The sequence below is a fragment of the Schistocerca americana genome, chromosome 7 (genome assembly GCF_021461395.2).
Source record: "Schistocerca americana isolate TAMUIC-IGC-003095 chromosome 7, iqSchAmer2.1, whole genome shotgun sequence".
NCBI classification, from domain to species: Eukaryota; Metazoa; Arthropoda; class Insecta; order Orthoptera; family Acrididae; genus Schistocerca; species Schistocerca americana.
In genome coordinates, this window is record NC_060125.1 from 163,275,168 (window position 1) to 163,347,256 (window position 72,089).

At 43.7% G+C, this 72,089-nt stretch overlaps 1 protein-coding gene across 1 annotated transcript; it reads left to right on the top strand.

Moving 5' to 3' along the window:
• Window positions 1-18,622: 18,622 nt before the first annotated feature.
• LOC124622818 (gastrula zinc finger protein XlCGF49.1-like) lies at window positions 18,623-32,320 on the top strand. The gene is made up of 2 exons (XM_047148610.1): window positions 18,623-18,973; window positions 31,913-32,320. The coding sequence occupies exons 1-2, from the start codon at window positions 18,623-18,625 to the stop codon at window positions 32,318-32,320; spliced, it is 759 nt and encodes a 252-aa protein (XP_047004566.1).
• Window positions 32,321-72,089: the final 39,769 nt, after the last annotated feature.

The following is a 72,089-nucleotide window of genomic DNA, read 5'->3' on the forward strand; positions in this document are numbered from 1 at the left end:
TTTTCTGATTACCGTTAAAATATAATGACGATAAATGTTTGAGGTTATCTGGATTAATATTTTAAAACTATGTAAATGACGTGACATCATTCGTTTACTCTTAGAAAAAAAAGACTGTTAATTGTGCTTTTATGGACGGTCAGTGTCGGGATCAGTGATCACGATTCCAGAAATAATTGACTGGACGAAGTTGAAATGCACACTATCGTTTACGGCGAATTATGACCTTGAAATTGGTTGTAGATGTATGCAGGTCAATTTCGTGACAGGCTAGTAAGTATCGCTAGTATGTCGCGCTATCAAGACTGCTTTCACGCCGACGATGGCTTGCTTTAAACTCGCGAGAATACAGTTTACGCGAATTCTTAATTATCGCAAAAGGGTAGAATATCTGATGAGCCATTGTGGAGGACGTAAGTTTGGATAGAAAGATCATTTTCAAAATCGAATTTAAATTCTGTTGATCGAAGTAGCCAAGCAATCCAAATGCTCAAACGTGGTTATCATCAGAAACACTGTGCTATTTTTCATGCACACGTTTACACTCCACATCGAGGTGTGGATGATTTCTGCACGTGAAATAAACATTTGAAAGCATTTGATTAAATAAAAAGGAAGAATATACGAAGTTTATTCATATGTTTTGTTATATCATGAACAGTGATATTTTCCTATAGTGGTGTAAAGCCTTATGTATTATTAATGTTGTGACAGACTGATCGCAAGTGCTCTCGTTACAAGTCGAGTTTTGGGCCTGATTAAGAGTAGCTGGTTCCTAAAGTTTCTGAGGTTAAGTGAAGAATAATATCACACTTAAATAACGCAGCATCGAACCCACTATCTTTGTACTATATCATGCTAGCTATTCCAGAATCAGGTGATACCGCAGCTGTGCAGTTGTGTGTAGTCGACAACAAATAGGTAAACACTAACATAAACATTTCTCATGCTCTGATATCGATGAGCGAAAGAAGAGACGACAACGACGACATAGACGTATACATATGCAAATGGTATACGTGGCGCCTTACTATACAACAAAACAACGGAAATCACAGTATATGTGGCGCCTCAACGACTGGCTCGATCACAGAGGATTTGCTGCATTGAGTCGAGTGCCATCCAGATTAACGAACCGTGGAATAGAAGAGCACTATAGCAGCCAGAGAATCAGTTCAGTGAAGGAGGTATACGTCAATAATCAGTTAAAGTAAGCGATACCACCAGGTATGAGTAAAATAACATTTTAATTAAAACAGGAATTTTGATACCAGTGATTTTGATATATATTGAAAAGTGTATAATTTAGTGGTGAATCATCATGTCGAAACGAACCAAAAGTGTACGTGATAGTGTGCAGTCGAGTATGGAAACGATTTGAGAGTGGGAGGAAAGTGATGATGATACCGTTAAAGTCTCCAATGAGCCTAGTATGGAACAGGAGACATGTACAGATGATCACACTGTTATTGATTTAGAGCTATCAGTAGAAACAGATACAATGGCAAGTAGGATAAGCAATGTGGAGAAACATAAAGATATCGAGGTTTCGGAAATATGTTAATTACAAAATCTTCGATACGTTAGTATCAGTAAATACTCAAATGGGTTTGATGAATGGAAGACTCAGTTCGCTAGAGGAGGACAGTAAAAAGTTAAACGATAAATGTGAGGCCAAATTATGTTCGATGGAAGGTAAAATGGAGTCGTTGGAAAGTAAACTTAGTACCTTTGATCATAAATTGGAAAATACTAAGAAAGAATTAAAGGCCGACTGGGAGACCCAGTTAAATGCGAAATTTAGAGAACTAGACTTAAAGTTTTCTGACACCTTAGAAAATCAACAAAATATATTAATGAAAAAAATCATTGATGTAGAAAACAAATATGGAACAGCTTCGAAGAGTTGTGGTAATCTGTCCAATAAGATGGTAAACTGTGAAAGTGAAAGTAGTTGTTTCAATGCTAACACACAGATAGAAGACCTTTCGAAACAAATAGCAGAGTTTGAGTAGGATGCTCGTAAAGGGATCGACAAATATGTAGTAGATCAAACAAAAAGGCTTGACGAAGATCTTTCTGAATGGATAAAAGTAAAGAAAAACGAAATAGCACATAAAGTCAAGACTGCTATCGAATCTCATCAAAATGAAGCTACAAATGAACACCAAAGTAGTAATGATGAATTAGTTAAGGTATTCACTAGCGAATTTCAGCTAATTAAACACAAAATAGTTGATGATTTCCTTTAATGGCAAGAGGAAACCAATCATAAACTATCAGAGAAGAACGAAAATCATTACAGAATTTGCTAACTGAGGACGAAAGTTCAGAGAGTAGGTCGAGAAACAAACGAGTTTGTGGTGATCCGAAATGCAACTGTTATGAATATCTACAGTGGGATGTTGATGATTTTTGGGAAAGAATATGATTCTTTTAGTCAGCGAGGATATTTGTCTTCCTTAAAGATGGAGAACAGTATTTTCAAAAGTAGGCAATTTCCAACATTCTACACTGAAAAGAACAATCTCCATCCGAAAATTTTTATCAATAATTTCAAAAGAATATTTTCGCGCAGCTGGTCGGAACACGACAGACTTCAATTTATAGTATCCAAAATTACAGGAGAAACAGCATTGTGGTCTGCAGAAGCAAGCGAAAGTGGCAACACTTGCGCTGAGTTTGAACGACTTTTCTTAGCTAAGTACTGGTCACCGAGTAAACAGAAGAAATTACGAAAAGAGGTTTATGAACTCAACCATTTTAATAGCAAAAGAAGTACTTTAGGCAATACTTTGAAAAGCACATAAATAATACATGGTATTGGAGTGATCCGATATCTCATAAAGAAGTGATCAAAATTTTAAAGCGAAGGTTGCCCATCAATAAACGCAAAAAATTAATAAATGTTCCTGAATATGACGTGGAGGAATTCTAATCAGTTGTTGACTCTATAGATATGATTATAGAAGATGCGAGACCTATGAGTAGCAGTCAAATGTCTACTCACCGTCGTAGCAACTCGCTTAACAATCTCGTGTTGGTCGAGATCCAATGACTGTTAGCAGAATATGGAATCGGTGGGTTCAGGAGGGTAATACGGAACGCCATACTGGATCCCAAAGGCCTCGTATCACTAGCAGTCGAGATGACAGGCATCTTATCTGCATGGCTGTAATGCATCGTGCAGCCACGTCACGATCCCTAGGTCTAGAGATAGGGACGTTTGCCAGACAACAACCATCTGCACGAACAGTTCGACGACGTTTGCAGCAGCATGGACTATCAGCTCGGAGACCATGGCTGCGGTTACCCTTGACGCTGCATTACAGACAGAAGCGCCTGCGATGGTGTACTCAACGACGAACTTGGGTGCACGAATGGCAAAACGTCATTTTTTCGGATGAATCCAGGTTCTGTTTACAGCATCATGATGGTCGCATCCGTGTTTGGCGACATCGCCGTGAACGCACATTGGAAGCGTATTTTCGTCATCGCCATACTGGCGTATCACCCGGTGGTATGGGGTGCCATTGATTACACATCTCGGTCACCTCTTGTTCGCATTGACAGCACTTTGAATAGTGGACGTTACATTTCAGATGTGTTACGACCCGTGGCTCTACCCTTCATTCGATCCCTGCGAAACCCTACATTTTAGCAGGATAATGCACGACCGCATGTTGCAGATCCTGTACGTGCCTTTCTGGATACAGAAAATGTTCGACTACTGCCCTGGCCAGCACATTCTCCACATCTCTCACCAATAGAAAACGTCTGGTCAATGGTGGCCGAGCAACTGGCTCGTCACTATATGGCAGTCACTACTCTTGATGAACTGTGGTATCACGTTGAAGCTGCATGGGCAGCTGTACCTGTACACGCCATCCAAATTCTGATTGACTCAATGCCCAGGCGTATCAAGGCCGTTATTACGGCCAGAGGTGGTTGTTCTGGATACTGATTTCTCAAATTGCGTGAAAATGTAATCACATGTCAGTTCTAGTATAATATATTTTTCCAATGAATATCCGTTTATCATCTGCATTTCTGGTGTAACAATTTTAATGGCCAGTAGTGTAGCTATGGATATAATTCTAATCAAGTAAATCAGATTAGTGCAATAAAGCCGAATCTCGTCGACATGGAGACGTGAACGTGCATAGTGGTAATACCAATTAGCGTAACATGTATCTGGAGGATGATCCTAATTGTATTCGACGATGGGAAGCTAATCTGAAGCATAATGTTCTTTGGGATGATGGAAAAAATACATCGAGTCATCATCAAACACATGTAGTCTTACCAATGGGCGATGGAGCATCAAATATGCGGTATGATAGGCATCACAACTCGGATCTTACTGTACGGTTTCTGGAAGTACGTGAACCACCACCAATGGCACAGCAGGAGGGATTAAACTAGAATCAGTCACCGAACGCCTTTTTAGGATGACTGGAAAGGAAGAGGAAGACATGCATCATTTTGAATTAAATGTACTAAGGTATAATAATGATATGGATGTAAGGGATAATTAATTGGAGAAAAACCTAATGCTACTAACAAGCTTTCACAAATTCTACAGGCAATAATTCCAGCAAGCATAAAAAAATGTTAATGTTGAAGTACTGGTTGATATTAGAGCGACTATTGCTGTCGTGACTTGGGACTGTTTGAAACAGGGAAGCCAAGGAGTAAAAGTGCTCACATTTCCTGTCACAGGATGTACCGTGTCTGACGCATTCAACGCAAAACGTCTTAAAACAGGTACATGTCGACGTTACAATACGGGGGGCTCAAATAGCAAGCGCATTCCTGGTTGTGCCTAAAATGACAGTACCATGTATTTGGGGTTTGGACTTTTTGTGTGAGAGTGGTGCAATCATTAACCTGAAGGAAGGTGAACGTGTATTTAATTCTAATGGTAATGTACAGCCAAAATGATAAACGGTGGAGTATTTCCCAGTCAATTGTGTCTGAACTTAATGGTGAATTATGTCAGCATCAATAATGAAACAGTAGATAACGCTTACCTTATAGAAAGTTCTGAAGAGACGATAAGTGTCACTTCCAGAAAAGATTTTGGAACCCAAATGCTTATCTGCGATCCAAAGAAAGAGGTAGTAAGAAAATAAATCATATTCCAAATTTAGTAATCGCTTCTTGGCTGTAATTAAACCCAACGGTGACATCAGATTGGTGTTAGACGCAAGAGAGATAAAGAAGATCATTATACCTGTACAAACCAGCCCCGAAACCTTAGAGGGATTGATACAGAAATTTTATGGTGCCTGCTTCGTAACTTCCTTGGACATGTGTAACTCGTATTGGCAAAAACGAGAATATCGAAAGAATCTAGGAAATATACTGCGTTCGTTTTTCTAGGCCGGAGTTACCAGTTCACAGTCATGCCGTTTGGATTGAACATAAGCGGTGGTGTTTTTATATCTGCATTGGACACTGTACTTGGCAGAGACCTCTTGGATAAAGTTACTTTCTATGTGGATGATTTATTAATTGCTTCTGAAACCTGGGAGTAACACCTGGATTTATTAAGAAGAGTTTTAGAGTACAGAGTTACTGTAAATTTGAGCAAATCCAAGTTTGCTCATAACCAACTGAAATTCCTTGGACATACATTTCTCCTAAAGGGATGAAACCGAACCCTAAAAAGATGGATGCGATATCCGAAGAATAGAAAAGAATTAAAGTCTTTCATCGGCCTGGTTTCTTTTTTTTCGACGTTTTTTACCCAATCAGCTAGTCAGCCAAGACTGTTTGTTACAGCTGTTAAGGAAAAATGTCATGTGGAAGTGAACGACCGAATGCACGCAAGGTTTTGATAACATTTGCCATGCATTGCTCAATGCTCCACTGTTGCATCATCCAAGACTTGATTAAAATTTTTATATTGCTGCAGACGCCTCGGATACGGGATTAGGTGCCACTCTTTTCCAGATGGACGATCCGAAAGACATCAATACAATCAAAATAATTGGATTTGTTAGCAGAACACTTTCTAGCTGTGAACGTGTATATTGTACTAACGAACTGGAAGTACTGGCTGGTGCCTCGTCCCTTAGAAAGTGTCGCTATTTTCAGTAATTAAAAGTTCCGGGCTAAGAGACCGTGGTCCAATAGTCGAAATACTTCTCCCTGACGATTCGTTGCCAGCTGCGGGCAACATCATCTGAGGTGAGTCTACGACTTGCTGCTAGGCCGTGGAGGTCCTGTTTATATAGAGCGCGTAGAGGGCGCCACCACTCGTCACGGGTTGTCAACAGTAAAACTATCTCTGGCTGGCGTCATTACTCTCGATCGAAGGTAATGGATTGTCACGTCTTTGGTACAAAGTCGATCGCCATATCTTATCTAACTTCAAGCCTTCTTCTTTCCTGTTAAAATTATTGTGGTATTTAAAAATCTCTACAGCCTCTCTATACATACGTGCATAATAATGCGATGTCTTAGCTAGCACGCTCGTCTCACTAAATTTTATTTCATGGTCACCCGTTTAAAAAACATGTTCGGCTACAGCCGATTTGTACGTGTGTCCCAGTCGACAGTTCCTTTTGTGTTCAGTTAGGCGAGTATTGATACTTCTTTTTGTGGTTCCAATGTAAACTTTCCCACAACTACACGGAATTTTACACACACCAGGAGTAGCTAAAGGGTGTCGTGCATCTTTCGCCGATCTTAAGCATTCACTAATCTTCTTGGTGGGTCTGAAGATTGTTTCAACTCTGAACTTGACCAGCACTTTCCCGATACGGTCCGTATTATTGTGGATGAATGGAAGAAAAACTTTCCCCACCGATGGTTGTTGTTGTTGCACGTTTTCGGACATTTTTCTTCTGGGATGGAGTGCTCGATCTACCTCCTTGCCAGCGTACCCATTTTTCTGGAGAGTGGTTCGCAAGTGGTTTAGTTCCTCTTGCAAATAAGCTGGCTCACAGATTATATTAGCCCTGTCCACCAATGTCTTGATAATACCTCTCTTCTGCCTGGGACGATGGTTCGAATCCCTATGCCTCGGTATGCCTCTTAGCCCGGAAGTTTTAATTACTGAAGACGCCGGCCGTGAAAGCCTACACGCTATGATTTGTCGCTATTTTCTTTACGGAAAGAAGGTTATTATATACAGTGACCACAAAGCATTATCTTTTATTCTAATGGAAAGGGTGTTTCATACACGTTTGACCCAGTGGGCTTTGCTACTCCAAGACTACGATATTTCACTGCAGTACATCAGAGGAAAAGGCAGCATCACACCTGATGCTCTTTCAAGGCTACCGAAAGGATAGAATGACGACGAATGCGAAGAACGAACTATTGACTTTAATGTCATGAATTTATCAATGCAATATTGTGAGAAGCAGATTTCGCAGCAGTGTCGAAAGCTACAAGAGCTACAAGATGACGATATGTTGTGGAAGCCCATTAAGGATGCAGTTGAAAGCAAAAGGATAAGTCGCTTCAAAGATCAGTATCAGTTAAAATCCGGACTGTTATAGAGAAGAAAACATGCATATGACGTTTAGAAAGTTTGTATTCTGAGTGGATACTTGGAATCACTAATATGGTATACTCACTTAAAATGGGGTTATTGTGTTTCCGCAAAATGTGCAGCCAAATTAGCGCAATACCGTTGTAATCTAAATTTTGGACATTTAGCTACGGATATTCTGAAGAAGTGCAAGATATGTCAGAAGGCAAAACCCATAAATTATTATCGTAAGATGGAAGTACACCTGATAATTCCACAGTAGCCTTTGATGTTGGTGTCCTGTGACGTGTGTGGACCATGCCCTACGACACGTGGACGGCTCAAATATGTTTTGGCATTCTATGATCTTTTTTCAAAATATTAGAAATTATACCTTTTGAGAAATCTTTATGTGTGACCAATGTTACGCAACTTTATTAACAACTATGTAACTGAGCTTGGTAAACCTATGATGATTTTGACAGATAACGCTGCGTATTATGCAAGTATAGAGAGACGCTATGAAAGAACAAGGAATGAAACATATTTACATCTCACGATTTCACCCATGTGGCAATCCTGTTACAAGAATATTCCGACAGCTGAATCGATTCCTACATACATACATACCGAACCAATACTATAAATGGATCGACAGGATTTACGATTTTGAAAAAGTGTATAATGACTTACCTCACTTATCAACAGGCTATACACCCAACCAAATAGTATTTGGTGAAAGTAGCTGGCCAGAATGGTTGAAGGAATTATGTCGAGTGGAAGGAAAGAATATCAAGAGAGAAGGTATTTTGCAGAAGGTTTGCGAAAATCTGAAGCACCAAGCACGATTGAGAAAGGCTAGGTTTGATAAATCCGTGAGAAAGTAGTCACATAAGATGTAGGAGAAGAAGTTTTATTGCAAAATCACCTGAAAGCATCAACTAGAAATAGATTGAATAAAAAGTGGCAATATTTGTATAGAGGTCCCTATAGGATAATTAACATACCACATGAAGGGAGCTACATCCCAGCAGATTGCGACACTGACATGATTAGGGGCTTGTTCCCGTACACAGACATTAAGAAATATTATCAATGATGAAAGAGATATGGATTCGAGAAATACAGAATAAACCAATAGGACACTGTTAGTAGAATTCGACCACATGACAACTGTAACATGTGCAAGTACAATATCAGTGGATGAAGAAAAGAAGATGCTAAATATAAGATTATTATGATGTTATGAACTGTGAAATAAATGGATAGTGAAACAAAATGACTATTCAATCTTGTAAAAGAAGACATTATGAAGAAGTAATCTATTTTATGTATATGTGTAAATGAGAAGATTAGTGCATAGGATATATATATGGTTGAAAATATTACTGTGTCACAACCTAATAAAGGGCAAAAAGACAATACTGCATATCGTTACGTATATATGTAAATAGTCTTAGAGAAAATGATACAAAAGTAGTGTTAAGATGTAAGAAGAAGATGTATTGGACTTCAATGTATATATCTTATACCAAGAAAGCTTATGTTAGCCATAAGAAGAGTTTATTTAGTAATTGTTTGAATATTTATTAATTTTGTAGTGTTGTAGATAAGTATGTGAAGCAAAATCGAAAGTACACTGCAATCATGTGTGCTGAAAAGTAATGACATGAGGAAATTTAATGCAACCCCGTCAAATGAGGATATTTAATGCAACCCTATCAAATGATGTAGTAACATGAAATAGAGGAAGCGGAATAGCATGTATAGAGCACTGGAATAATAACAGGAAGCAAACCAAGACAACCGTCTAAAGACAACAACTACTCTATGTTTATGTGGGAAATGCAATTGATCACGACAACGAAAAAAAAAAAACTAATGAGAATAAATGAACCTTTTTCGTAACATTACTAGATGGAAAAATAAAAATACCTGTTAATAAATAACTATTTGTACTAATTTAAAAAGCAAGAAACAATGAACTATGTAACAATGTAAATACTGAAACTTGGCAAGAGAGCCTACAGTATGGTATTAAAAATTATTTTACTGTACGTTGATGTTGGTTAACGACCAGAAATAATTGAAGAATGATGTGAAATAAGGACGCAAATAAATATTGAAAGAAATTGCTATCTTCACATAAGAAATTACGGACCTGGCCGAATGAGATAATTTGAAGAGTGTTAAATGTTGGAAAAGGGATTTAATCGAAGTGTATTACGTACGCAATCTACCTGTCAACTGTTAGTGAACAGTTAATGCAATTAAACGATTGTAACAGAAAATGAATAACCTAACCGTATTGCAGAAGTCATAGAAGTTTTAGCAAACTACTAATTAACTAGAGTGCCTGAGCTAACTGAACGAAAACATTATGGAAGTCAGTGATAGTGCGAAAGGTACTCACATTAACGCCATGAGACGATTATTTCGTAAAGCACCAAAGATTTCCATCCCACAGCTTCGAGAGGAATACTCAGCTACGGTAAACAATCACGGTTGATCGGTCCTTCAAAGCGCGCTCGTCGCGCGACACAACAGATAAAGTTCATGTGTACTAACTTGTGACAAAGAATATATTGTCATAAGTCAACCATTACACTTCAAAATTTTAATGAAAGCATTGTTCTGACATAAACGTCATCGATTCTCACAATTAATACAACAAGGAAGTTTGTGGGCGACAGTGATTTAATGTACTTTAATGTTGCTAAGTCAGTCGCAGTGTGAGCAACATAACTACTTTCATCAGAGATGGATTTACAGTGGACTTCACAACGGCAAAGACAATATTGAGATCCGATTTGTCATCTAACCTGACGGCAAGAGCGGCTGATTTGAAATTGGGATTGGGAGAGGAAGACAAGAACCAGGTTGTATCCAGCCAAATATTCCATCTGATGCAGGTCGCAGCCTAGGGCATCAATCGTCATAACCGGCTGCGATCCCTGCTTTGCACAGCCGGCTGGAGAACTGTGGACTTCGTCCAAGAGAATGTGTTGTGTAATTATGTATTTTATTTCAAAATGTTTCTGATACAACCCAATAGACAGATTTGAAATTTATTTAAGGGCGTTTTGTCTAGGCCCACTCATTAATCATAAAATTGTTGTAACATATATGTACTTACTTACTGAGTGAATCAGAGTGTGAGTGAATTCACAAGGACAGGTACACCATCCTATCAAAATACACAACAGATAGGCCTGTTCTGTCTGGAACCCTCTTCAAGACTTTACAGTCCGGGTGGCCGTATAACATTACAGGACTGTATAACATTACAGGTTTTGAATATCTTATTAGTATCTGTCAGTTGGTATGTAGAAATTGAGATTTGGTTGATTTCTTTATATAGTTTTGCGTGATTAAGTCCCGACGCTATACAAAGCTGTCATTTACTTACGTGCGATTTGCGATCTGTTGTGTGTTACTTTCCGATAATAAATCAATTTTTTTCTGATTGCCGTTAAAATGTAATGACGATAAATGTTTGAGATCATTTGGAATAATATTTTAATAACTATGTAGATGACGTGACGTCATTCGTTTACTCTTAGAAAGAAAAAAAGAGTGTTAATTGTGCATTTATGGACGGTCAGTGTCGGGATCAGTGATTAATATTCCAAAAATAATTGATTGGACGAAGTTCAATTGCACACAGTCGTTTACGGCGAATTATGACCTTGATTTTTTGACATTCGACATTTCTGCTCAACACCATTGTTAACATAACTGGCCCATCATTCTGACCTCTTATGTGGTGTAGCTTTGTATCACTGCGATCGTTAATGTAAATGGCACGGTATTTCCTTCTTCTGTTTTCACGGTAAATGATAGCAGCCAAACAGTCGCAGGATAAAGATTTGTTGAAATCCTTGACCACGGTTTCGGTATATCTAAATACACCTGAACAGGAAGACACCTTCATTAGCAAAAAAATTAGCAACATAACTGAGATAACAGAAAACAACCACTTATATCTTTAAGTACCGTGAAAAATTTCCACAGTATTACAAGCACAAAAACTTTTAGTCACTTACAAATTCACATCTTGCAGTGGAGGTACATAGAACAAACGTGCCAATGGCGTCGTCAGTAGTTAAAGTTAAAATATCACCTCCATCTGTAGAGCATATTTATGAAGAGATGGTAGATGCGAACACGGCATGCTATCAGTACTTAGCCTGTGAACTAGCATGAAGAGGATGTGGAAGCACTACGGCAGACAGTTTCACCGAGAGAGACCACTTGTGGCACACGCATTAAAACCCGGCATACATACTCATACGCGTCAAAATTTTAAAGGTTGTGCTACGTCAAACCCTCTACCTTAATAAATAATACATATCAGAACCATTTAAAACACCTGTATACAAGAGAAAATATGGGCACCAATCTGCCTATGTCCTAGTGTCAAGCAGGAACTTATCCAGAGAGAGAGGGCACTTGTGTCATGAGCAAGAATCTTGCGCAAATTAAGGGCTAGGTTACATACTAGCGAAAACGAACAAAATGTTTTAGTAAATCGAAACCATCTGTCGTAATGAATAAAAATCATAACAGAGACATTTAAGCCACACATAGCCAAAAAAAGCTGCGAACAACGATAATCAAAAATACGTTTCTGTTTCTCTACCTCCATCCGCTGTTTGTGAAAGCCATTTCAGACTTTCAGCTATTGTTTTATATGTTTCTGAGATAGATTCTTCTCGATGCAATGACCTAGTTTTAGCAATCATTACTTTCATGAAAGAACCCTCTGCGTCTCAGAATCTTCGTACACTGTCATCGTTATGCTGCCGTCCACTAAACCGTTTTCGAAGTAGCATACAACATCTATATACTCTAAAAATACTTCTTGTCTATGGCCTTGAAGAAAATAAGTTCATCCATTGGTCTTTTTGGATTTCTTCAATTCTGTCATTTAACATCTCAATTTTCTAGATATTGCCTTGACAAGACTTACCAGTTCCGTTAATTTTGGGTTGACTGCCTCGGTTTTTCTGTCAATGTATAGACGAATGTGCTTCGCACATTACGAATGAGTGTGTGACACACGTGTAAATATGTGCTTAGCCTACAGAATAATGAGACAATTGGTCATGAACACAGCACCTTTTAACCCTTGAAATACCAAATGAGGGGGAGGCAACTTTGTCCCCACCTTTGAAAATATCGTAATCCAGTTTGGTACTTTATATTTTAAAATTTTGAAAGATATAATACTTATTGTTTTTAATTATCCGTTATATGCGATTTTGTAACTGTTTTAAATATTTTAGTAAAACTGTACCCAAAAATTTATCTCTTAATATTGAATGTGACCTTTTTAACGATTTTCATGTTCGTGTTTTCGTGTTCAGGACCCTTTTTGCACATCGATATAACTTTAAGAAGAATATTACGACTGAAGGATCAACGACAGTTGACGAAATTTGTATTTCTTTAAGATTTTTCTGGTGGTCATGAAGTAGTCCTCCACTCTGTGTTGCCGGCAGGAGTGGCCGAGCGGTTCTAGGTGCTGCGGTCGCAGGTTCGAATCCTGCCTCGGGCATAGGTGTGTGTGATGTCCTTAGGTTAGTTAGGTTTAAGTAGTTCTAAGTTCTAGGGGACTAATGACCACAGCAGTTGAGTCCGATAGTGCTCAGAGCCATTTTTTTGAGCCTGTTTGTTACTACAGCGTCATCAGATATGAACGAACTGCTTGACTTTACTTTCGCAGGTGATGGAATATCACTGCCTCACTGAATGTCGGGTAGGTTACTCCTTCAAAGTAGTCCAAAGTAAACTTGTAATATCTAATAATTGAGCTGAAACAGCGTTTTTGAAGTATGTATACGCATGTTAAAAGTGGGCCTCCTCAGGGTGCATTAACAATGACACAACAAAATTAGCCTTCCCACAATCAGTAGACCAATTATCAAAGCACTTACATTATCACAAAGTGACGAATCATTTTACCTCTTTCCTGGTTAGCAGAATCATTCATTACTACAAGGTTCTTGTGAGAGAGCTGCTTCATCTGCTGAGTGATGGTGACAACTATACAGTTACGTTACGACACAGGGGGCTTTTGTAGCTGCATTTCTTTGTATATGTACTCTTACATATAGCAGTGTATTTGAAGATACGTAAGTAAGATCGTAGTTCTATGTCCACATTTAGTTCAAACATCTGTTCCTCGGGTATTGATATCCAACATGAACAGTAGAGTTCAGTGAAGGCTTTCACTGATGGGTGGGGGGATTTGCACGCCATCTCCAAGGGTTTCCTCTACATTCTCTCGTAGAATCGATAGTCCTATGGTTCCCAGTTCTGTTGATAATCTAGATGGAGTTGAACTGCATGACTGGAATACATTAAATTCTTAAAAGCGCCTTCCTGTGAATCAGTGCACCGTCTCTCGCTAAATATTTTAACTGTACATTGGAATTTTCCTCCTGTGATAGTATGATCACTTAGTATACAGACAATTCCACCATCAGGGAGTAATATTACTTCAGCTTCGCTACATCATGGATCTTCGAATACCTCTCTGGATAAAACTCATTATCTGACTTCAATGCCTTGATGACTTGCTTAAGGGCACTCACCTGAACTTCAACAGCATTATTTCCACACCAGACAACTGCAATGAGCTACAATCGGACATTATTATGTTTCGAGTGATTTATCGCCAGTTGTTTGCAAACATAGCAGCTGTATAAACAAAGTTTAAAAAGAAAGAATGTTCTCTAAAATATATTTTCGATCACCTTTTTATTGTTAGTGTAGAAATGTAGAATAATTGTCTCTCCTTCTTTTCTGTGAAGTTCCTGATTACGCTCATTTGCATGCGTTAGATATATTAGGGTCACTGTAATACACTCCTGGAAATTGAAATAAGAACACCGTGAATTCATTGTCCCAGGAAGGGGAAACTTTATTGACACATTCCTGGGGTCAGATACATCACATGATCACACTGACAGAACCACAGGCACATAGACACAGGCAACAGAGCATGCACAATGTCGGCACTAGTACAGTGTATATCCACCTTTCGCAGCAATGCAGGCTGCTATTCTCCCATGGAGACCATCGTAGAGATGCTGGATGTAGTCCTGTGGAACGGCTTGCCATGCCATTTCCACCTGGCGCCTCAGTTGGACCAGCATTCGTGCTGGACGTGCAGACCGCGTGAGACGACACCTCATCCAGTCCCAAACATGCTCAATGGGGGACAGATCTGGAGATCTTGCTGGCCAGGGTAGTTGACTTACACCTTCTAGAGCACGTTGGGTGGCACGGGATACATGCGGACGTGCATTGTCCTGTTGGAACAGCAAGTTCCCTTGCCGGTCTAGGAATGGTAGAACGATGGGTTCGATGACGGTTTGGATGTACCGTGCACTATTCAGTGTCCCCTCGACGATCACCAGTGGTGTACGGCCAGTGTAGGAGATCGCTCCCCACACCATGATGCCGGGTGTTGGCCCTGTGTGCCTCGGTCGTATGCAGTCCTGATTTTGGCGCTTACCTGCACGGCGCCAAACACGCATACTACCATCATTGGCACCAAGGCAGAAGCGACTCTCATCGCTGAAGACGACACGTCTCCATTCGTCCCTCCATTCACGCCTGTCGCGACACCACTGGAGGCGGGCTGCACGATGTTGGGGCGTGAGCGGAAGACGGCCTAACGGTGTGCGGGACCGTAGCCCAGCTTCATGGAGACGGTTGCGAATGGTCCTCGCCGATACCCCAGGAGCAACAGTGTCCCTAATTTGCTGGGAAGTGGCGGTGCGGTCCCCTACGGCACTGCGTAGGATCCTACGGTCTTGGTGTGCATCCGTGCGTCGCTGCGGTCCGGTCCCAGGTCGACGGGCACGTGCACCTTCCGCCGACCACTGGCGACAACATCAATGTACTGTGGAGACCTCACGCCCCACGTGTTGAGCAATTCGGCGGTACGTCCACCCGGCCTCCCGCATGCCCACTATACGCCCTCGCTCAAAGTCCGTCAACTGCACATACGGTTCACGTCCACGTTGTCGCGGCATGCTACCAGTGTTAAAGACTGCGATGGAGCTCCGTATGCCACGGCAAACTGGCTGACACTGACGGCGGCGGTGCACAAATGCTGCGCAGCTAGCGCCATTCGACGGCCAACACCGCGGTTCCTGGTGTGTCCGCTGTGCCGTGCGTGTGATCATTGCTTGTACAGCCCTCTCGCAGTGTCTGGAGCAAGCATGGTGGGTCTGACACACCGGTGTCACTGTGTTCTTTTTTCCATTTCCAGGAGTGTACATGTGGTGTACGGTGACTGGGGAACGGGGGGGGGGGGGAGAGGGGGGGGGGTACGGGCATAGTATGTGTCACCACCGACTTTGAATGTGACATGCACAATTGCGTCTGCTGTGCTATAATGCTGGAAAGTGCTGACTTTACTGTTCCCATATTGACAGACACACCTTATTAACGTAGCCTGCCCCATCAAGCTCCCTCGGAATAACGTGTGGCTCAATGAGACGATTAGAAAGCACCCCTAACCACTCATTCAGTGAGAAACGTTATCGCTGAGGTGAGTCAAGAACAGAATGTGAGTGTACGTCGAATCTGAGCCAAATTAAACAGAAACTTAATCTAAACGCTAACACTTCAATTACTTTTAATTAACTATGATAATTTATGCTACTGAAGTCGGTGACAGCTTGTAGTCACAATTTCCTAATTATCTCGTAAGCGCCCGTTTGTGTACCAGTATTTGCAAGAATTTTAATGTTTCGATTACCGCATACTTTCAATTGCGTCAGTTCACGTCATTAAGTACGATACACGTTTCATAACAGATGTTTACGTGGATGTCTCCCACTTACTAATAAAGAAATTGTTAAGCGCGAAAGAAACTGAAATTTCTCTGTGTACAATACGATTTTCTTTTGCAGTATTTTTAATTTATAGCAATTTAGGGAATGGATGTCATTTTTAAGAAGCAAATTTTGCTCATAGAACTGAATAATTTTGGTAATCTGGCATTTAACTGGATCCGATTAAAATAAAAACGAAGCATTTGCGAGAGTTTGTCTGCTGAAAGTGCAGTGACGACGGTAAGGTCGTATTCTTGTAATTAATGAATTAATGTTATACTACTAGAGAACCAGGAAACTACATCTACGTAAAAACTCTGTAAGCCAATGTTCAATACGAGGCAGTGAGTTTTTCGTGCCAGTTGGTTGGGTGGTTGTTTCGGGGAAGGAGACCAGACAGCGAGGTCATCGGTCTCATCGGATTAGGGAAGGACGGGGAAGGAAGTCGGCCGTGCCCTTTCAAAGGAACCATCCCGGCATTTGCCTGGAGCGCTTTAGGGAAATCACGGAAAACCTAAATCAGGATGGCCGGACGCGGGATTGAACCGTCGCCCTCCCGAATGCGAGTCCAGTGTCTAACCACTGCGCCACCTCGCTCGGTTTCGTGCCAGTGCTAGTTTCTCCACGCAATACATAATTTTCGAATTGAGCGAATAGAGGGTGATTGTAAATGCCTCACTATTTGAAACCGTCTCTCTTATCTGCATGCAAGATATACGATGGAGACAGGTAAATTGTTCCACAACCGTAACACCAGTGCTTTACACCTAGTAATCACGTTACATATGAGCGACTTTGACTTTCCTTCAAAGATTAGCATTTAACTGAACGTCTTCGTTACACTTTCATGTGGCATGTACTGTCTTTAACTTTCCTGGATGTGATATCTAAATTCGCTTGATACGTATTCTTAAGTCTTCATATTGATTGCTCCTAATATTGAAGTAGGACTTCAGAATTTATTACTACAGTATCTTGAATACGATTTCCTTCACAGATTTAAAAGATTTTCCCAGACTCTTCCCATCAAATATGTCATCCTTTCCTCTTCCACCCTACTTATTTTACGTGTGCATACTATTTTACATTTCGACGTCGTATTACCTAAAAATATTTAAATTTGTTACAAACTCCAGAATTTCACCACTAATTTGGCAACCGTGCACTAGCCGAATCCTTATCTTTGCGATGCTATATGTGTTGCATCTGATCATATTAAAAGATGCATTTAAAGAGATCTGTGATTCTGTATAGAAAGTAGAAACAGCTACTGACCTTGTCGTTCATTTCCCTACATTTTTCTCGCGCAAATTCTTTGTTGTAAGAGACAGTTTAATTAGAGAATAATGTTACACGAAGGGAAACATAGCCCTTTCTCTACGCGTGCTAGGAATGGTTGTATTATAGTGCATAACTGGATTGTACTTCTGCTACACACGCACATGAAAGCGATGTGTGCCATCACGTATATACTGGCTATTTTTCCGGTCGGGGTGGCCGAGCGGTTCTAGGCGCTATAGTCTGGAACCGCGCGACCACAACGGTTGAAGGTTCGAATCCTGCCTCGGGCATGGATGTGTGTGATGACCTTAGGTTATTTAGGTTTAAGTAGTTCTAAGTTCTAGGGGACTGATGATCTCAGCAGTTAAGTCCCATAGTGCTCAGAGCCATTTGAACCAAGTACCTATTTTTTCAAATCTAATGTGATGGTACAGGCTTTCGATAAGTGCATGAAAATAGCAAATAGTTGAAATTAGCTTCCTTCAAGAAAAATAAATATGTTACAGTCTATGTGAACCAATTTTTCTTTTTTAAAAAATAATCAGTACCAGTATATTTTGAGGAGGTGGTTTCCTCGTGCCTTACAGCTTGTTAACGTCTGAAGACAGTTATTTAAGAAACATCAAGAGCTGCTGTTGAAATAATCCAACACATAGGAGGATGGAACCTGTATGTAGACTGTTTCTTAATATCATTTAACTGTATTAATGCATTTTTTGTTGATCTCAGTTTTAGTGACACAGGGTTTGGTGCTTACGCCACAGTATACGAACGATATCACACAGGCTGACAACAATAACTTTATGTTACCTGGTGATGATCGGTTAAAGAAAACTAGGGTAGGAAATTGTATTTCATCTGGAACTCTTGATGGCTCAAAAATGAGAAGACCCTTAACTAATAACCCTATTTTTACTGCTTTCGACCTGACGTTGTTTAAAATGAATCTTCTGCCTGCCAACAGCTTCACTCGCGTACGCATACAGGAGAAAAGCCACACATGTGCGCAGAGTGCGGGAAGCGGTTCAGCCAACGTCGGAACTACCGCTACCACCTGTCGCTACACTCCGGTTCGAGAGAGTTCGAGGCATCGTGTCCGGTGTGTGCCAAAGTGTTCAGCGACCGGGGCTACCTGAGCTCCCACATGAAGATCCACCGCGACCAGCGCGAGTACGCCTGTGCCGAGTGCGGGAGGCGGTTCAACCAGCGCGTCGCCTACAACACGCACGTGCGTACACACACCGGAGAGCGGCCGCACCGCTGCACCGTCTGCAGCGAGACCTTTTACCGCAAGGCGCTGCTCAGTCAGCATATGGAGAACCACACCAAAGAGAAGCCCCTAGCCTGTCTGGTACACAAATCACTTTCTTCTTTTATGCCTTAAGGTATACTTCGACTCTGTCTCTCTCTCTCTCTCTCTGTGTGTGTGTGTGTGTGTATGTGTGGTTACCACACTCTCTCACAGACACGTAAACACACACTACCTCTTCTGAAACCCAATAGTGGCAGTTTGCGTTAATTTTGACCAACGCGATCAAAAGATAAGGGAAGGGTTGAAACATAGTATTGAGTTGGTGCGTTGGTGTATTCAGGGAAGTGGAAACTCAGGTGGCGTGTACAAACAGTTCTGTGAGAGACAGATAGCACAAATTCATTATCAGTACCTGCTGTAGAACATAAACAGAGACATATGTTTCGGTAGCGCACAGAACGCTGAGAGACAGTATCAGAGTTTTGCTATTGGAGAACATGGAAACCGCTGTCTACGTCGAAGCTCATAAACAATGCCAATACCAAAATGGGAGGGGCGCATTTCTGCTGTACGAAGTTCTACCCGATTCAGTCCACTGATTGGCCAAGCGATACAAAAAGAACACCGGCTAAAATTAGATACAGAAAAAGCAGTGGGTAATGTTATTTGTCTTTTGCAGGATAGGTCATTTCTTTGGCGGCCCCATCAATAATTAAAAACGGTGCTCCAGCTGAAGACGGTATTTATTCAGCAAAATTATGTGACATTGTGCGATATAACAATACCTCCACTAACAGTTAATTAGTTCAAAAATTATCACGTCGCGCACTCAAAGTATGATCTTTCTATTGCTCAACTAAAAGGTCTTTAATGTAGGAGGTACTGCTGCATCAGTTGATTACAGTCGCTGAAGAAAATTAACAATAATATCACTTATCTTGTATTCGCAATCCAACGACGATCTTGCTCTAGCTTTGGCTCGTAATTAAAAATGTTGTCTAGGTAGCATGACTATCACTGTTGGTGCGAAAGGCATTCGGATATTAATTACGCCGACTTGAAGAACTTACGAAGACAATCTGTAAGGATTAATTTGATGATTTATGTTTTTCATTTAATGTACTTCATATTTTTTAAACAATTTTCACGTGAAAATAATTCTTGACACTCACTTTTCACAAAAATTCACATTTATTAAACTTTTTATACTTTCGTATGCTCAAAACTTTGCTTCATCATACAATTTCGCAGCCTTTACTGCTCTTAATAAAACTCACAACATTTTTCATTGTCCATAACTCAGACTTATCTTTTCATTTCTAACACAAAGTCAAGACTGTTCATGTTCAACCCAAAAACTGGACTACTCTGTACGCTTCCGAGCCAAAAGTCACAAGCCAGCATCAAAGATATTCACACTAGTTATTATGCCGATTTCAACGTCTCAAAATATCGAGGTACATACATATAAATATGAAACCAAATTTGAATAGAGTGAAAAATATGAGACATTACGCAGAAAAAATATTCATTAATCTACGGTATCGAAAAATAGGGTTGGTGGGTGGTAATGGTTTCTCAAATAAAGAACCACTACAGCCGGAAATAACCTTCATACCTGAAACAGGCATTGCATAAACTTTTGTGAGAGTGAAAAGTGCTAGCAGCCTGCAAAATGACAGATACATACTGAGAAATTGCATTTAACAATATTGACAAATGTTTGTGTAAGATTCGACAGGTCCTATTTTTTGCTAAGAACGTAAAAGACTCAGTTATACGTAACTCCGTAGACGTAACCCGCACCAGTTTGGGTTTAGAAAGACAAGGTGTATTAATGAAAAAAGCGATCAGAACAGTATATAGAAAATCTACTGTGAAGCGCACGAATACCACAAATTTATTGGGAAAAATCACCAAGGGATACAGTTCTCTCTGTGATACAGCTTTTGCGATCCACCAGGAGAATCAGTCTCACGATTGACGGTGTGCGAAGATCATACAGATTATATCGTAGCCTAGGAGGACTGGCTATTGGTGGCAGTCTCACGAGAAATGAGAGGGCAGTTAACGGAGACAGACACTGTACAATAAAGCCCATGAATCATGGCGTTAACGGAACGTTATGTATCAAGCTGGAAAGGAAACGTGTATATAAATCGACGAGGAAACAGGAACGAGAGTAGAAATTCTATTAGTGAATACTTATGAATACAAATAGACCAGTGACTGACTTTAAACGACCACATTCTAATTGTAATGAACACAATTACTCCGAAAATAAAGAACAACAGCAGCTGCAGATACATAAGGAGTCACGTAGTCGTTCCAACGTTCGTGTTGTGCTCAGTAAGTCCTGAATCTATATGTGACAAAAAAGCATTTTGCATGCGAGAAGCTTCAGTGTATTCAGAACGCAAACAAGAAGCTAAGATAAACATACTAGAAAACATAGTTAAACCTCCATCTGTTACAGAATCTGGCTACAGTAAACGATTCTGGGTACAAAACGCCTCCAGTCTCAAGGAATATGTAAACTATAGACTCTTTTAATCATAGTAAATATCACAGTCAGCACAGTGGCATCTACTAGATCACACAACTGACGTTAGACGTTGGTGGTGATTAGGAAGGGTCTTCGGAACCAGGTCACTGAAACCTGTGGAGTGAGGCAGCGACTGTAGCATTTCAGAGAGGAAGTTCAGATGTAACTAAATACTACATAACAACTAATCGAACTGAGCAGAAAAAGTGCAGGGATGGAAGGTTTGAGGTATCTTCTGAGGTTTGCATTCTTAGAAGGCAATGATGGTGGATTTATTATTCAATTCTATTTCGAGAGTTTCCTGTTTCCCATTCTTTTTTAATGGAATGTATCCCTTTTGCAATTAATGAAATATTCCCGGTTATTATGCTGTGATCGGATTGATTTCACATTAAAACCTACCTTTTCGTCCGCATCTGTGGAGGACATCGTCAAGTGGAATCGTAGCTTCTTTAAGTCTCCGACTCATTGCCTGGCTTACAACTCACTGCAGCAAAATTCCGTTTACGTGTTACCACGCGAAATGGCGTGACGTCACATGCTTTGAATACCCGAGCGCAATCGAGCTGTTGCTATCAGCCCATTGTGAAAGACAAGTGCACATCTTCTTCAGCACTGGGATCTAGAAGTCATTCACTTTCAAGTCCTCCTCCTTTTTATTCATATTGCAGAGGTGTAGCAATCTCCGTGATCTCTCTGTATAGCCTTTCATAGTATCTGCTTGTGGCTGCCAGTAATTGATTCTTGTTGTTGTTGTTGTGGTCTTCAGTCCAGAGAGTGGTTTGATGCAGATCTCCATGCTACTCTATCCTGTGCAAGCTGCTTCATCTCCCAGTACGTACAGCAGCCTACATCCTTCTGACTCTGCTTAGGGTATTCATCTCTTGGTCTCCCTCTACGATTTTTACCCTCCACGCTGCCCTCCAATACTAAATTGGTGATCCCTTGATGCCACAGAACATGTCCTACAACCGATCCGGTCTTCTAGTCAAGTTGTGCCACAAACTCCTCTTCTCCCCGATTCTATTCAATACCTCCTCATTAGTTATGTGATCTACCTATCTAATCTTCAGCATTCTTCTGTAGCACCACATTTCGAAAGCTTCTATTCTCGTCCTGTCCAAACTATTTATCGTCAATGTTTCACTTCCATACATGGCTACACTCCATACAAATACTTTCAGAAACGACTTCCTGATAAATCTATACTCGATGTTAACAAATTTCTCTTCTTCAGAAACGCTTTCCTTGCCATTGGCAGTCTACATTTTATATCCTCTCTACTTCTCCCACCGTCAGTTACTTTGCTCCACAAATAGCAAAATCCCTTTACTACCTTAAGTGTCTCATTTCCTAATCTAATACTCTCAGCATCACCCGAACTAACTCGACAACATTCCCATTATCCTCGTTTTGCTTTTGTTGATGTTCATCTTATACCCTCCTTTCAAGACACTGTCCATTCCGTTCAACTGCTCTTCCAAGTCCTTTGCTGTCTCTGACAGAATTATAATGCTATTAGCGAACCTTAAAGTTTTTGTTTCTTCTCCATGGATTTTAATACCTACTCCAAATTTTTCTTTTGTTTCCATTACTGCTTGCTCAATATACAGATTGCATGACATCGGGGAGAGACTACAACCCTCTCTCACTCCCTTCCCAACCACTGCTTCTCTTTCATGTCCCTCAACTCTTATAATTGCCATCTGGTTTCTGTACAAATTGTAAATAGCCTTTCGCTCCCTTTATTTGACCCCTGCCACTTTTAGAATTTGAAAGAGAGTATTCCAGTCAACATTTCCTAAAGCTTTCTCTAACTCTATAAAATGCTAGAAACGTACGTTTGCCTTTCCTTAATCTATTTTCTAAAGGTAAGTCGTAGGGTCGGTATTGCCTCACTTGTTCCAACATTTCTATGAAATTCAAACTATCTTCCCCGAGGTCGGCTTCTCCCAGTTTTCCATTCGTCTGTAAAGAATTCGTGTTAGTATTTTGCAGCTGTGACTTATTACATTAGTAGTTCGGTAATTTTCACATCTGTCAACATCTGCTTTCTTTGGGATTGGATTTATTATATTCCTGTTGATGTCTGAGGGTTTTTAGCCTATCTCATACATCATGCTCAAAAGATGATAGAGTTTTGTCGGGACTGGCTATCCCAAGGCCTTCAGTAGTTCCAATGGAATGTCGTCTACTCCCGGGGCCTTTTTTCGACTCCGGTCTTTCAGTGCTCTGTCAAACTCTTCACGCAGTATCGTATCTCCCATTTCATCTTCATCTACATCCTCTTCCATTTCCATAATATTCCACTCAAGTATATCGCCCTTGAATAGACCCTCTATATACTCCTTCCACCTTTCTGCTTTCCCTTCTATGCTTAGAACTGGGTTTCCATCTGACCTCTTGATATTCATGCAAGTGGTTCTCTTTTCTCCAAAGGTCCCTTTAATTTTCCTGTAGGCAGTATCTATCTTACCCCTAATGAGATAAGCCTCTACCTCCTTACATTTGTCCTCTAGCCATCCCTGCTTAGCCATTTTGCACTTTCTGTCGATCTCATTTTTGAGACGTTTGTAATCCTTTTTGCCTGCTTCATTTACTGCATTTTTATATTTTCTCCTTTCTTCAATTAAATTCGATATTTCTTCTGTTACCCAAGGATTTCTAATAGCCCTCGTCTTTTTACCTACTTGATCCTCTGCTGCCTTCACTACTTCACCCCTCAAAGCTATCCATTCATCTTCTACTGTATTTCTTTCCCTCATTCTTGTCAGTTGTTCCCTTATGTTGTCCCTGAAACTCTGTACAACTTCTGGTATAGTCACTTTATCCACGTCCCATCTCCTTAAATTGCCACCTTTTTGCGGTTTCTTCAGTTTTAATCTACAGTTTATAACCAATAGATTGTGGCCAGAGTCCACATCCGCCCCTGGAAATGTCTTACATTTGAAAACCTGGTTCCTAAATCTCTGTCTTACCATTATATAGTCTATCTGAAAACCTGTCAGTATCTCCATGTTTCTTCCATGTATACAACCTTCTTCTACGATTCTTGAACCAAGTGTTAGCTATGATTAAGATATGCTCTGTGCAAAATTCTACTAGGCGGCTTCCTCTTTCGTTTCTTACCCCCAATCCATATTCACCTACTACGTTTCTTTCTCTTCCTTTTCCTACTATCGAATTCCAGTCACCCATGTCTATTAAATTTTCGCCTCCACTATCTGAATAATTTCTTTTATGTCATCATACATTTCTTCAATTTCTTCATCATCTGCTGAGCTAGTTGGCATATAAACTTGTACTACTGTAGTAGGCGTGAGCTTCGTGTCTATCTTGGCCACAAAAAGGTGTTCACTATGCTGTTTGTGGTAGCTTACCTGCACTCCTATTTTTTTTATTCATTTTCCTGCATTACCCCTATTTTATTTTGTGTTTATAACCCTTATTCATCTGACCAGAAGTCTTATTCCTCCTGCCACCGAACTTTGCTAATTCCCACTATATCTAACTTTAACCTACCAATTTCCGTTTTTAAATTTTCTAACCTACCTGCCCAATTAAGGGATCTGACATTCCACGCTCCGATCCGTAGAACGCCAGTTTTCTTTCTCCTGATAACGAGGTCCTCTTGAGTAATCCCCGCCCGGAGATCCGAATGGTGGACTATTTTAGCTCCGGAATATTTTATCCAAGAGGAAACCATACAGTAAAGCTGCATGCCCTCGGGAAAAATTACGGCCGTAGTTTCCCTTTGATTTCAGCCGTTCGCAACACCAGCACACCAAGGCCGTTCTGGTTAGTGTTACAAGGCCAGATCAGTCAATCATTCAGACTATTGCCCTTGCAGCTACTGAAAAGGCTGCTGCCCCTCTTCAGGAACCACATGTTTGTCTGGTCTCTCAACAGATACCCCTCCGTTGTGGTTGCATGGTTGCACCTTTCTTTCTTTCTTTTTCGTTTTTTTTTTTTTTTTTTTTTTTTTTGTTCATCAGTCTACTGATTGGTTAGATGCGGCCAGCCACGAATTCCTTTCCTGTGCTATCCTCTTCATCTCAGAGTAGCACTTGCAACCTACGTCCTCAATTATTTGCTTGACGTATTCCAACCTCTGTCTTCCTCTACAGTTTTTGGCCCCTACAGCACCCTCTAGTACCATGGAAGTCATTCCCTCATGTCCTAGCAGATGTCCTATCATCCTGTCCCTTCTCCTTATCAGTGTTTTCCACATATTCCTTTCCTCTCCGATTCTGCGTAGAGCCTCCTCATTCCTTACCTTATCAGGCCACGTAATTTTCAACATTCGTCTATAGCACCACATCTCAAATGCTTCGATTCTCTTTTGTTCCGGTTTTCCCACAGTCCATGTTTCACTACCATACAATGCTGTACTCCAGACCTACATCCTCAGAAATTTCTTCCTCATATTAAGGCCGGTATTTGATATTAGTAGACTTCTCTTGGCCACAAATGCCTTTTTTGCCATAGCGAGTCTGCTTTTGATGTCCTCCTTGCTCCGCCCGTCATTGGTTATTTTACTGCCCAGGTAGCAGAATTCCTTAACTTCATTGACTTCGTGACCATCAATCCTGATGTTAAGTTTCTCGCTGTTCTCATTTCTACTACTTCTCATTACCTTCGTCTTTCTCCGATTTACTCTCAAACCATACTGTGCACTCATTAGACTGTTCATTCCATTCAGCAGATCATCTAATTCTTCTTCACTATCACTCAGGATAGCAATGTCATCAGCGAATCGTATCATTGATATCCTTTCACCTTGTATTTTAATTCCACTCCTGAACCTTTCTCTTATTTCCATCATTGCTTCCTCGATGTACAGATTGAAGAGTAGGGGCGAAAGGCTACAGCCTTGTCTTACACCCCTCTTAATACGAGCACTTCGTTCTTGATCGTCCACTCTTATTATTCCCTGTTGTTTGTTGTACATATTGTATATGACCCGTCTCTCCCTATAGCTCTCCCCTACTTTTTTCAGAATCTCGAACAGCTTGCACTATTTTATATTGTCGAACGCTTTTTCCAGGTCGACAAATTCTATGAACGTGTCTTGATTTTTCTTTAGCCTTGCTTCCATTATTAGCCGTAACGTCAGAATTGCCTCTCTCGTCCCTTTACTTTTCCTAAAGCCAAACTGATCGTCACCTAGTGCATTCTCAATTTTCTTTTCCATTCTCCTGTATATTATTCTTGTAAGCAGCTTCGATGCATGAGATGGTGAGCTGATTGTGCGATAATTCTCGCACTTGTCAGCTCTTGCCGTCTTCGGAGTTGTGTGGATGATGCTTTTCTGAAAGTCAGATGGTATGTCGCCAGACTCATATATTCTACACACCAACGTGAATAGTCGTTTTGTTTGCCACTTCCCCCAATGATTTTAGAAATTCAGATGGAATGTTATCTATCCCTTCTTCCTTATTTGACCGTAAGACCTCCAAAGCTCTTTTAAATTCCGATTCTAATACTGGATCCCCTATCTCTTCTAAATCGACTCCTGTTTCTTCTTCTATCACATCAGACAAATCTTCACCCTCATAGAGGCTTTCAATGTATTCTTTCCACCTATCTGCCCTCTCCACTGCATTTAACAGTGGAATTCCCGTTGCACTCTTAATGTTACCACCGTTGCTTTTAATGTCACCAAAGGTTGTTTCGACTTTCCTGTATGCTGAGTCTGTCCTTCCGACAATCGTATCTTTTTCGATGTCTTCACATTTTTCCTGCAGCCATTTCGTCTTAGCTTCCCTGCACTTCCTATTTATTTCATTCCTCAGCGACTTGTATTACTGTATTCCTGATTTTCCCGGAACATGTTTGTACTTCCTCCTTTCATCAAATAACTGAATTATTTCTTCTGTTACCCATGGTTTCTTCGCAGCTACCTTCTTTGTACCTATGTTTTCCTTCCCAACTTCTGTGATGGCCCTTTTTAGAGATGCCCATTCCTCTTCAACTGTACTGCCTACTGCGCTATTCGTTTCTGCTGTACCTATAGCTTTAGAGAACTTCAAACGTATCTCGTCATTCCTTAGTACTTCCGTATCCCACTTCTTTGGGTATTGATTCTTCCTGACTAATGTCTTGAACTTCAGCCTACTCTTCATCACTGCTATATTGTAATCGGGGTCTATATCTGCTCCTGGGTACGCCTTACAATCCAGTATCTGATTTCGGAATCTCTGTCTGAGCATGATGTAATATAATTGAAATCTTCCCGTATCTCCCGGCCTTTTCCAAGTATACCTCCTCCTCTTGTGACTCTTGAACAGGGTATTCGCTATTACTAGCTGAAACTTGTTATAGAACTCAATTAGTCTTTCTCCTCTTTCATTCCTTGTCCCAAGCCCATATTCTCCTATAACCTTTTCTTCTACTCCTTTCCCTACAACTGCATTCCAGTCGCCCATGACTATTAGATTTTAGTCCCCCTTTACATACTGCATTACCCTTTCAATATCCTCATACACTTTCTCTATCTGTTCATCTTCAGCTTGCGACGTCGGCATGTATACCTGAACTATCGTTGACGGTGTTGGTCTGCTGTCGATTCTGATTAGAACAACCCGGTCACTGAACTGTTCACAGTAACACATCCTCTGCCTTACCTTCCTATTCATAACGAATCCTACACCTGTTATACCATTTTCTGCTGCTGTTGATATTACCCGATACTCATCTGACCAGAAATCCTTGTCTTCCTTCCACTTCACTTCTCTGGCCCCTACTATATCCAGACTGAGTATTTGCATTTCCCTTTTCAGATTTTCTAGTTTCCCTACCACGTTCAAGCTTCTGACATTCCACGCCCCGACTCGTAGAACGTTATCCTTTCGTTGATTATTCAATCTTTCTCTCATGGTAACCTCCCCCTTGGCAGTCCCCTCCCGGAGATCCGAATGAGGGACTATTCCGGAATCTTTTGCCAATGGAGAGATCGTCATGACACTTCTTCAGTTACAGGCCACATGTCCTGTGGATACACGTTACGTGTCTTTAATGCAGTGGTTTCCATTGCCTTCTGCATCCTCATGTCGTTGATCATTGCTGATTCTTCCGCCTTTAGGGGCAATTTCCCACCCCTAGGAGAAGAGAGTGCCCTGAACGTCTATCCGCTCCTCCGTCGTCTTTGACAAGGCCGTTGGCAGAATGATGCTGACTTCTTGTGCCGGAAGTCTTCGGCCGCCAATGCTGATTATTTATCAAAATTTATGCAGTGGCGGGAATCGAACCCGGGACCGAAGACCGCTGCACCAACAGTACGGATATCTGTATCGCTGAGGCATGCAAGCCTCCCCACCAACGGCAAGGTCTGTGGTTCATGGGGGGACTTGTGTCCCATTAAAACGAAAAGTGGCGGTCTCCTGGCTGGAAAGCATGTTCCGCAACAGCTGATCTGTCAATCTCCCCCTTTCTACAATTGTCGTTACGCTCTTCCAGTCTTTTTTTGAAAGTTATTTTCGTAGTACCCAAGAACACCTCCACGTCACTACACAGAATCCTGTAAAGTACTGCAGAATCAATAAAAACTGGGCAAGGATGCTAGCAAACCTATGAAAAAGCAGGAATTTATAGGATTCCTTGTAGTTGTGGGGAGGAGCACGTGGGTACTACAAACAGAACAATAGAAAAGCTAGTAGAAGAGTGCAAGAACAATTTTAGAAGGGGGAAGATTGACAGTTCAGCTGTTGGGGAAGATGCTGTGTAGCAAGGACCATCACATTCGTTTTGATAGGACTCAAGTACTGGCAGCCAGAAGCGAATACAATGAAAGCCAATACATAGGGGCCAAAGTGGTTGTCAAAGAGGCCAGCAATTCCAATAGAAGGGTGGAGAGCGTGAAACTGAATGAAACTCGATCGTGGTGCTGAAGAAGATGGATACTAATGTTCCACTATGATGTGACAGCAACAGTGGACGACGGTAACCGGTAACAGGTAACTGCGCTCCAGTATTCAAATCACGCGACGTCAAGCCAATCCGCGTGTGCACGCTTAAACGGAATCCTGCTGTAGTCAGCAGCGAGCCAGGGTGAGGCCCGGATGTTCAAAGAAGCTTGATCCCCCTTGAAAATGTCCTCCACAAATGGGGACGAAATTTTGGGTTTTAATGTGAAATCCATTCCACGAAGGTATAATATCCCAGAATATTTCATTAGTAGTGATATTTTCAGCAGCGGAAGTTTACGTGTCACAATTAATACATTTTAGAAATTCTTCCAATCCATGTGTGGCATACAGTAAACCAGTGCTTAGCAGTATTGGTTAAAAACAGTCTTGGCTGCAAGTGTAGTTTTGTAATTTTTTCAACTACGCTTTTCGCCTTATTTAGGTATCTTCAGGTTGATCTACATAGAAAACAGAGAGCAAATGTAACTATTTAAGAATCGTGATCGCGTTGTGCAGACTTGGATAACCTAAAAGCATGTATAAACAGATAAAATACTGAAAGAGTAAATATTTTTATTTGGTATTTCATAGAAGCATCCTTTTTACAGTGTAGCCAAAGGGCTTCGTCGAATGCAGCAGGCCAACATCGCCTTCGTTAAACTAAGTAAAAATGAGAAACATAAAATAGTAAAAACAGACAAGAAAATTCACCAATGATCGGACACTCAGAAATGTAATCACATTGCCAAAGCCTTATACTAAGGCCTTACCTTTTCTAGATGGACGCGAGTGACTCCAAGATCTGTATAACGCGTTCCCGTTCACAGGAGCGAGTAACAGAATAAGATGGGGCTCAGGTAGAAAGCATAATGCACCACAGCGTCGTGTGCTAGTACTGACATCTAATACAGAATCACCTCAATAGGTGGCGATGCCATGCAGCTGCTGGTAAGAATGAGAGATCGCAACCTGAATACACACTACTGGCAATTAAAGTTGCTACACCACGAAGATGACGTGCTACGGACGCGAAATTTAACCGACAGGAAGAGGATGCTGTGATATGCGAATGATTAGCTTTTCGGAGCATTCACACAAGGTTGGCGCCGGTGGCAACACCTACTACGTGCTGACACGAGGAAAGTTTCCAACCGATTTCTCATACACAGACAGCAGTTGAAATGTTGTTGTGATGCCTCGTGTAAGGAGGAGAAATGCGTACCATCACGTTTCCGACTTTGATAAAGGTCAGATTGTAGCCTATCGCAATTGCGGTTTATCGTATCGCGACATTGCTGCTCGCGTTGGTTGAGATCCAATGACTGTCAGCAGAATATGGAATCGGGGGTTCGGGAGGGTAATACAGAGCGCTGTGCTGGATCCCAACTGTCTCGTATCACTACCAGTCGAGATGACAGGCATCTTATCCGCATGGCTGTAACGGATCGTGCAGCGACGTCTCGATCCCTGAGTCAACAGATGGGGACGTTTGCAAGACAACAACCATCTGCGCGAACAGTTCGACGACGTTTGCAACAGCATGGACTATCAGCTCGGGGACTATGGCTGCGATTACCCTTGACGCTGCATCACAGACAGGAGCGCCTGCGATGGTGTACTCTACGACGAACCTTGGTGCACGAATGGCAAAACGTCATTTTTTCGGATGAATCCAGGTTCTGTTTACAGCATCTTGATGGTCGCATCCATGTTTGGCGACACATCGCGGTGAACGCAGAATGGAAGCGTGTTTTTGTCATCGCCATACTGGCGTATCACCCGGCGTGATGGTATGGGGTGCCATTGATTACACGTCTCGGTCATCTCTTGTTCGCATTGACGGCACTTTGAACAGTGGACGTTACATTTCAGATCTGTTACGAACCGTGGCTCTACCCTTCATTCCATCCCTGCGAAACCCTACATTTCGGCAGGATAATGCACGACCACATGTTGCAGGTCCTGAACGGGCCTTTCTTGATACAGGAAATGTTCTAGTGCTGCCCTGGCCAATACATTCTCCAGATCTCTCTCCAATTGAAAACGTCTGGTCAATTGTGGCTGAGCAACTGGCTCGTCACAATACGCCAGTCACTACTCATGATGAACTGTGGTATCGTGTTGAAACTGCGTGGGCAGCTGTACCTGTACACGCCATCCAAGCTCTGTTTGACTCAATGCCCAGGCGTATCAAGGTCGTTATTACGGCCAGAGGTGGTTGTTCTGGGTACTTATTTCTCAGGGTCTATGCACCCAAATTGCGTGAAAATGTTATCACATGCCGGTTCTAGTATATTGTGTTTGTCCAATGAATACCCGTTTATCATCTGCAATTCTTCTTGGTGTATCAATTCTAATGACCAGTAGTGTAAATAAGGAATTAATTTTCATTAGCTGGTGGTTTTTAAAACATAAGTTATTCAGATACGTGTACTGGACGCAGAAAGTCTGCTGCTGGTTCTTACAGCAGGTCTTTATGGCGCGATCTCCTGAAACACGAAATCCTTGTAGAAAGCGTACAAGCGAACTAAGTTTACTAGCACCGTTTGTCGACACGGCTGTCCTTGAGCGCGATCTATTTTTCAGGAGAGCGGCAAGTGCTTCTCGGAGAGCAGCAACAAGGCGCAACACGAGAGTTCGCTCTCGGGCCTGCCGCCGTACGTGTCCGAGCGCTGCCTTTGCAGCTCCTCCCAGGACCACTTGTGCTCTCACGTCGCCTGTCACGCGGGCACCGTCCCAGCAGCCGGCAGACGCCGGTCTGCAGGATCGTCCACTCCTTCCGGCGCCCTCGGTCCGTCGCGCAGCACCAGCGTCATTATCAGCATGCCGCCGCCTACGATACCCGACCGTACGGTCTCCGCTGAGGCGTCGCACCCACCAACGCCTCCGCGACAGCCGCCGCAGGCACAGCCGTCGCTGTCGCTACCGTGCGAGAACATCGACGTCGGCGCATCAAGAGTTCATTGCCACATAATGGAGCCAAAGGGATCGTAGGTCTTGTTCTATAACAAGGATGATACCACAGAATCCCTGAGAGAAATTGCCGGAAGAGCTCATTTATTGTGCTTCGCTCTGGCATGAACTGAAGGCCACAACATTTGAATCAGTTTGTGACGGGTCTATTACGCTAGCTGACGAGGAAAGCGAAAAGTTGTCCATGTACTCAATTAAGCACCGTGTCATTATCTGCTGTCATGATAAGTTCTAGAAATGGTGAGTTCACCACTGCCATCTTGCACTCTGTGTTATTAGTGATTTAGATAAATGACAAGCATGTATGGAACTCCTTGGCCCCTTAGAAGTGGAAATATAGAAGTGGAACGTAAATTCCTCTTCGCAAACCGCACTAAACAGGCATAGCGTCTGCAGTGGGTTGTACTATTCTAATCAGGACCTAGACTTTACTGCTCTCATCCCTTTATTTCTCGAACTAGTGGTTAGTAATAGAATAGGAGCGATAAATCCACAAGTTGATACGAAAGACCTACGTATCATTTTCCAAACGACAGGAACAACGCCGAGCGGTTCTAGGCGCTTCGGTCTGGAACCGCACGACCCCTACGGTCGCTAGTTCGAATCCTGCCTCGGGCATGGATGTGTGTGATGTCATTAGGTTAGTTAGGTTTAAGTAGTTCTAAGTTCTGGGGGACTGGTGACCTCAGATGTTAAGTCCCATAGTGCTCAGAGGCATTTGAACCATTTTTTGACAGGAACAACAACAATCACATACGAAATTGCAGAATCACAAGCGACTAAAAGCCTATGAGGAAAGACGTAGAGAGGGAGATAAAGAGATAAGAAAGGAAATAGATACTAATCAGAACATATCAAAAAAAGAATATGCTGGAGTCTGCAGTAAGCATTTTAAGCAAACATTTCTGGAAGTAGTTCTGATTCCGTATTGCCGCTACACATTCCTCTAGTGTGCATAAAAAGTTACTGTATTCTTTTGAATTTGTATTTCCCATATTCGTGTACTGCTTCCCTATCGTCGATTTCTTCAATGATCTCGATCAGCTTGGACTTCGCGTCATTCACAGTGTCTTTAAGTGGGTTCTTTGAAACGTTCTGCCGATAATTGGTGGAGGTAGGTATGATTTTGTCCGCCCAATTGGAAAACGTACAGACGTTTTGGCATTGGAAACGCTGTAACAGTTCCTCGCTTATTTTCCATCGTATTGTTTGTAACCAACTGTATTTGATTGATTACATTATAACATGTTACTTAATATTCGAATAGAAGGAAATTGTCATTTAACGTTTTCTTAGTGTCACATCAATTACTTCATTTTAGTCTCAAACTTTTGGTACGAATAAATATGCTGCTTATTTCCTTCGTTGAGAAAATCATCCGTACGAAAAAGAGCATAATAGGCATGAAGATCCATGGAATTGTTCTGATTTTTTTATAATGACACTTTTCTGCGGGTTATGACCGAGAATGAATCACGAAAATCCGTTTGGCATCAGAGGATATATCATCCGTAAAATAGGATTGTCTAATGTACTTGTCATTAATAAAGCTTTTTAATTATTGTGTCACAGTCAGAATGGAATGCGGCCGGCTCGCTCATATATGGTCGTTGTAAAAGAATATTACTTTTAATAGAATATGAAATAAAGGTTATATTGACATTCGTAACTTTGTATTTTTCATCCCACGTACTTTTAAAAGTGCTACCTACTGAATACCAACAGCTTCTAAACACTTTATTTGAAAGTAAAAGAATTTTACGTTTGAAAGAATATGAAATAAAGGTTACATTGACATTTGTAACTTTGTATTTTTCAATCCACGTGCTTTTAAAAGTGCTACCTACTGAATACGATAACACGAATAACAACAACTTCTAAACACTTTATTTGAAAGTTATATGTCAAAAATATTGTACAACTCGTTTTAATGACAGGATATTAATCCCGAAGTTGAACATACATTTACGACTCGGCACAATACTCGGCACAATTAATCACACTATATAGAAAAATGAAATTCCTACTAGGTGACACCAGGACGTACTTTGTGACGCCAGAAAAATGTTATTTACGTCCTAATGTGTTTGGGCACTTCGCTGCGACATCTTCATTCGTAATTTTTCCTGTGGAAGAAACTTGGTAGATATTTCATCTTATCCAAGAAACCATCTTCGTTTTGTTTTACCTAGACATGTTTCAGCACTTTATGTGCATTTTGCTCATTTTCTTTCTGGAATATTAATGTTACATGTTAACCTCATCTATAGTTACTTATATGCATTGTAGGTCAAAATTAATGGCATTAGCAGAAGGAGGTGATCATTAAGTGTCAAATACAGTCTAATATAAAAAAAATATAGTGACGCACCACGAAGGAATTATTCGAATGGGGGTGGAAATCGGTGGATGAGTTGTACACATATACACTCCTGGAAATTGAAATAAGAATACCGTGAATTCACTGTCCCAGGAAGAGGAAACTTTATTGACACATTCCTGGGGTCAGATACATCACATGATCACACTCACAGAACCACAGGCACATAGACACAGGCAACAGAGCATGCACAATGTTGGCACTAGTACAGTGTATATCCACCTTTCGCAGCAATGCAGGCTGCTATTCTCCCATGGAGACGATCGTAGAGATGCTGGATGTAGTCCTGTGGAACGGCTTGCCATGCCATTTCCACCTGGCGCCTCAGTTGGACCAGCGTTCGTGCAGGACGTGCAGACCGCGTGAGACGATGCTTCATCCAGTCCCAAACATGCTCAATGGGGGACAGATCCGGAGATCTTGCTGGCCAGGGTAGTTGACTTACACCTTCTAGAGCACGTTGGGTGGCACGGGATACATGCGGACGTGCATTGTCCTGTTGGAACAGCAAGTTCCCTTGCCGGTCTAGGAATGGTAGAACGATGGGTTCGATGACGGTTTGGATGTGCCGTGCACTATTCAGTGTCTCCTCGACGATCACCAGTGGTGTACGGCCAGTGTAGGAGATCGCTCCCCACACCATGATGCCGGGTGTTGGCCCTGTGTGCCTCGGTCGTATGCAGTCCTGATTGTGGCGCTCACCTGCACGGCGCCAAACACGCATACGACCATCATTGCCACCAAGGCAGAAGCGACTCTCATCGCTGAAGACGACACGCGTCCATTCGTCCCTCCATTCACGCCTGTCGCGACACCACTGGAGGCGGGCTGCACGATGTTGGGGCGTGAGCGGAAGACGGCCTAACGGTGTGCGGGACCGTAGCCCAGCTTCATGGAGACGGTTGCGAATGGTCCTCGCCGATACCCCAGGAGCAACAGTGTCCCTAATTTGCTGGGAAGTGGCGGTGCGGTCCCCTACGGCACTGAGTAGGATCCTACGGTCTTGGCGTGCATCCGTGCGTCGCTGCGGTCCGGTCCCAGGTCGATGGGCACGTGCACCTTCCGCCGACCACTGGCGACAACATCGATGTACTGTGGAGACCTCACGCCCCACGTGTTGAGCAATTCGGCGGTACGTCCACCCGGCCTCCCGCATGCCCACTATACGCCCTCGCTCAAAGTCCGTCAACTGCACATACGGTTCACGTCCACGCTGTCGCGGCATGCTACCAGTGTTAAAGACTGCGATGGAGCTCCGTATGCCACGGCAAACTGGCTGACACTGACGGCGGCGGTGCACAAATGCTGCGCAGCTAGCGCCATTCGACGGCCAACACCGCGGTTCCTGGTGTGTCCGCTGTGCCGTGCGTGTGATCATTGCTTGTACAGCCCTCTCGCAGTGTCCGGAGCAAGTATGGTGGGTTTGACACACCGGTGTCAATGTGTTCTTTTTTCCATTTCCAGGAGTGTAGACAAACAAATAGCTACAATTTCAGAAAAATTGGATGTTTTATTCAACAGAAAGACATTCACCAGGTGAGGCCCACCTCTTCCCCTTATGTAGGCAGTTATTCTACTTGGCATTGGTTGATAAAGTTGTTGGATGTCCTCCTCGAGGATATCGTGCCACGTACAGTCCGATTGTCGCGTTGGGTAGTGAGAATACCCAAATAGTGGGAAAGTCTTGTCCGTGTAGCTCCAAACGTTTTCAATTGGTAACAGATCAGGCGACTTCGGTGGCTAAGGAAGACTTTTGCAGGCACAAAGAGAAGCAGCAGTAACTATCGCTGTTTGCGGGCGGACATGATCTTGCTTAATTGTAAGCCCATGGTGGCTTGTCATGAAGGGAAAGAAAACGACGCGTTTAATATCGTCGATGCATCGCTGTGCTGTAAGGACGCCGCGCATGACAACTAAAGGGAGTTCGCTATGGAAATAATCCTATGAATCCATGAACCTTGCATGTTAGCAGGGGACTGTTGAAGCTGATGGAGGCTCTGTAATGGTGTGGGGCGAGTGCAGCTGGAGTGATATTGGAACCCTGATACGTCTAGATACGGCTCTGACAGCTGTTTGGCACCTAAGGTCATAACTCCTCGCTGAAAGGCATATGGAAGGCGACAGTAAGGTTGATATCACAGACCTGTGTGGGTCATCTCTAGACACTTTTTCGACCCCGAAGGCTGTGGAGTAGAAATGCCTTCAGTGAGAATTCCACTTAGAACTGAGCTTTCTTGACCCGCGATTGCCGTGGAAACTAAACTCACCATATTTAAACTCAATCTAAAGTACGTGAGATCACCTCGATCTCTCTGTTCATGCTATGAATCCTCAACTGAGACTGGCGAAGATGGCCACAGCGCTGGAGTCGGCTTGGCCCCACAACCCTGTCGGCACCTTTGAGAACCACACTGATTCTGTTCCAGTACGTCTTGAAGTGTTCCATGCTGCAGAAGGCAGTTATTCAAGTTTCCGTTGGGTGGCCACATTAATGTGAGTGGACAGTGTAATATGTATGAATTTGAAAGTAATCCATATATATAAGAAATTGGTATAGGAATGCGTATTCAAATACAGAGATGTGGAAAGCAAACAGGCAGAATACGGCACTGTGGTCGGCAACGATTATATAACAAGTGTATGGCGCTGTTGCTAGATCTGTTACTGTTGCTACAATGGCAGCTCATCAGGATTTAAGTGACTTTGAACTTGGTGTTATAGTCGGCGCACGAGCGATGAAACGCAGCATCCCCCAGGTAGCGATGAAGTGGGGATTTTCCCATACAACCATTTCACAAGTATAAGTGAATATCAAGAATCCGGTGAAACATCAAATCTCCGACATCGATGCTGTCGAAAAAAGATCCTGCAAGAACGGGACCAAGGACGACTGAAGATAAATGTTCAACGTGACAGAAGCGCTACCCTTCCGCAAAGTGCTGCAGATTTCAATGCTAGGCCGTCAACTAGTGTCAGCGTGTCATCCATTCAACTAAACGTCACCAATATGAGCTTTCGGAGCCGAAGGCCCACTCGTGTACCCCTGATGACTGCACGAAACGAAGCTTTATGCCTTGCCTGGGCCCGTCAACACCGACACTGGACTGCTGCTGACTGGAAACATGTTGCCTGGTCAGACGAGACTCGTTTCAAATCGTATCGAGCGGATTGACGGGTATGGGGCAAAGGAATATTATCGGAGAAGGGGGAAAACGTATGGTAGAAGAAATATAAATAGTTACAGAATGTAGCAATAGCTGGCGCTGTAAGCATCATAATTTAATAGTGGTCCACTGCAAATGACAAATGAATTACACAGCAATGGCCCGCATCTCGTGGTCGTGCGGTAGCGTTCTCGCTTCCCACGCCCGGGTTCCCGGGTTCGATTCCCGGCGGGGTCAGGGATTTTCTCTGCCTCGTGATGGCTGGGTGTTGTGTGCTGTCCTTAGGTTAGTTAGGTTTAAGTAGTTCTAAGTTCTAGGGGACTTATGACCACAGCAGTTGAGTCCCATAGTGCTCAGAGCCATTTTTTTTTTATACAGCAATGCCTAAGGTGTATGCTTGACGTTAAACAAATTGTACTACTCAGTGTGCATGGGTGTACAGGTGTGATATTGTTAGTTACGTAGTCCCATCCACCACGACAAGGTCATATAACATCGGATCGGAAAAATCGGTTTTTAATTGTCCTTCGGCCAAAAACCACATACAATCAATCACATCGGGTTTTAATTGTCCCGAGGTCTAAAACCACATAGAAATCATCAATCACATCGGTTTCTAATTGTCCTGAGGCCAAAAACCGCATAAAAAGCATCAATCAAAATCAAATCTGATTATCAATTTCCATGTGACTGGCGCAAAACATGTTCAGTATGCTGTCCACCGTTTTCTGCAACAAGCTGAAATCGGGAAACATCATGTTTCACAACTGATCGAAGTGTTTCCGGGGTCACGTTCAGAATGCGTTGCGCAATGCATGCCTTCAATGCAGCTAAGTTTGCAATCAGAACTCTGAACACAACATCTCTCAGATAGCCCCACATCCAGAAGTCACACGGGTTAAGATCAGGAGATCGGGACGCCTAGGCTGTAGGGAAATGGCGGCTGATAATCCTAGCATTTCGAAAATGGCGCTTCTTGCGTAAAAATGATCTCCTCCACACATGCACGTTGTTGGAGAACTGGAATGACGTGGTTGCGCAAAATACGCTCTTAGCGCTTCTCAGTGACGGTACAAATAACAGGACCACAAGCCCCTGTCTCTTCGAAAAACTATGGCCCTATGATAAACCGGCACCACACAGTGACCTTTTCAGGATGAAGTGGTACTGGTTGATTTGCGTGTGTATTTTCCGTTGTCCATTTTCGACAATTCTGTGTACTGGCACATCCTTCAGATGGAAGTGGGATTCGTCTGTCCACAAAATCTTCCACGGCCAGTGATTGTCCACTTCCATGCGAGCAAGAAATTCTAAAGCAATGGTCTCTCTTTCTGGCGGGTCAACAGGAAGCAACTCGTGCACATGGGTAATTTTGAATGGATAACAAAGAAGGATGTTTCGTAGGATTTTACGCAACGTGCATGGTCAGGGGAATGTCCAATGTTCGGGCAATTCTTCGTGCACTACACGTTTGCACACCACCACTCGTCTCCTCCTACATTGCTGTGGCCACGGCTTCCACTGACGTCGAATCAATTACTTTCCTCCCTGTAGTATGTTGCACATCAAAAGAATCCGTCTTCTCGAATTTCCGAATCATTTTCTCCAGACCCACGGCAGTCATCGGACCAATACCTATTTTGAAACCCTTCAGCGTACGGAACTTCTGCAGAGCGATATGTGCACAGTTATCATTCTTGTACTACCGCCTTACAAGCAGAGCGCAACCCTGCATTGAGACAGTAATGGCGAACGTCGTAGATGCGAAAGGACGAAAAGCCGTGTACGCGGCGTGTTTATACCAACTTCAATAGGTCATGCGTATGACAGGTGTTCTCATTTACCTACTCTGATCATACAGCGCCCTCTATTGACCAATTTTCACACTATTTTTTCTCCTGCCATACGTTTTTCGACTTCTCCGATAATATTCCATTGCAATTTGACGTCCTTCTGACCAGTGGAGTAATTTCTACAGCGTTTTGAAGTTTAACTTGCTGAAACAGCAGACTAAGTAGCTCTGAACAGACTTTGGCAGTAAGGGGCCACTAGCTGTGACAGTGGTGATATATATATATATATATATATATATATATATATATATATATATATATATATATATATATATATACTGCTGGCCACCCTAAATGCAACACCAGGAAAGACAAGAGGTAGCACAACAAAATTTATTTTGTAGATAACATGTTGACCAAGTATCAAATGATTACGTTTACATACGTCTGTGACATGTGGTTCCTGCCAGAATCAGTAGCCAGAGTAGCCGCCATTGTTGGAGATCACCGCGGCCACATGTCTCGGCATTGAGTCAAAGAGACGTTGGATGTGATCCTGGGGTACAGCAGCCCAAGCAGCTTCCACACGTTGCCAAAGATCATCTGGTGTGGCAGCTGGGGATGTAATCTGGGTCACTCGTTGAGCAACCATGGACCACATGTTTTCTATCGGCGAAAGATCCGGAGAGCGAGCCGGCCAGGGAAGCACTTCAGTCTGGTTATTGACGAAGAACCTTTGGACAATGTGTGCCACGTGCGGTCGCGCTTTATCCTGTTGAAATATGGCTGTGGCCGAGCCCTAAAGGTAAGGAAGGACAACTGGCTCCAGCACCTCGGATATGTAGCGCCGGCTATTTAAAGTACCGGCAATGCGTACTAGAGGCGTGCGAGAGTAATATCCAATACCGCCCCATACCATAATACCCGGTGCAAGACCAGTGTGGCGGTGCATAATGCAGCTGTCCAGCATCCTCTCTCCACGGTGTCTCCACACTCGAATCCGACCATCGTGGTGCTGCAGACAGAAGCGTGCCTCGTCAGTAAAGACAACGTCATTCCATTCTGCCGTCCACATCCGTCTGTCATCACACCATTGGCGACGGATACGTCTGTGGTCCTGCGTCAATGGTAGACGAAGCAATGGACGTCTTGCGGACAGACCACTCTGCTGTAAACGGCGTCGAATGGTACGCGCAGACACTGGATGATGCGTTACAGACGCAATGTGCTGTGCTATGGTTCGGGATGTCACTGAGCGATCCGTCACTGCCATGCGCACAATTTGCCTATCAGCACGTGCAGTGGTGCACCGAGGTGAATGCGATCGACCACGTCGGTCCGTCGTACCCTCCTGCATCCAACGATCACATATCCGCATTACAGTTGTTTGGTTTCGTCCAACACGACAAGCGATTTCTCTGTATGATAATCCACAATCTCGGTAAGCCACTAACCTTCCTCTGTCGAACTCGGATACTTGATCAAACGATGTTCGCTGTTGCCTACGAGGCATAACTGATCGTCTTGTGAAACAACCACAAGGTAAACACACGTGCCGAACGTACACTCGTCAAAATCGCCAAGCCTTAAATGGCGCTATGAGGTGGCGCCACAGGCGTGTGTGATGTGCGTCTGCGCTGAAATTCTAATCAGTTGCATATCTCATCGCTGCAAACCCATGGTGTAAATTTCACTTGATTCGGATGCTTCCTTCAGGGTGTTGCATTTACGGTGGCCAGTAGTGTATATAATTTCGGACTGAGAAGTACTGTATGTCGTAGAGCATGCCCAGTGCGCGGAGGGGAGCTATGAGCGAGGATGGTGCGAGTGGGCGATAGAGGCGAGGGGGATGATGGTACAAGTGTGTGATAGAGGCGAGGGGGATCCCAGGAGGCTCCAGAGAAAGGCAGCTGCAAAGTTAGTAAGTTAATTATCTAAGCGTCTGCTATGTGTAGTACAACAGGTGAGTGGCCAGCTGGCTGCTGACTTAACGCTGGGCTCGGTGCATGCATGCTCCGCGTTGCTGACACGGAACCTCTTCCATGTGCCAGTGGTGACGTTATGTAAGCAGGTAGCAAGGCTTGCATGGCAGCGGCGTGTACACTCGACAACGCCGTATCTGCTGCAGTTAGACACTAACCGTGCAACGTTGGAGAAAGGGTGGTGTACACAGGGAGCTACCAGCTGCCTCCTGGGCAGGAGTCGGACGGGCTGCTGGAGTAAACCTGGGAAGGCATGGCCCACCGTGACACTAAGGCTGGGAGGGACTTGGTGCACAGAGCTGTTGCCACACCGTGCCCACGAACCACTGACTTCTATTGGCGTTTGATGTGGCGACCTCGCTCAGGCAGTCCTTCGTAGAGTTCATGGACTGGGAATAACTTCATATGAACTGTGCTATACTTAAAGCTGGCAGCAGTGCACTTCTTCTGCACATGAGGTGTCACTGCACTTCACGTATCCTCAAGCACCATTGCCACAGCTAGTATGGAAATCTGCCTTGTCACTGGCTGCCAAAGTCTGTTCAGAGCTACTGACTCTGCAAGCTGCCTCGCAATATTGCGCTGGCCTTGTTGAATTACTACAGTAGCAGCATCTTGTGCTCGCCTGCTGTCAGTGTGGCTGTAATACACCACTATGCAAACTAATATGCGCGTACACTGTAGGTGCTCTACAATCACGTCATTTAGCATGTTAAAGCATACAAAAAGTAATCACAAATCCAAAATACCATCACATACCAATCTTCCCTTCCTCTCATGAGACGTCTACTCTTTACACTGCTATCGTAACAGCGACATGTATAAGAGGTCATAGACACACGGTGCTGTATGCCCAAGGAAGTGACACTGTGTACACCTTACAGAACCCAAATACTGCTTCTCACAACACCTTTCAACTCAGGTACGTCAGTCAGCTCCTCCGGTCAAATCAATGTAACCTTCCAGTTATGATTATAGTCACACCATGCTTCCATGTATACTATACCCTACAGAAATAACCACATGGGTCACCATTCACCGCACCGTAATGACGCCGTAGGTTGTGGTCCAAAAACTGTGCTGACTTATGACGACAGCCCTAATTTTCAGAATCCCAGTGTAAGAGGTCCATGATTAAAGAATTTGTTGCTAGCGCCCTCGAGCAGATGTAATTTCGATGGATTGCTCGCGCGCTGCCTGCGATATGTAAGCTATAATAGAATTTCAGACCAGAGAGCAGTGTTGTATGCAGTAAGAGCAGTGTCTGTAGCAGTAGGAGTAAGTAGTTGCTAGCGACCTGTCGTGTGTATGGAGTTGGCTGGGCCGGTCGTGCGAGTGGTGGCGGTGCCTGAGCGTTGTAGTATAAGGTAAAAGCCGCCTCGCGCATATGTAGTATTGTTATATCAAGTCCCATGTAAATGTTATAAAAAAATCTCTTAATAATAATCTTTTTTATAAAAATTAACTTTTGACAATCATTCATCTCAATTTCAAGAATTTACTAATTTCTCCAATCCATGGTCATCCCGATTATTGTAAAGAAAAATCAGTTGTTTCCTTTTATACATGACAAATCTATCGGCCAGCATTGCACTGGGCTGTGCCAGAAAAATGTATTATAAGGGCAGATATATATGCGTTATCCGGCGACTTCATTGAGGTAAGAATTTTCAATTTATTCAGTATGATCTTTCAGGGCCATGACGCAGCACTGCTGACGTCCAAAACTTACCAGTTTAAATTCATAGTCAATTATTGAAAGGTTATCTATGAGTCACATTCCTCTATTAGGAGATTAGTCACATTTTTATTATTCCAAGGTTACAGAAGTAAACTGTTGGTAGGTTACGCTGAAAGTGAATGATATAAATAATTATATTTTTTCTGTTGGGATGTTACGGAATTTTTCTGTTGGGAGGTTACACCAGAAGGTTACAGAGAAGGGCGGCTGTAACATTTTACTGAAGCGTTTGGGATGTGTACAGTAGTGCTCGGTGTCAGAAGCCTGCTGGTCGCTGAGATCTGCTGAGCCAGCTTCTTACTTGCTCCACATTGCTGACGCAGCGTCTCTTCCTTATGCCAGCGGCTTCGTTCTGTAAGCCGGTAACGAGACTGACGAGGCAGCGGCGTGTACACTCGCCAATACATTATTATCTGCAACCCAGGACGGCGCTTCGGCTATGTCATAGTGAGAAGAAACTCACCGTGATGAGACGCTTGTTCTACGATGACGGAAGATGGCTGGTGTGCAGCGTGCAATGGTGCAAATCAGGGCTCCTTAGTATGTTCAATGACAAAATCATTAAAATCTCCAGTATTCTTGTACAGTTTGATTTAGATAATGGGCTGTTTTGTGGGCCACTGTATTGAGTTCGTAAAGAATTGCTCAAAAGACCAACATTTAGAGATCAATACTTCGTAAAACAGCCAATACTAATTGTTCAGAGCCGGTCACAGTCATGTATGAGTTGTAACTGTCCTCATAAGAATTATTAATAATTATAACTGCATTAGGTTGAACACTATCAGATAATTACATGCTAGACCTGTTTGTCAGTACTCCAGTAGTTACTGCTCTTAATTAACTTCACGGTTGTAGGACCAACAACGACTCATTTGTCAAATTTATTATTCACAATAAGAAAATACACTGAAGTGAACAAAAGTAATGAGGTATCTCCTAATATCGTGCCAGACTTCCTTTCGTCTGGCGTAGTGCAGCACATGGACGTGATATGGACTCACAAGGTCGCTGGAAGTCCCCTGCAGAAGTACTGAGCCATGCTGCCTCTACAACTACCCATAATTTGAAAAAGTATTGCCAGTTCATGATTTTATCGGAGAACTGACCTCTCCGTTACGTCCCATAAATGTTTAATGTGATTCATGTAGGATGATCTGGGCTACCAAATAATGCGCTCGAACTGTCGGAGACGTTTTTCAAGCCATTCACGAACAATTGTGATTCGGCGAAATGAAACGAAATGATCGTATGGCATTGTTGGGTGGGAGGCCCCATGTGGGGGAGTTCGTCAGCCGTATTGCATTTTAGGCGATGCCACATCGGCGACTTACGAGTCAATGATAATGAAAGACACACAACATCCAGTCCCCTGCCGGGAATCGAACTCAGGCCCCCCCCGCGTGGTAGGCGGTGACGCTACCGCTACGCGAGATGGACGTGGAGTCGGTGGCAAAGCGTACTGCCATCCATAAATCTTCCATGGTTGTTTGGGCACATAAAGCCCAGGACTGGCTGAGAACAGTGTCCATGTATCCGAACACTACCATTTCCAGTCAATGGCAGGTTCAATTGGACCAGAGGACCCAGTTCATCCCATGTAAATACAGCCCACACAATTATGGAGCTTTCGTTAGCTTGCCTAGTGTCCTGTTGACAATTTGCGTCCGTGGCTTCGTGGGGTCTGTGTCACACTCGAACCCTACCATCAGCTCTTACCAACTGAAATCGGGACTCATCTGACCAGGCAGCAGTTTTCCTGTCTTGTAGGATCCAAGCGATACTGTCACGAAACCAGAAAAGGCGCAGTAGGCGATTTCATGCTGTTAGCAGAGGCACTCGCAAAGTTCGTATAGCCCATTGTCCAAATTTCGCCGTACTTTTCCAACGGATACGTTCGTCGTACGTCACACATTGACTTCTGTGGCTATCTCATGCAATGTTGCCCGTCTGTTAGCTCAAACACTCTATGCAAACGCCGTTGCTCTCCGTCGTTAAGTGTTGGCCGTCGGTCACTCCATTGTCCGGGGCGAGGAGTAATGCCTGAAATTTGGTATTCTCGGCACACTCTCGACGCTGACGATATTGCGATGTTGCATTCCTTCACGATTTATGAAACGGAACGTCTCATGCGTGTATCTCCAACTACAATTCCGGGTTCAGATTCTATTAATTTCCATCATGAGGCCATAATCTCGTCGGAAACCTTTCCACATGACCACCTGAGTAGATATGACAGCTCCGACAGTGCACCGCCCTTTTATTTCTCTTGTGCGTAACATTACAGCCATTTGCACACGTGTATATCGCTAACTTATGATTTTTCTCACCTCAATGTATTTCTAATGTTCAAGAGCTCCAGTTTCATTACTCCAATGTCTTCTTAGTGCCAAGGCAAAGCCAATATCATTCATATGCCATAACCTCTTTTTAGGTCGTACTGTAAAATAACCATAAAATACGATTTTTTTAAAACTAAGTTTCATATTAACTTTTCCGAGTTTCGCGTTTGTGATAGGTATTCGAAAATTTCTAACAACACCAGAGTCAACTATCCCACAATACCTGTCTTGGAGATATTACGCAAGTTTGGAACTCAGTCACTGACGTGACGTAAGTACACCAATACTCTATCTATTCTAAATTATTTAGCTAAGTTTGAATTATCAATATTTTTAAGGCTCTAATCGTTTAGTTACTAGCATTAAATAACTATAATTTACGAATGAATTTTGTAACTCTATACTCTATTCAATTCTCCTTACCTCTCAATGCACCATCAACATTTCTGTGCTCACTCAGCACAGTTAATTAACTGAAGCTGACTCTTTAATAACGGATTGCTACTTCTTGAAATACCGCTTCAAATACTCCAATTAGGATTATGAACACTTCCTGTAATGACTTTTATTACGAGCCTATTCTTCACAAGTTTGTAATTTTCTTTTAATACAGAAAGCAGTAGAAGTCAGACCACTATTTTTTCCTTTGTTGCCATTTCTATTTCATTTACTTTCTATTTAGCCTTTCATTGATTTTGTTTTGTTCTTTAGAGTCAGCTTACATAAACAATATCTTTATTAGGGTGTCACAAATTTAATATTATTCTCAAAATAAATCCTAGGCCTCAGCTATTAAAAAATAAATATCTGGTGCCATCGCCACTATTTCCCTAAAGTTTATTACGACTGGAAAAATTATGTTCTTCCTCAGGTGTTGGTTCCAGCCTATTTAAATTACCGTTACTACTCCTGAAGAATGGACACTCTTCATAAGGTTGAATAAAGGTGCAGAAAATGCTATTCTGTTTCGATTAGTGGTCAATAATCGCAAATGCTGTTACGAATGCCTTCCGTTAAGGGACTCATGGAAAACAACTTGGATTCGCCTGAACCGCCACTCAAAATTCCTCAAAATAGGCACAGGATACTGTATCATCACCACTGCTGCTGATACCAAGCCATGTAGTTACCTTAGAGTGCTCCAAGCAGATATCACCTCCTAAAATAATCAGAATTATGTATCAGTCTGAAGTCTGACACCATAAAATTTCACTGCAAACTCCCCACTGCCGCCTCCACACACAGTCATCTGTGTTCCAAACTTGGATATGTTCATCAACCATTAACAAAGAGCTTACGAATATCAGTTAAGGCAGATCGAGTATTTGACTTACCTGTTCCCTAAAAAAATGGTTCAAATGGTTCTGAGCACTATGGGACTTAACATCTGTGGTCATCAGTCCCCTAGAACTTAGAACTACTTAAACCTAACTAACCTAAGGACATCACACAAATCCATGCCCGAGGCTGGATTGGAACCTGCGACCGTAGCAGTCGCGAGGTTCCGGACTGCGCGCCTAGAACCGCTCTTTTCTTTTTTTTTTTTTTTTTTTTTTTTGCCTTTCGCGGGCAAGTGTTCTACCGACTTTTTTTTCGGAGGATCGGGAAGGGGATGTAGTGGGTTTGTCGATGTTGATTTATTTATTTATTTCTTTAATTTTTACAACATTTTTTATTTTTTTTAATTTTCATTTTGTATTGTACTTATAGATTTATTTTTGTTTCATTGCAAAGAAAGATCCTACAACTGCCGTAGCCGAGTGTCCGAGACGTCTTCTCGTCTGTTGGGAGGGTTTCACCCCTATTCCGTCCATAGAGGATCAATATGCTCCAGGATTCTTCTTCATTTTCAGGGTCTCATACCCGGAACGCCCAGTGAGCAGGAGGATCCGCAAATAATGAACCTAAATAATTTGCGAAACGAGTTCTGTACATCGGGTGGCGGCTGGAAGCTGCATGTGTCGTCATCAATAGGGACCAAAAGTCGAGTGTGCCTTTGGGAGCATCGCAAAATATGTAGTAAACGGTCATGCCTTATAGCCAGTTAACAGCGTTCGTTCTGGTTGATGGAAAGTATACGCCGTCGGGGCGCAATACGTCATCAGGGGAGATAGACTCCGGCAATCGCCGCAAGAGTAACGCCAGCATGCGCTGCGTCAGTAGCCAGCACTCGCTGGTCGCGGCACAAGTCAGACGGTGTGCATCCGAGTCAACGACTGAGCATGTCGGGCACAAGGGATCGTCCGTCTGATGTATGGAATGTAGCCTCTGACGAGTAGCGAACTTCGCATTCACAACCACGTACCACAATGAACGCACCGTCGTAGGTAGAAAAGGCGTGTGTACCGCTCGCCACACCGTGTTCCAGGCAACTTCAGGATGTCTGTGGGCGACCGTATTTACAGGTTGCCGCTGTTGATAGAGGCGATAATAGTCTTGTGTGCTGGGCTTCTGTGTCGTCGGAAGTTCTGACCGTAAGTAGCTGAAGTCAATCAAGAACTCTCTGATGTGGGTGAGTGCCGGTGAAATGTGTCCTACAGAAACCGGGGGATGCAGAGAGTGTGGTGCCACTTCCGCTATCAGGGTGCCCGTCAGAGTGGCGTGGGCAGAGGTCCATGTGCGACGCATAGTGTTGAGATAAAGCGATCGCGTACGGTTATATACATTAATTAAACCGATACCGCCCGCCCGCTGCGGCAGTGTCAGGGTGGCGTATCGGACTTTAAAAACCAGACCGGTGCTTACGAAATGTCCATATGCTGCTTGAAATCTGTCGGCCATCGTAGCCGTCAAGGGAAGGATATGCACAAAATAGTTCAGTTTTGAGACAAGGTAGGTGTTGACATAACGTGTTCTGAGGAGCATATCCAAGCGACGCAGTTTGTTGTCCTGCAGCAGAGCACGTGTCTGGTGTAGGAGCCGGCGGTACGTAGCCGCCGCCGTGCGGCGGACATTGCTATAGAATTGCACTCCTAAACACTTGAGTACGGGCACCTTGTCAAAGGGCACCGCCGTTGTGTGGGAAATCCCCCCTCCGACATCCATGTATTTTGTCTTCTTCACGTTGATGACGCTCCCAGCGACCGCCCCGTACAGGCGTAGCCACTGAAGCGCCATATGCATTTCATCCTCTGATCTGGCCAGGAACACCACGTCATCGGCGAATGCACCACATCGGAAGGTCACGTCCCGCAAGGAGATACCAGTTAATCGCTGCCGTAGACCATGTAAAGCTGGTTCAAGCGCTGCAGCAAATAATATACCCGACAGGGGGCACCCTTGTCGCACTGACCGTCCAACAACAATGTGACCAGACTGATAACCGTTGACCATCATGCGGGAGCGCGCTCCATGGACCAGTCGAAGGACCACCTGTGCAGACACCGGAGAGAGGCCCATGTGTTGCAAAACTGCGCGTAAGAAGCCGTGGTCAACGCGGTCGAATGCGTGGTCAAAATCTACGGCGACAAGGGCGCCTCGTATTTTGCAGGCCGCAGTCAAAGCAATTACGTCGCGGTATGCTCCTAACGCCGTATGAATGTTGTTGACACCACCTAAACATGTCTGATCGGTGTGGATGGCTTTCCCGATAGCGGTGTGGAGACGCGCGCGGAGGATACGGGCGAAGATCTTGTAGTCGTTGTTGAGGAGTGTGAGTGGGCGAAAGTCCCGCCACCTACAACCACCATTCGGTTTCGGTACTGGGATCAAGATGCCTTCTGTGAATTCTGTGGGGACAGTGAAATCAGGTCGGATCAGGTCTTGAAGCATTTGGAGCCACTTGTCGCCCATAAGGTCGTAAAAAGTGCTGTAGAATTCCAGGAGTAAACAGTCCGGTCCAGGCGACTTGTTCGGTGTTCCACGTGCCAAGGCCGATGTCAGTTCGTCGGGTGTAATGGGCAACAGCAGACTATCATCGGGTGCCACGTCCCGAGGGGCGGGAAAATCGTGCAACAGTTCGTCATAATCATGTACATTTCGCGGATCTTCCATGTACAAAGTCCCATAGTGTCTGGCAAACGTGTGCGCGATGTCCGTTTGTGTCACTGCGCTGCCGTCCTCCTCCGTGTTTACCGCCTTAATGAGCTGACGTTTGCAGTGGCACCTCTCGCGCACAATGTGATACACTGATGCCGTTTCGTTGGGGATACAGTCTTGTACTCGGGCACGGATGCGGACACCTTCTAGCTGCTCTGTCCTGATGCGGAGTAGACGAGCTTTGATGCGTTGTACGGACATCTGACGTTCGGGAGACTGCGGTTGCGTCGCCAGCTCGCGTGACGCTGAATAGTAAAATTCCGATGTTGCCCTTTGTCAGTTCAATCTGTCACGCCCGTAGGCCATCAAGATCTTTCGGAGTGCAGGTTTGACACATCCCAACCACAACAGCAACGTGGAAGCATACATGGGCAGGCGCCTGATACATCGACGCCAAGTGTCAGTGACTGCTCGCCGACACGCTTCCTCGAGAAGGAGGGAGAGGTTCAGCGTCCACGGGCCCTTGCTGCGTCTTGTGAGGTGTCGGGGTAAGGTGACAGTGCAGATGTACGTGAGATGGTCCGTGAAGGCCGTCGGCCAGAGTTCTGCATCACAGGTTGCTGTGCGGAGGCCAAGCGAGACGTATATCCGGTCCAGACGACAGGCACAATGGCTGGTAAAGTGCGTATATCCACTCTGGGTCCCATGATGTAAGAGCCATGTGTCGTGGAGCGCGAGGTCACGTATCAATGCTTGTAGAGCCGGGCATGAGACGTAATGCGGTATCTGGTCATCGGGCTGCAGAACACTGTTAAAATCGCCGCCCACTATGTAATGGTCCATATTTCCTTGCAAAAGTGGGGCTACCTCCTCCGAATAGAAGACATGCCTGTCACCACGGTGCGAATTACCGGATGGAGCGTAGACGTTAATGAGGCGGACTGCGCCAAGTGTGAGTGCGATGCCTCGCCCGTTCGGCAAGTACGTCACGTCCGTCGCGTCTATGCCATCTCGGAGAAGGATGGCCGTTCCTCCTGCGCCATCACCTGAGGGTAGGCTGTAGGTGGTGTAGCCATATAGATCTAAACGCAGCTCGGGACGGACCTCCTGGAGAAGGGCAATGTCCAAGTCTACCGCTCTGATCATGTCGTGTAACATGCGGGTCTTGACAGTGGAGTGGACACCATTTTCATTGACTGTTCCCACACGGTATGACTGAGACATATCAAGTGGCGGAGGCAGTGTGCCGGTGCAAGCCCACAGTGATCTCACACACCACACAGCCATCCATCTGCATGCTGTGCTTTACTGTGCCGTATGAGTCCCTGACTGGCAGAGCCCTCCGGGCTCAATGTCAGCCATGGGCTCTGGTGGAGATATCGATGTTTGCTGTGAATCATCTGCCCCCATATCGTCTGCCCAATCACCAAAAGACGATTGTGATGTCATTGGTGGCTGGTCGCTGTCACAGGAGCCCACATTTTGGGAGTCGACACCATGCGCCTCGTTTTCTGGGTCACAAAATTTAGGAGAGTGTTCCTTGTCTTCAGGCACCTTCTGGTGAATGATGCCACTGGAGTCCGTTGCAATTGTGGACGAGTCAACGAAGTCGATGTCTTCCACCGGCTTCACATCCCTGTCCAGTTCTTCAACTGACAATCGCCTCTTCTTGTGTCGCTTGGGTGATTTTTGCTTTCGGGTCCGAGATTCGACATCTGCTGGAGGACGGGGCTCGACACAGTCTCGGTGGCTAGGAATCCCTGCGTCCGATCCCGACAGTGACGGTGGCTGGGTGCCCACGACGCTGCGGTGGGCGGAGGCTGTAGGGACCTCTGCACCGTTGGGCTGCGGCGTCGTCGACGGCGCTGACTCGCCAACGGAGCTGGCAGCGGCTTGAGGAGGTAGCAGGTTTTGATCATCCATCACATGTCGTGCCGCCTCCACATATATTAGCGGGAAAGAGGTCATAGTGGATCGTTGGGGAAGTTCATTGTGGGGCACCTGAACGAGGCGGCGCTGCAGACACTCAGTTCTAACATGGCCCTCCTGGCCGCAGCCCGAGCAGGTCCATGGTTGTCCATCATATATAACAATTGCGCGGCAACCACCAACGAAAATATATGATGGAACGTTCTTCTTAAGTTCTATGCGCACTTGTCGTACCCCGTTAACGACAGGGTACGTTTCGAATGTGTTCCATTTCTCCTCTGTGTGGCTCAGAACTGTGCCGTATGGCCGCAGCGCATCAACGACTAGGTTGGCAGGAACTTCGAACGGTAGTTCAAAGATGCGCATGGTACGCACCCCCAGACCAGCATGGTCAACTCCTACCACGCTCAGATTACCGTCTGTGTGACAGAAGCGAAAGCCGTTTGCAGATCGTTGGAGTGATCTGTCGCAGGCCGCTTCGTCAATCAGTTTGAGGTACACTGTGCTGGTTACAATAGACAGATGAATGCCTATACGTTCTTGTGGTTCTATGTGCTTGATGTCTCGTAGAAACCGTTCAATTTCACGGGCCTTCGGTCTTGTGTACGATGCGTTGAACTTTAGTTTGATTGTAAAAATATGGCTCTGAGCACTATGGGACTTAACATCTATGGTCATCAGTCCCCTAGAACTTAGAACTACTTAAACCTAACTAACCTAAGGACATCACACACATCCATGCCCGAGGCAGGATTCGAACCTGCGACCGTAGCAGTCGCGCGATTCCGGACTGAGCGCCTAGAACCGCTAGACCACCGCGGCCGGCGCCTGTTCCCTCCTGGTTCTGACTTGTAGGTTAACCACGTAAATATAGGATGCCACGAGACGCCAGTTATGCAGATACAGCGGTGGCAATTTAAGAACAGCCACTCTAAAACGGTTAACTCATTGTGGAATCCATTAGGGCTACAAACACGAATAAAAGAACAGCATTTTCATTTGCTTTTAATAATCGGTGCATATTTTTTGGTTGAAGCTATGGATCGTTGCTTTGATACTCTGCTGGTTCTCGTTCACTGCTCTTTGCGGCCGCCCGGGGTACTTTCTAAGGAAAAGGTAACTTTAGCCTGCGATGGCCAGCAAGATTACTTACTGCAACAACTCTTATTTTGATGGAAGGTGCTGTGCCAAGATTCTTAGCGATCAGCATACGTAAGAAGATAATATTTTAAAGATGTATATTTAAATAGTACTCGGATCTGAAAGGGCAAAAGAACTAACAATAACGTAGTGTAAGAAACATTAATTATCTGTAGTGCATCGCTTTTCAGTGTGTATATAACTCATTGTTTCACTCTGCTGTTCATTTCTTCTGCCGCTAAGATTTGGCTGTCTTTCTGCTCGTATATTGCTGTAAGAGAAAACTATAACTGTTTTAAAGGAAAAATTAATTTCTGTCTTGCTTTATCCAAAATAAAAGTTTTGTGAAAATAGTTACGGAAAAAGGCATTTGGTGTAGGAAGAAAGTTAGCTGCTTCTGAGAGCAACAATTAATGCCTCTGGTAGAGTTAGTGAGGAAGTCAGCAATTTTCATTACAAATACTGGGTTTTATAGAATTGTCGTTTAACTACTGGTAAACTAAAGTTTTCACGGATACGAATGTTCGTTTTAATTTAAAACACCGAAAAATATTAACAAATTATTCTGAAATTATTCAGTACCACTCCGTCCGCTAACTGTTCTTGTATGTGTCATATCGAAGACACGCAGGAAACGGAACTGTGCCTTAAAGTAACAAGATAAGGGGCTAAATAACAGAAAACTGTACAATTATTGCTCTGTTCTCCTTATCGGTTACCAGAGATACGCTAGCCTCAGAAATAACCGGCGTGATTAGTTCGCACGCGTGCACAACAACAAAGGAGGCAGCACATTACCACACCACTGCAACAATAAATTTTATACCAAAATCAGTGCACCATAATCATATAACACAAATAACAAACCCTGTACAAAAGAATTATCCTAAATTAGAATCTGTAATAAGGCAAGGGGAACAGAAAAAAGGTGACGCGTCAGTAAAAATATTTTGGGGCCCCCCAGTTGTCGCTATGTACCTAGCCCGTATTCCAAGTTTATTGGCTACCACCTTCATGATCGGTGAACCTTGTAACAACGCAACAGTTGTAGCTGTTGCCCTTAGCGGAAACAATGTCCCACCAAGTTCAGTTGTACACTTAAGAAGGTCAATGTTCAGATCATGTTTAGCAACAGAGTCGACTCCCACGATCGTACAATACCCATCACCAATACGCAGCAATACTTCTGCATGCTCTAGAAAACACCTATTTCCCACATTAAGACTGAACAGCGTTGTCCCCAAAGACTTCATGTCCAGTGGCGGCTGCAGTGTAAGAGCACAAGGCACATGAATATCCTAACTTTCAACACTTAGCGGATTTATCGGTTATTTTTCTTTGAATACTATTAAAAGTGACATAGATACTGCAATCTGAAAGAGGGGGCACTTAAATCTACCGCGCTATTGCTTCTCTGCCAATGGCCTTGACGTAACACCGGTTCCCGTCAGATCACCGACGTAAAGTGCTGTCGGGCTCGGCTAGCACTTGGATGGGTGACCGTCCCGTCTGCCGACCGCTGTTGGCAAGCGCGGTGCACTCAGCCCTTGTGAGGCTAACTGAGAAGCTATTTGATTGAGTAGCAGTGGCTGCGGTCACGAAAACTGTCAACGGCTGGGAGAGCGGGGTGCTGACCACATGCCCCTCCGTATCCACATTCAGTGACGTCTGTCGGCTCAGAGGATGACACGGCGACCTTCGGAGACCTGTTCGGCGGAACTTGGCATCAGGGTTGGGAGCACACCTTCAGTTGCGCACGTTTTAAGAAGCTTATGCGCATGTGCAACCCTCGTAACGTAATTTCCTTGCGGGTCAAATACATATGAATTTGATAAACAACGTGCACGGTTCACGATGTGCAGTCAACTAGATATTTACATCAGTGCCACCAGATGGTAGCACACTGAGGCAGACTTTTAACCCTGTTCGCTCGGCATAAATCCGGCCAGATGATAGCACACTCCTGAGATATGCTAATTCACTCATTATGTAGTAAAATTAGATCGGACGTCAGTATGTGGTAAAGTTCTACTTACAGTAATCTCATTTTGTGGGTTGCTGAATGAGTTTTAGTATATTAAGTTATGAATTTCATCATACAGTAATCCAGTTGAGACGCTCAGAATCATAAGGGCCTACGTACATCGCCGTCGATTGTGAGATTGTAGCATTTATTCATCATTCCGAAATGAATGGTGAATCAAGTTTATCTGTGGTGTAGGCCGCCATTGTATATATGAAAATTCACGAAAAGCTGTATCATTGCTTTCTCTGACATTCACTTAAATGTGGGATCGACGGCTGTGGGTTTTAGGCCTTTGGGAGTCTCAGCGTCTCATTTATATTCTAGCCAACTGGCCATGTTGGAAGACATTGTTACTTTAGTTTAATCATTTCCACAAACGGCAGTTTGGAACTGCTTGTTTACTGTGCGTGAATCGGCTTCCATGTGTAGTGTAAACATGAACTATGTTGAACCTATTTTAAATGCTAACAGAAAAGCGAAGCTGTGAAGACGGGCTGTGAGCCGTGCATGGTTAGCTCAGTCGGTAGAGCACTTGCCCGCGAAAGGCAGAGGTCTCGAGTTCGAGTCTCGATGCGGTACACAACTTTAATCTGCCAGGATGTTTCATACCAATGCACAATCCGATGCAGAGTGAACATCTCACACTGGGAACAGAAAAGTAAATTACCAGGAAAAGAAAGCCGCAAATGATCTAGGGCCTCAGAGAGCAAATCCTTGATGGAGAGAGTGACGAAATGAAATAAATGTGACAACACGTGATCGTTTAACAAGGAAGTGTACTGTTACCACAGGTTTCTGTGTGGATGCAGCGTAAGAATTTCTGATTTTCAGCTCAGAAGTAAATTCGTGAACTAATACAGCTGTTAGTAGAGATCTGGTACAGCTGTCCAAAAAAATGGAAAAGTACGGAAACTCCCACTTACATAAAAATGCGAAACAGAGAGTTGTTAAAGCTTACATATTATTTCGTGATTGCCCTAAATTATACTTCATTACGTACAAACAACAAAGTTCCACAAAAGCAATTCTTTCTTTTGTCAGATAGATTATGCATCTTATTATTATTAATGGTGTTATTATTATTGGCAATGGCTGTAGCTGTATAAACATAGCATAATTGTTGTACAGCAAATGCTATTATTTTCACACTTTCAGATTTATCTGAAACTAAAAATTTATGAATACCCAGAATGTATACTCACGAGCCGTCACTGTTCACGTCAGCATCAGCTACTCCATGTGACGTACACTATAGTGATCGCAGACTCTTTCTCTCCAAGAGAGTGACTATTGACATCTGAACCCCTATGACCAACGGAAATTTATGTTCTGTACCATTTACTTTGCCTAGCAACCAACACTCGGTCTATGCACACGTTTCTGCAGCCTCATGTTCTAATGGGAATGCTGTCCGAGAAATGAGACACCTCCGTTCTAGTTTATCGACCAATTATTAGAATGTTGCTTGTTCCGTGCTTTCTTCCAACACTCATGCTTTCTGGTCCACCTCCCCACATTCATAACATTCAGGCTGACGACATCGTTTCGTGATGTGGGCCGTGCATCCACATCTAAAACACTTCGCTTCAGAAGAAAAAAACACCGGGATCACTCTGTTTTCGTCTTATAATGTCGGTCTCCTACGACTATGTAGCAATCCTGTTGGCAGCTGATGAGCCACTTGGGTTCTTCATTCTGATCCTCCTTGACATAGCAGCAGAACTACTTCTTAGAAACGCATCCAGATCGTGTTCCCTGCTTCACGCAGAATCACTCTGTCAGCCTCCGTATTCTGTTACTTCATACATTTGCGATTTCAGTTTCCAAATTCTGTCAGAGAAGGATTGCACTCGTTCGCCGTGATTCTGCGATAGTCCGTTGAACTCTTCCTTGAAGGACCTCGCGCGGTTCTGCTTCCGTTAGCACTGTGTTAAACCGTTATACGGTTAATCAAAAGGATATTACTGAGGGACTTGTGATATATAACGTACATTTTTACGTCACCCACTAACATTAATTTAGCAGCATTCAAGAACGCTTTTTACTACCAATTTTTCCCAATTTGGCGGCAGCTGTTACGTCACTCATAGAAATGGGTATATCCTCAGTTGCTTTCCCTGAAAATGGAGATATGAGGTTATATGCAGAGCTTCCCATTGCTCTGTTCTCCTACGCAGTGCTTCATTGTCTTACCTTTATTCGTTGTAGTTTGTAACAGCATGGCTATCTGCCCCTTCAAAGCTCCCGCCCTTTCAATGAGAGTCACTGCTCATGTCTCTGGTATTTCTCTGAACTCCATCTGCCGTTATACAGGAAGGAAGGAAATTACACACACAATAGGCAAAAAAGGAATTAAACTATACTTAATTTTTAAACCGTACCGTAGCCTAGCGAGATTCTACCCACTGGTGTGCTTTGTGACCAACCCTTTCACACATAATGCAGACAGCTGACACAACACGAACACATGGTAAGCTACGCTCGGTTATATTCCATTACGGACACCTCACTGGCTGCAAGTGAACTTCTGTAGCGTTCCCACGGAAATGAGCGGTTTAACAAATGTCACTTTTAACATACAGTGAAGGTTCCTATGGATCAATTAGAAAACACAGAACGAGAAAGCAAACAAATATCAGTTACTCACCACACCACACTGATAGGAACTCAAGGCAGTGACCTCACGTTGGGGATGCTTCAATCCTTGGCTGCTGTTGTCCTAGATGTGTGGGTGTAACATCAGGTGTAGACGTCTCAACCACTGGCGACCACATGATGACAAGAGGTATAGGAATCTGATCCCAGGCTCCAACAATCGTCAGAAGAGAGATGGGAAGCATGCAGTTGCGAAGACCTAATTATGCTTGAGAGCGCCGAGAAAACATCTTTCCCAATAACACATTTATTTGCAGTAAAACAGGATTATCTTCCAAGACGCTACGGCTGGGCTGTCGGAGCAGCACCTTGTCATTAGCGGAAGTCTGGCATGTGCTGGACATGTAGTTTCTCCAGGACAGCGAAGCACCAGTTGGCAGCTGTTGTATCATGGGGTGGTCCTCACACTACGGATTCTGGTAGCACCCAGCTCTATGTATAGATTTGCAAAGTGCTCTACTTGACGTTGAAAATTTGGTACCAGGATTCTCGTGCAGTTCCACCTGAAGTGCTCGCTGACTTGCAAGGGTCGGCTCTCTGCCCCCATTTAAATAGACAGGAGCCAGCAGCATTGGTGTCTGCTACAGGAATGGGATGTGCAGCAACAGTGCCATCCCTCTCGAAGGTGGATGGTGGATAACATCTAGGTCGCACAGGTCAAACCTCCATCAAGCCTGCAGAGTGATGGCAGCCTCTGCACTCCGTTAAAGTTGTCTCGGAAGTTATGAGAGCGGCTGGCAGCAGGAGCGTCCTTCTAGCTGGACTTGTGGTTGCGTAGACGATCATAGACAGCTAGACGTAGTGATGGTCGACCTACATAGCCTCCCCTATCGTTGGATAGCTGTAACTGACAAGAGCTGAGACTACACACTGGGTAGTCCCCTATCAGCACTCAGCAGTCCGACATTTTTTAAGAAGGATGAGGTATTTATGTTGGCTCTGCTGTAGTGGGAATGGCTATGACATGTGCCATGGTTTTCACTCGCTGTCATTTCTCCTAATTGATTCAGACTTTTGCAGCTTCACTTTACGGAGGCTCTTTTCGGCTGGTTAGGAACTTTAATACTTATTGTTGTGTTGTACCTAGGCTTCTTCACGACACTCTGCATTGTATGATGCTATCTATCGGCTCCAATGATGTCATGGAGCTTCGCCTGCGGGCTTGGGCACTCCGTTGTTCTCCCATGCTGCGATAGCTTCCGTGTTTGCCGCATCTTAGTCGGTATTCACCCCTAGCATGAAGTCTACTGATCAGCGATACAGACGGTTCGGCTTCTGGGAGCTGCCAAGGTAGAATTTGCACAAATTTTTAGTGTCCACTGGCGATAATATCCTGAGGTGTAACATCTACTCTTCCGTTCAGCAGAGCAGAAATAAGGCAAGCTACTGCAATACACCTGAGACAGCCTGCTGCGCCATGCCAGCAAGTCCAGAAATGATTTGATGTAAGCAGATTTTGCTCCACCATAGGTTCAAACTGGTGACTTGCACTAGCAGTTCCACGTGGCACAGCTCCTTCGCCCTCCTTGAGCTACGATACTGTGATAATTTCGTACACATAGTCGACACTGGCACGCTTGTTGTGCATATATGCTGCTCCCAGTCACGTATCTTAAAATATCACTGCCACTACTAGTGTGCCAGTGTGCTCCTAGGTGCACGAGTTTGTGCAGTAACGCTGAGTCTGCTGTTTCAGCATGCTAACCTGCCTTGCAACATTGCATTGGTCCTGTTGAATTTGCTCTTTCCCATTGTCAGCACGGCTTCAATACAATGGTTGCATTGTGTCACTTGCGTATGTAAAGACATTATTCTGACTGACTGACTGACTGAATCATCATCGCCCAGCCCAAACCGCTAAGGATAGAAAGTTGAAGTATGGGAGGGTGTTCATCTTATACTGTATGCATCGTTTAAAAATGATGGTCCGAAATTCTACTCCTAAGTGGGTGAAATATGTCGCTATTAACGGAATTTTGAATCTAGAACTACGAAAACTAGTATTTGGTTTTTCAGTCACAAAATTAGAATTACATGTTTCAGCATTTTTAGAAATTTAACTAGTAAAGGGGTAACAAACTGAAAGGTATTTCAAAATGAATATTTACTGAAGAACTAATAAAGGATTCTTAAGACTGCGTCTATGACAACTGGCATCTGACTTCTCGGTTATAAATTTAAAAAAAAAAGAAAGGCGTTACAGTGTTTCTGGAAATTCAAACCCTAAGAGAATGCAATAGCGGATGAAAACTTTTAGAAAATATTTCTTTACATAAAAAAATTTAAAGCTAAATTTATAAAAATTGGTACTTCATACGCAGATATTTGTTAGGGGAGAAAGCTGCTATGGAAATATCTCCGAAAGAACGCAAAATGCATGATTAAGAAAAAATTTGAACTCCAGCTACCAGAATCACTTTTTAGTCAGAAGTGCCTTCGGAAAGGACCATGCTTATATGGCCTTAATTAGCGTGAAAACGTCAGAAGGTGCTTCGTGGGCACATAAAAATTTCATTAAATAAAAATAAAAAGAATCTTTCTGTCCATATAGTCTATGCGAGCGATGCAGCTAGCGCTAAGGAAGTTTTCGTGTAAGTGAACTTCGTGATGACATAGGAACTATCTATCCGCAAACACATTTTACCATTGAGACACAGACAGGTGTAAGACTCAGTTTCTTAGACGTCACCACACATAAGAGAAACAACAAACATGAATTCACAGTTTATAGGAAACCTACAAACACCAGCATAATTTATCTCACCCAACCCGATCACCCCAGAAGCCATCAACACGCAGATTTCAGTTACTGTAGAGACAAAAGAAGAATACCTATGATCAATCTTGCTTGCACAGAAGAACTAAACACAACAAAGCAAACTGCAAAAGGGAGTTGATCCAGTACAATGGCAGTACATAAAATTCACAATAAAATACGAAAACAGGCAACGCATAATCATAAAACATGCACACAGACAGATACAACACAACATACAACAAATCTGTTGACAGCAGGCAACAAATGGCACATAATGGCATAAACTACAAAGTTACGCATAGGGGGGGCAGCATACTATAGAGACAAGGGACCGACATATCACAGCAAACCAACAACACAATAAAGAACAAATGTGTTACGCATACCACGAACATTAAGAAATATAGCAAATCTGATAGCTACTAAATAATCTGAATTGCTATTACGCGGTACAGGTGGGCGAAACTTGGGGCAATTTTAGAACCAGATACACAGAACAACTCAGAGCACTGGAAAATAACAGAACCAGCTCAACATTTACTTATTACCTAGTAACACAGAATCACCACCAGATGAACGTAGAAACTCAGTTAGAAATTCTCGAAACTAGTAACAGCCTGTGCCATAAATTAACAACAGAAGAAAATTAAAACACCCAAAAAATCAGTAACGCTAGTGAGAAGGTACTAAATCGATTCACATCCCTGTTCAATAAAGAAGTCTTTTCTGCAATACAATAACTGCACAAATAACCGCTGCCCCAATACAGCATATGGCTATCCTTTAAAATCAAATTTTATACCCCATGCGCCACACCACTCGCTCTACCCGCCTCTTCGTAACTGTCTCCCACTCCCACCGGCCCCCTTCTACTCTTTCAACCGCTTCCCTCCCTCCATCTCCCCCACCCTCTCTCTCTGTCTCTCTCCTTCTATCTCTCTCTCTTTCTGTCTGTCTCACCTATACAGCCATAAAAACAAGCCAAACATATCAAACGTCCATCACATCTTAAATCGTCCACCACACCACTTTGTACTTAAGCGAAAAACCTCGCAAAACTCTTCTGCAACAGCAAGAAACGACAACAGCAAAAGAAACAAGCGCCTTAACAGGACACGCAGACACGCAAGAGAAACAACACAGCAATTTCGAGAAACCGTAAGTAACATTATAAATAACGCGATAAATAGTGATTATCACTAGGACCCAAGACTTTCTTGGTATATTCCCCATTGAGAATTTCTTTGGAGGTAAAATGTCCATTTAGATGACCTACTACATAAAAATGGTTTTAGATACTATGTTAGAAAGGAAGCAAAAGAAAGCAACAAATACTTTTTGATGGTCCAGTGTAAAGTAATGTAAGAAGTGAAATGGACAGAATGAGGTTTTTGCAAAATCCAATTAGCAAAAGAATGAGGTTAGATCGTTTTGGCCAGACTACTGCATGATAACATCCAGCCATCAAGAAACTGCGAAATTTTATAAACACAAGTAAGTGGCATCCCCGCTCAATAATAAATACACAAAGTGGCCATTGTCAGAACAACCTGAAACATTCCGACGTTAAACTGATGTCTCATGGCTCCCCGGACCTCAGTAATCACTTTTCCAGCCATGGCTACTTTTCCCGGCTCGCCACTAGTTGTATCCACAGGACTACGATACATCGAAACTGTTTCAGCTGAAGCAAGAGGATACTTAAATAAATAAAATGAGCCGGGGAATTAGCATACAGTGACAGAAAAAGACAAAGAACAAACCCAGTCAGAGATTCAGTGAGTTTAAGGGTCCTGCCGACTAAACATTACATACAGGATGTGAGATTCACATCCAAAAAAAGAAATCACTTAATAACCAGTAGCAGAAAAGAACTAGACACTCAACCAAACCACATGACCATCGGTTCCCGCATATTGTACCTGTTAATTCATTTGCACATTAATTTGTTACACCTGGTGAATTTCACAGGTTGAGAGGGTATCTAATGCTACTGAAGTAATTACACAATCAAGTCATATTTATAAATAACATGATGGAATGAGCTTCCTTATCAGTATGACGTTGTAACAACTCTGTCCTGCACTGATTCAATTTGGAGTGATGTCATAAAACCGTTGTATGTGCTCCTAAAGGCAATGTGACCCACAGCTGTTGTACCTGTGACTTCATACATGGATACTGGCACTGAAATGGAGTTAATACCCGACTTAGTCCCTCACACTTTCTGTGGGGAACAAATCCGAATGATCTCACTGACAATGGGAGTATTCCTATAACACGAACACATTCCATCGACGTATGTGGCATTTGTGGACGAGCATTGTCGTGTTGAAAAATGACACTATGATACTGTCGCATGAGAGGTAACACGTGGACGCACGATGCGTGCGTTAGACTTCTCTCAAACAGTACCAGCCATGACATTAAGTCATACCCGATAGCTTCCCACGCAGTGAATCTGGGAGTAACCCCACTGTGCCGCCCCAAATCACTGGAAGAATGACACCTCTAATCGCCGCCATACTTGCCGCCGATATTCGTCCGAAGTAGTTCAGAAACGCTATTCATTCCCAGTGTGACGCCATTAACCAGCCTCCCACGCTTCCCTGTCGCAGCACCACTCTAAACGCAGCCATTTTCGTTGTGCTGTAAACGGTAGGCTGTGGGTGGGTCGGTAATTCCTTAGAGCGGCAGCTGTTCGTATCTGGCAGTGGTGCGGACGACTCCGAATGTGGCAGCTAATTCATAACTTTTTCTCGGATGACAGGTTCAGATATAAGGTAGTTATGATGCGCTTGATGCACAATATAGCGCTCCTCCTTTGTGGTGGACAGACGTGGTCTGCAGGAACCCTGACAACGAATACACCCCCACTAAGAGCCCTACTGGTCCCCTAGAAGGATCCCAACCTAGTGGCAGTCAGTTGGGTCGGGAGCGGGCACAGTTGGCACATTTAACTAATCGAGTGCCTGATTTGAGTACGTTAGATTTGGGAGAGCATCACAAAAAATCGGCCGCTGAGTTGGGAACTCCGGTGAGCGTGTAGCACTTTAAGCTTACATGCTTGGAATGGGATGGGATGAAGTTCGAAGATAGTGACTTCCGCTATCAGGGGGAACATGGGGGCCAGGCTGGGGGTGGCATTGTTCCAGCGGTTGTTAAGTTAGATGCCGTGTTTTCTAAGTTGCCTAACCCTCTGGCTTATTTCTTTCAGGGTCTGACCAAATTGATTTTAGAGCGTATTGATGAAATAGAAAATCTAAGGTGGTTGTTGGTTTGTCTCGAACAGCACGCGGACATTTTTCGCGTTCCGCGCCACGTGATCCTGTCGTTGCTATAGTCGCTAGCTAGAGGCGAGTTGCAGAACATCGTCTCACGAGACCCGGCCGAAGAGTTTACCTCGTAACAATTAAGGGGCGTCGTAATTAATCAAGGATTAACCACCGGGGTTCGGAAATAACTTGAGCGCCGCCACATTTGGGAAATGCAGCGGGGCGACGAGCAGTTGTATCAGTATGTCGATAGAGTCCACACAGCCTCCTTGGGATTGCTGATTGAATTACCTGAACGAGAATTAGTTTCTATCGTTCTCAAGGGAATGTGTGCGGTGGATAAGTCGCATTTTGTTTCCCGTAAGCAGCCTGAGACCTGGGGAGAACTCCTTGAAGTGGTTATAGCAGCCTCTGCATTACCTCTTGAGAGCCACGGGCTCGGGAGGTCGCAGGGCGCGACCTAGTGGCCGATTACGGTTTATCCACATCCACTGAAGTTAGCAAAGGAGAACCCAGGCGTTGTTTCAGATGAGGCAGTACAGCTCATTTGGTACTCTCTTGTGATCAGCCTTGTGCTCCTGGGCTAACAGATGACGCCGGGTTGGCACGCGAACCCGGGTTCGAACCTTTAGGCCTTGGTGCACTCGCGTGGCCACCCCCGCATCATCCCCTTTGCCTCATGTTTGATCTCGGGCAGGTGGCGAGCCTGTTTGCGCTCTCTTGCATTCCGGCAGTTCCTTGTCATTATTGAGTTTTGAGTGGTTTTTGGAATCTGGCCGTCTTACTAGATTTCGTTCGGTCCCATCCCCGGTGCAGAGATGTCGGGTGGACAAAGGCCAGGTGTTACCTTTGCAGGGTTGGGTCCGGGATAGCGTAGCGGTTGCCGATGTTTCCTGGCCTGTATCTTTAGCCCTGGTTAAGGGACTGCCTGTTAATCTAATATTGGGTTGTGATTTCAGTTATAAACCAGGCTCGTCTTGGATTATTACGGGCACACCTTTCCCTTTCTCTCCTGGCGAGAAGTTTGGCCTTTGCGAGTGCGCTAAACCTGGTGTATGGCGAATTGCCGGGACCTTCGGTGTAGAGGTGGCAGCTAATGAATTTGATGTGGCCCAATCAGGCGTCTCAGCTACGCAATTTGTTGCACAGTTTTTCTCAGCTGCTTAGCGATAGCCTGGGTGTCACCAGCGTCTTGAATATGATATCCCTTTGTCCGATGACACCCTCGTTAGGCAGTCCCCATACCGCCTCTCACCCCCGAAGTTTAAGATACTCAGGACTAAGATATCTCAGATGCTGCCACAAGGAGTCATCAGATCCTCTACTTCTGCTTATGCTTCTCCAATTTTTCTTATACCTAAGGATCAGGGGCGGGATTTCAGACCTGTCGTTGACTACCGACGTTTGAACGCCAAGGTTGTACTTGAATCAGTACCCCTGCCGGATTTGCGTAATTCTTTTACTTGGTTTGCCGGCGCTAATTGGTTTACTGTTCTTGATTTGAATCAGGCCTATCATCAAATTACGTTGGCTGATGAATGTAAACATTTCACTGCCTTTTGTAATGATTGGAACTTGTTCGAGTTTAACAGAGTCGCCTGTGGGTTAGCTACCGGAGCGGCGGTGCCTACTCCTTTATTGGATAATATTCTTGGGAAATTGAAGTTAGTCTGTGTCTATAGTTATTTGGACGACTTGGTTATCTGTAGTCATTCGTTTGAGGATCATTTGGAGCATATCCAGCAAGTTCTTTTGAGGTTACAACGAGCTGGTCTGTTTAACTTAGTAAAATTACGCTAGCTAGGCGGGAGTTATCTTTCTTAGGCCATATAGTCTCGGGTCAGATTATTCGCATTGACCAAGAGCGGACGAAAGCCCTGCGGGAATTGCCTCCTCCTGTTGATAAGCGGGGAATCGCTAGATTTATAGGCATGGCACATTACGTTTGGCGTTTTGTGCCCACTTTTGCTCAGTTGGCGGCACCCTTTAATCAGTTACACAGTAAAGGCTTGCGTTTTGAATGGGGACCTGCCCAGGAGGCCGCCTTTGAGCATATTAAGACAGCGACAGCCAAACCGCCGGTTATTGGGGTACCCGATTGTAGCAAAAGGTTTATCGTGCAGACTGATGCTTCTATTGCCGGTATTTCAGCTGTTCTCCTCCACGAATTTGAGGGGCGGAGATAACCACTAGCTTACGCGTCTCGGCGGTTAACATATGCCGAGCTTCTCTCTCTGTGAGTGCAAGGGCTTGGTCGTTTTGTATCGGTTCTACCTTGAGCATCGGGTTTTCCAATTTGAAACCGACAATCAAGCGTTGAGCCGCGTAAGACTGGCCGTATTGCCAGGTGGGCAGTACGTATTTCGGCGTTTCAGTTCGAAGTTAAACATGTTACAGGTTCTTAAAATGTCTTGGCGAATGTTCTCAAAAATGGCTCCGAGCACTATCGGACTTAACAGCTGAGGTCATCAGTCCCTAGAACTTAGAACTACTTAAACCTAACTAACCTAAGGACATCACACACATCGATGCCCGAGGCAGGATTCGAACCTACGACCGAAGCGGTCGCGCGGTTCCAGACTGAAGCGCCTAGAACCGCACGGCCACTCTGGGCGGCCGAATGTTCTCAGCCGGATATTTACCGAAGACTTCTCTAGTCAGGGAAGGGAGCAGGTAGACGGCGACAATCTTAATTGTATGGTATTAGGTGAAATTCCCCTTTTGTTTGAGTACACTGCGCACAATCAGGATCAGGACCCTGTGTGGGCTGGTATTGAACAACGTGTGTTGGCACGATAGATCTCGGAAGAATATGGGATTAAGAGGGATATTCTTTGCAAGAAGATGGGCAATGCTAAGGAGTGTAAGATCTGTTGGCCTGCTACCTTGGTGCGTCCGGTCTTCCGTTATTTTCATGATTCATTGGTGGGTGGCCATTTAGGGACTTATAAGACGCTCTAAAAGATCAAGGATCATTTAACTTGGCCCGCTGTAGACCATGATGTTAGACAAATGATAGCTCAATGTCACTTGTGTAACATAGGGAAACCCAACAACGCCCTTCAACAAGGCTGGCTGAGTTCTGAACGAGAGACCTCTCCCACGCACAAGCTCTATATTGATTGTATGGGGCCTTTCCCTCGGACTAAAAGGGGTCATCAATATGAACTCTTTACGATTGATGCATTTTCTAGGTTTACTTGTTTCCTTCCGAGTCATAACGTTACCGCTACCACCACAATTCATCACTTGACTAGTGTCTTTATCGTTTTCTGGCCACCTAAGAAGCTGGTTAGTGATAACGCTCCTGCCTTTCTTTCGGGCCCCTTTAAGGCCTTCTGCTTTCAGAATGATGTTAAGAGTGTCACCACCACCCCGTATTATCCCCAGGGCTCCTTTGCGGAAAGGGTTAATCGGAATCTTAAGTCCGCTTTGATTATTCATCAACAGAAAACACCCAGCAAATGGGACTCCAGTCTTCCCTGGCACAGTTTTGCCTTTTCATGAAGCATCAAGAGTTACGCCTGCATACTTGATCTTTTCCTACCCAGTTAATTCCCCTCTTTCCAAGTTGTGGAGAATTCAGAATCTTATTCCACCTGACTTTAATCCGCGGGCCGTCAAGGAAAACTGGAACTGGACCAGGTGTAATATACCCAGAGCTCATTATAAGCAAGCTGAGCGTTATAATCGTAATCGGGAAACCTTTAAGGGCAGGCTGGGGAACCAAGTTTATGTCCGCAATTTCCAAGGGAGGCAGGTGCGTGGCGGTAACCTTAGTAAATTTTCTCCTCGTTTTCTGGGGCCTTGCGTATATTAGGCCCGGTAAATCTCTTGGTTAAGGAAACCAGCTCAGGCAAGCAATATCAGGTTTATTTTAGTCAAGTTAAGTAGCTCTTCCTGGGTTAAGTTTGAGGGGGAAACTATACGTTTCCCTGAACTTGGCTGTCTATCTGTGTTTGGTTTCCCGCCATTCTTGCGGTTATGCTGTGGTTCTTCCTCCTTCTACGTGTGGCAGCAGCGATGTGTATCGATATTTGCACTGTGTACCATCTTCGGTCTTGTGCATATAGTTTCCGGCTAGGGGTTGTACAGGTAGTCGGTCGGTTGGTGTGGACCAGGGGGATATCTCTGTGCGGGGCAGTCGGGTGGGTCTGCTGGCGGTCCCTGCGCAGTGTCGGAGCGCATGTGGAGCTGTCCGATTGCTACGAGCTTTGTGGCTCACCGACCCAGGACGTCAAAGTTGAGTGGTGTCTTAAGTACCCAAGCCACGTCCGTACATGTTGTGTCGTTCGTTTCGGTGGTTCGCTGTTTGGGAGCTTTTCCTGTGAGCAACACTAGGTGGTTGTAGTGGTGAAATCGAGACGCCATGCTGTGGAAATAAGTATATTGGTTCACTACAATTCAAGTGCACCAGCGGAATTTTCTGACTTGTGGCCGGTAGTGTTCTGGTTACCTGCCCTGGCCACTAACGTAATTTCAGGCAGTGACCTTTCCTCACCTGTTGTCGCTGTCCCACACGGTGTGTAGTTTTGACGGCTTAATACATATTTCTTTGTGGATAATGACGTCCGTAACAGTTTGGTCTTTGAGTTTTCATGTACCGACTGGTGGCTAGCAAGTCGTTTGGTCGGTCAGTCCATCAATGTCCCTTGGTTGTGTTACCGACGGATTAAGTGTAGCTTGGCCCACCACCTGTCTCACCTAAGTGAACGTTAATTTTTCGACGGCAGCCCCACCCCCCCTCCTCCTGGAGGTGTCTGAGTGCCGTTGTCTATACTGTCCTTTTAATGGGAGTTTAATGGTCTGTTGGTAATCTCTTATAGCCAACGCTTTAAAAGACCAAGATTTTTATTGTGTTTTATGTAAATCAAGGGATCAAGGGCCTTCAGCCTGTATAAGTAAGTTTGAATTCAGGCAAATGGATATTTTGCTGAAAGTTATTGTTGTGCTATCTTTTCATTTAGTGAGCTGTCAGCCACTTAAAACTTAAAGGTTTAAGGTATTTGAATTTTTGGAAAATCAATTGAGGGCCTTCAGAAGCATACAACCTTATTCTTAAATTTAGTTATTGCCATTGCGCTGCTTTTTCATTTAGTGTGCTTGCGGCCTCTTAAAACTTGAAGGTTAAGGTATTTTTGAATTTTTGGAAAAACAACTGTGGGCCTTCAGCCGCTTAAAGGCTTATTCTCAAAATTTCCCCTACTGCCTTAAAATATTATGGTAATATATTTTAAAATTTTGAAATTTAATTGTGTCCTTCACCTGTTGCACCTTTTTGACTTTGAGGCTTTCAGTCTAGCTATATATAATTTGCAACTTTAACTATGTGTCTTCAGTCACTAGAAATTTATCTTGTTGATTTTTAAGATTTCTTGTTTGAAGGCCTTCAGCTGTGAAAGAACTGGATTTTGAAACTCGTAGTTGTAAAGGTTCGACTATGTGCCATTTTGGTTTAAATGAGTTATAAAACTACAATAAATTACAATTTTGAAGTGAAACTGACTGCCGCCTTATTTGGCCCTTTCCACAATCCTAATCAACTGTTCTGTCCACGGGTTTAGCGGGTGCTTCAAACGCAATATTTCAAACTAATGCAAATCTCACGAATAAAAATTGCTCCTGTTTTAAAACAGGTTTTAGTTAAAAACAAAAAATAGCTATGCTGCTATGCCTACTTGATATTTCTGTTTTTTAACTCGATTATCAGATCAAAATGAGAAATACCTGTTATAACAAACAAATGTCGAAAAATACCAATTATTTAGAGCTAAAATTGGTCAGTTTTTCCCATCCCTATGCGGTATCCGCACTATATTACTTACGATGCGATGGACTATACAGGATGATTTTTTTCTACGGTGTGCAAACTCTAGGGATTGATCGATGAAAGGATACGGAACAAAAAAGGTCTAACGAACTTATGTCCGGAAATGCATGGTTTCCGTACTAGAGACCATTTATTCAATCATCTATTGTTACAGACACTGCAGTCTGATACGCGCTGCATCTTGCAGCCACAGTTACAGCATGTGTTGAAAATGGTCCCCATGTGCCTCAACGCATCCGTCTATGGTCCCGGCGGAGGTTCGAGTTCTCCCTCGGGCATGGGTGTGTGTGTTTGTCCTTAGAATAATTTAGGTTAAGTTGTGTGTAAGCTTAGAGACTGATGACCTTAGCAGTTAAGTCCCATAAGATTTCACACACATTTGAACATTCGAGCATCCGTCTACGCGCGGTAGCATATTCTGTCTCACACGGTATATTGATAATTTTTACTTATGGACCGTCAGTCAGCAACTGAATAAAACACAATTTTAGTGCCATACGCGTTTCGTCTTTATTTTCTGCAAAGCATCATCAGTGGCCTGTAATATGTATATATGTTTGCTATTTAATTTACACTTTTGTCACTGAACCTATAGGTTATAAACAGTTCTGGTGGTTGGTATTTCCTGTTAAGTAGTAATGTCTTAAACTGTACTTACAAGTTGCGTGGACAATTTCTTAGATATTACGCTCCTGTTGCATTTTTGGTGTTGTTCTTCTTCTTATGAATGCCGATTTGCGGTTTTTTTCCACATTTCACAGCAGTATGAACTGAACGTTTGTTTCAATGCAGTGTTTTAGTTTCTGTTGCTAACTGTCAAACGTTTTTGCCAATGATCGAATATTATTGCCAAACTTTCGAGTCTAATTATTGAAGTATCCGTGATCTGCTCGTGTATGCATTTGTGTGTGTGTTTGTGTATGTGTGTGTGTGTGTGTGTGTGTGTGTGTGTGTGTGTGTGTTTTGGTGTGGTACATATATCTTTCTTTTTTTGGCTCTGCTTATGTGTATGTGTGAGTGTGTGTGCTTGTGTGTGTGTGTGTGTGTGTGTGTGTGTGTGTGTGTGTGTGTGTGTGTCTGTGTGTGTGTGTGTGTGTGTGTGTGTCCAGAATGTGAAGGGGGAAGAGTTTTTTTGTTTTATCATATCATTTCCTTTATTAAGTGTAGTAGGATGCCTGTGATGATGTATGTTTCTTCATTTATCACATGTTTGTTTTCTGCTATGGCTTTCTGGATGTGGAAGTTTTCTTGCGTTTGTATAAGATGTTTGTCATGGTTGCTTATTCTCGTTATTTTCATTACTTGTTCCATGTTTGTAGGATGATGGTTATGGTGCTTTAAATGTTCTGCAAATGTGGAATGGTTTGTTTCATACTTTCAACGTCTGATATGTTCTTTGTATCGTGTTTCAAAATTCCTGCATGTCATGCCTATGTATACTGCATCACAACTTTGACATTCAAGTTTATATATTCCCCGTTGTTGGAATTTGTCCCTCTTGGTAGCTGGCTGGCTTAGGTACGATTGGAGGGTTTTCCCAGGCTTATATGCTATTTTGAATGTTTGCAACTCAGTGTAAGTACAGTTCAAAACATTAGTACTTAATAGGAAATACCAACCACCAGAACTGTTTATAACCTATAGGTCCAGTGACAAAAATGTAAATTAAATAGCAAACATATGTATATATTCCAAGCCACTGATGATGAATGGCAGAAAATAAAGGCGAATCGCGTATGGTACTAAAATTGTGTTTTATTCAGTTGCTGTCGGACAGTCCAAAGTAAAAATTATCAATATACCGTAATATTACACGGAACTGAGGAAGACAGAACTACAGAAGTTGAAGATATCTGTCTCACACGTTTACATCGGCCAGGCTGCATCCCAACAGTGTCAAAGGCAGCACGAATACGCAGCTCCAATGTCACCACATCCGGAATGGGTTCACCATACACGATACCCTTCAGATGGCACCTTGACCAGAACTCACACGAGTTCAGATCCGGTGAACGAGCAGGCTATGCAGCTGGACCCTCTCATCCGATCCATCGACCAGTAAAGACAAGACTGAGATGCGCTCGGACGTTAACGGCGAAGTGGACTGGAGCACCGTCATGTAGTAGCCACATAATCAGTGTCAGTTCTTTCAGCAGGAGAGGCAAAGTCACTCATAAGAAACGCCGATAGTTATGGCCTGATAGGCGACGTGGAAGGAAGACTGGTCCCAAATACGGTCGCCAGTTATCGAGGACCGCACATTATGGCTCAACCGATGCGGGTGATTCGCTGACACCATATCGTGGAGGTTCTGCATATTATCCCACAGATGACTGTTATGGAAGTTTAAGAAGCCAGTCCGTGTAGAGGTGGCCACATCTGTGAATAAGTTGGACGACACAAATCCCGGAATCGTGGATGCCTGGTTAAGAAACCAGTGACAAAACCGCTCCAGACGTGGAAAGTGTGTCACTAGTAAGTCCTGCAGACGCTGTAAATGATAAAGACAGTAACAGTTTTAATGGAGAATGTTCCACGCGGTCGTCTGGTGTACCCTGTATTGGCGGGTCAACTGCCTGGTACTGACACGGCGTTCACCTCCCACAGTGTTTATCACATTTTCCTCAAGTCTAGTGTCCGAAGGTTTCGGGAACGTCCTTCCTAATTTGCTGCTTCCTAAAACGATCTTGTCTCAGTCAAACGGCGAAATACTGTTGCAAACATTGAATGCTGAGGTTGTTGTCAGTGGGGATAGGTCTCCTGATACAACCCTGCTGTTCGCCGAACACTGCCATTT

Excerpts from the sequence above, each read along its gene's own strand:
- LOC124622818 (XM_047148610.1), top strand. The coding sequence starts at position 18,623 with ATGTGCGCAGAGTGCGGGAAGCGGTTCAGCCAACGTCGGAACTACCGC. Across the intron at positions 18,974-31,912 it reads AGAAGCCCCTAGCCTGTCTG|GAGAGCGGCAAGTGCTTCTC; the intron begins GTACACAAATCA and ends TCTATTTTTCAG.